Source organism: Lissotriton helveticus, chromosome 1_2, assembly GCF_964261635.1.
Source record: "Lissotriton helveticus chromosome 1_2, aLisHel1.1, whole genome shotgun sequence".
In the NCBI taxonomy this organism is placed as follows: domain Eukaryota; kingdom Metazoa; phylum Chordata; class Amphibia; order Caudata; family Salamandridae; genus Lissotriton; species Lissotriton helveticus.
This window is the reverse complement of record NC_136058.1, coordinates 391,583,871-391,655,959: the sequence shown is the minus strand read 5'-3', so window position 1 is coordinate 391,655,959 and position 72,089 is coordinate 391,583,871. Positions and strand designations below refer to the sequence as shown.

Sequence of the window (72,089 nt, the reverse complement as noted above, 5' to 3'; positions counted from 1 at the left end):
GCCCTGCCACGCTTCCAGGGGAGAAGTGTGGCTGACCAAGGTACGAGGGCGTCTACAGGGGTTGTTCACTGCACGGGGTGGGACAGGATAGGACGAGGGTAGCCACGGAGCCCTGCACGCACTGCTCGTAGCGACGCTGTACACACGGTGGTGGAACCCGGTGATCCCTCACTTCCCCCTTCCCCTCTTTCATACTTGTCCCCTGGCCACGCCACTAACGAGGCTCTCCTGTGTCTCTTTTCTCCCTGTCTATATCCGGAGCCGTGGAGCCTCAGGAAAAGAGACAAAGGGACCCTGCTGTGCATCTTACCTGGAGAAGACGTCTCAAAGGATAGGAGGAACCTTGAGTGGATAGAGACATTTCCCCGGGCAAGCCCCATCTGTTATCAATAAAGAGCTTGTGGACTGCACATTTTGGGTTGAGTCCTTCCTTCCCCGGCCCCTCCGTCACACCAACCTATTCTGAACTCTCTCCAGCAGGACCTGCAGATGGCTGGCGAGTGAACACTAAGCACTCTCTCAGAAACCCAACCTATTCCAGAATCTCTCCAGCAGGACCTGCAGACGGCTGGCGAGTTAACACTGAGCCCTCTCTCACAAACCCAATCTACTCTAAACTCTCTCCAGCAGGACCTGCAGACGGCTGGCGAGTGAACACTAAGCACTCTCTCGCAAATCCAACGTATTCTAAACTCTCTCCATCAGGACCTGCACACGGGTAGCGAGTGAACACTAAGCACTCTTTCACAAACCCAACCTATTCTAGACTCTATAGCAGGACCTTCAGACGGCTGGCGAGTGAACACTAAGCACTCTTTCACAAACCCAACCTATTCTAGACTCTCCAGCAAGACCTGCAGATGACTGGCGAGTAAACACTAAGCACTCTCTCACAAACACAACCTATTCTTAATTCTCTCCAGCAGGACCTGCAGATGGCTGTTGAGTGAACACTAAGCACTCTCTCACAAACCCAACCTATTCTAAACTCTCTCCAGCAGGACCTGCAGACGGCTGGTGAGTGAACACTAAGCACTCTCTCACAAACCCAACCTATTCTTAACTCTCTCCAGCGGAACCTGCAGATGGCTGGTGAGTGAACACTAAGCTCTCTCTCACAAACCCAACCTATTCTAGACTTTCTCCAGCAGGACCTGCAGACGGCTGGCGAGTGAACACTATGCACTCTCTCACAAACTCAACCTATTCTAGACTCTCTCCAGCAGGACCTGCAGTCGGCTGGCGAGTCAACACTGAGCACTCTCTCACAAACCCAATCTACTCTAAACTCTCTCCAGCAGGACCTGCAGACGGCTGACAAGTGAACACTGAGCAATCTCTCACAAACCCAATCTACTCTAAACTCTCTCCAGCAGGACCTGCAGACGGCTGGCGAGTGAACACTAAGCATTCTCTCACAAACCCAACCTATTCTTAACTCTCTCCAGCAAGACCTGCAGACGGCTGGCGAGTGAACTCAGAGCACTCTCTCACAAACCCAATCTACTCTAAACTCTCTCCAGCATGACCTGCAGACGGTTGGCGTGTGAACACTAAGCACTCTCTCACAAACCCAATCTACTCTAAACTCTCTCCAGCAGGACTTGCATACAGCTGGCGAGGGAACACTAAGCACTCTCTCACAAACCCAACCTATTCTAGACTCCCTCCAGCATGACCTGCAGACGGTTGGCGTGTGAACACTAAGCACTCTCTCACAAACCCAATCTACTCTAAACTCTCTCCAGCATGACCTGCAGACGGTTGGCGTGTGAACACTAAGCACTCTCTCACAAACCCAATCTACTCTAAACTCTCTCCAGCAGGACCTGCAGATGGCTGGCAAGTGAACACTGAGCACTCTCTCACCAACCCAACCTATTCTAGACCCTCTCCAGCAGGACCTGCAGACGGCTGGCGAGTGAACTCTGAGCACTCTCTCACAAACCCAATCTACTCTAAACTCTCTCCAGCAGGACCTGCAGACGGTTGGCGTGTGAACACTAAGCACTCTCTCACAAACCCAATCTACTCTAAACTCTCTCCAGCAGGACTTGCATACAGCTGGCGAGTGAACACTAAGCACTCTCTCACAAACCCAACCTATTCTTAACTCTCTCTAGCAGGACCTGCAGACGGCTGGCGAGTGAACTCTGAGCACTCTCTCACAAACCCAATCTACTCTAAACTCTCTCCAGCATGACCTGCAGACGGTTGGCGTGTGAACACTAAGCACTCTCTCACAAACCCAATCTACTCTAAACTCTCTCCAGCATGACCTCCAGACGGTTGGCGTGTGAACACTAAGCACTCTCTCACAAACCCAATCTACTCTAAACTCTCTGCAGCAGGACCTGCAGACGGCTGGCAAGTGAACACTGAGCACTCTCTCACAAACCCAACCTATTCCTAACTCTCTCCAGCAGCACCTGCAGACGGCTGGCGAGGGAACACTAAGCACTCTCTCACAAACCCAACCTATTCTAGACCCTCTCCAGCAGGACCTGCAGACGGCTGGCGAGTGAATACTAAGCACTCTCTCACAAACCCAACCTATTCTAGACTCTACAGCAGGACCTGTAGAAGACTTGTAAGCGGACAACCGACACTCCCTCTGTCAACTCCACCTTATTCCAACCCTTTTCATCCACACCTGGAGAAGACGGGTGGGTGAACACTTGAGGCATATGCAACAAAACTAGGGCTACTGATTGACCCGATCGCAGGCCCAGAGTGGCTGATCCACAAAGGCTAGTTCGATCCCATGTGTGGGCAGAAACTTCACCAGTTTTTGTCCAGAAATGCTTAGTGGTCATAGGAGACAGGCAGCCCTTGTTCTGGAAGAGCATGTGTGTTGAGTGCTTATGACCCTTGGCCCTCTTACAGTAATTTATTGACAGTACACGTATCACTAGTACAGCGGCTGGTGTCAAACTCTTGAAGGGGGAAGAGTCAAGTTCCCTAAACCACTGCAGTTAGAGCTGATGCTACGAAACCAACCAACCTTCAAGTAACTTGGGGCCAGATGTAGGTAAATCTCATTTACAGACTCTTAAATACAGAATTTTACCGATTCGGTATTTAAGAGTCTGTAAATGGGAAGGGGGCAGATGTAGGTAATTCCGAATTCAGGAATACCGAATCTGTAAGATTCGGTATTTACCGATTCGGTAAATATCGAATCGGTATTGCCCATTGATTCCTATGGGCCTTGAAGCCCATAGGAATCAATGGGCAATACCGATTCGATATTTACCGAATCGGTAAATACCGAATCCTCCAAGGGGGCAGGGGGTGTCACTTTGACACCCTCTAGCACCCCAAGTACAGGCTTGTGTGACATGTGGCACACATACATGCCCTAAGGGCATGTCTGTGTGTCACATTGCACAGGTGTGCATGCACAGATGTGCATGCACACCTGAATTCGGTATTTTACTACACAATACGGTTGTGTGGTAAAATACCGACTCTTAAGGGGCTGTGGCACTCTTAGGAGTGTCAGCTACATGTGGATTTACCGATTCGGTAAATATACCGATTCGGTATTTTACTGAATCGGTATATTTACCGAATCTGTAAAATTGCTGATTCTTAAAAAAACACGCCCCTACATCTGAAAACCCTAATACCGATCGGAAACGTCCTAAATCGGCCGTTTCCGACCGGTATTAGGGCTCCTACATCTGGCCCTTGGTTTCCGCTGGTTCATTTGGTATGGCACCGCCATATTTAGTACATTGTGGTTTTATTTAAATATTTTATCAATTAAAAAAAAAATTATAAAATATTTTATACAATTTACATCAAAATATTAGCACCCAAAAATAAACCTTCAAAAGTTTAAAACATGTTAGAATTCAAATTTTATTTTTGAAAAAAATCTTTTTTTATCATTGTTTTATTAAAATATATTTTTAACCAACATTCTTAAATTACTACCCACTCTTACCCCCTATAAACCCAACATCCTGCTCCTAACTTTTTACATAAAATGAAAAAAATATTTTAAAAAGTTTAATAAACATTTTTAAATTACTCCCCACCCTTATCCCCATTAACCAAACATCCTGCTCCTCAGATTTTACATACATTTGGAACTGGCAATGTTATACGGCCATGAGTTAACCATTCTGTGGACGGTGACTCTGCCACAGTGAAAGGTAATTGGTGTAATTTCTCAATGTGCAGTATTGTATTTTTTGCATCTCTTTGTGCCATTCTCATTTGTCTCTCTGATAGATTATATGCGGAGAATAGAGGGGTACTGTTAATATATTGCCAGGGCACATTACCAGAGCGCAAAGATTGTAGCGCCCAGCTTAATAATAGAATGGATCGTAACTGTCCGTGTTGTAAGATGCACAGATCCTGTTCCATTATATCTATAGCAGAAGATACAATGCTGCCCAGTGAATAAATCCTGGATGTCGGTGTGGTCATACCATTGTCAACCACAGCCTAAGTCTTTCCTAAGTTAACTGTCAATTTCACGCAATCTCTCTGCAGCTTCTTGTTGAGAGATTTTCCAAATTTCATTATAGATAGCGTATATATAATAAGCGTTTCTGACATGGCCTTCGGGGACGTGGATGTATTGCTGGACCCGTTAAAGTCCTACGTAGTGCATTGTCCTCAGCATATTCCCATGTTGCTGTCAGCATTCTTAGATCCACCACGGGATGCTTCAGCTCCAGTCGGATTTGATGCCAGCTCTACTACAGGCACACAGGCTTTGGATGTTTCGAATACTCCCCAAGCATTGGTTGTCGGAACTGAAGAAAATCATCTTTGCTGAATCAACCTGATCTGTCAGATGTTACGGCGACCACCGTCTGCGAACGCAAGCATCAGTGATATTAGTTAAACAGTTGGTGGTCAGCAATAGGCAAAGATGGTGCTTTAATGTCTATCACAAGTACAAATCAGTTAAAGCAGGTAATCTGGCACGGTGCATAAGGTAGGGAAAAAACCACCGGATCCCCAAGTCTGTGGCCAGCAGACCACTAATGATATATATACAAATCCTCTGCACATGTTCAAAAGTAAGTCCATAAAGTTACATTAAATATCACAATGATGCTTGTCTTTATGTTTTTATGTTATGTTAAATTATTTATTTAGCGCAACGTACACCGGATAGGTTTCTTGGTGCTTCGGAAACAACGCTCTATGTAGCTTGGAAGGGATCAAATGGAAAAGGCCTGTCAGAACAGCCATGTTTTCAGCTCTTTTCTAAACTGGAGATGAGAGTGAGTGGAACGTATTGAGAGAGGGAGGGCCCGATTCACAGAACTAACTTAAGACAAAATCCTAAACTTACTACCATTTTCGTATTCACAGAAGGCACTTACTCATTTTGGTATTCACAGTAGACACTTACTCATTTTGGTATTCACAGAAGTTAGGACTCCTAACTTTAGGACTCCTAAATGCATTCTGTGAATACCGTAAGGCTTAAAATTAGGATATTTCTCAATTTAATAGTAGTAAAGTTAGGACTCCTAACTTTAGGACTCCTAAACTGAGAAAAATCCTAATTTTAAGACTTTCGGTATTCACAGAAGGCATTCAGGAGTCCTAAAGTTAGGAGTCCTAACTTTACTACTACTAAATTGAGGAAAATCCTAATTTTAAGACTTTCGGTATTCACAGAAGGCATTTAGGAGTCCTAAAGTAAGGAGTCCTAACTTTACTACTACTAAATTGAGAAAAATCCTAATTTTAAGACTTACGGTATTCACAGAATGCATTTAGGAGTCCTAAAGTTAGGAGTCCTAACTTCTGTGAATACCGAAATGAGTAAGTGTCTTCTGTGAATACCAAAATGAGTAAGTGCCTTCTGTGAATACGAAAATGGTAGTAAGTTTAGGATTTTGTCTTAAGTTAGTTCTGTGAATCGGGCCCGGAGGGAATTCCATGTTTGGGGGGCCAATGTGGAAAACCGGGTTCCGCCATATTTGAGGCGCTTGTATCTCGGGGCGATCAGAAGATGTTGGCAAGATGAATGGAGAGTACGGGAGGGGGTATATTTCCTTATCTTTTTAGAAATGAACTTAGGGCCTTCACCTAGTAGTGCCTTGTGCACAATGCAGCCTAGCTTAAAAACGCTGAGTCCGTACCAGGAAAACGGCGACCGGGAAATACAGGAGGAGGGATACGGCGCTTACGAAGTCCTGGAAACAGGTGCACCCACCAGAACCGGAACCTGACTTAATATCCCCTCCCGGTTTTCAGCTTGATGCATACGGATATCAAGCGGCTCTGACTACACAGAGTCTTAACCACAGTGTGCGGGACTACAGATCCGATGTGATACCCACCTTTCCGAGACAATCAACAGCGTACTTTGTTTTACTACTCCTAGCTACGGAAGGAACCGAAACACATCTGGAACCTTCCTACAATACGGAAGCATTTCTTCCTTGGACGTCTGCAATACCCGTACCCTTGAGAACTAAACTCTACACTTGTACTTGTACGACGAGAGTAATCAGACCATTAAGACACATTGATCGTGACCTTTTAGAACTTTTTGGTCGTGTCTTAAGCCCTGAGGAGTCGCAGTGATTTGTTCCCACGCGACGAAACACGTGTTGGCTGGTTGTGGAACCAATAAAATCTACATCTATTCCCCAAGGATACTGTACTGTATTGTAATTGTCTGATTTTGGCTCTGTACATAGAATGTTTCTGTAACCTTGCCTACTGTATGGTTATACTGTGTTTTGTGTGTGCGAGGGCACTGTTGCTTTTTACGGGAGGGGGTATATTTCCTTATCTTTTTGGAAATTAACTTAGGGCCTTCACCTAGTAGTGCCTTGTGTACAATGCAGCCTAGCTTAAAAACGCTGCGTTGTTCTACAGGGAGCCAATGCAGTTGTTTAAGTAGTGGCTTTACGTGCTGACGGGCAGGGAGTTGGAAAATGATTCTGTATTAGTTGCAGGCGTTGTGATTGGTATGCCGGGATTCCTACATAGAGTGAATTGGCATAGTCGAGTCGCGAGATGATGAGTGCGAGGACGACCAGAGTTAGTGCCTCTGTTGAGAGGAATCGTTTTATTTTCTTTATTTTCCGTAGCATGAGAAAACAGACCGAGACCACTGAGCTAATCTGGGATTTCATCGTGAGGTCCTTGCTAATCTTGATCCCTAGGCTTTTTGCCGAGGATGCTGGATCAGGCGAAGGGCCCAAGGATGATGGCCAGAAATTGGTGTTCCTGGGGTTCATCGTTCCGCCTATCAGAATTAGCTCTGTTTTTTCTGGGTTCAATTTTAGTTGATTGATGTTCATCTACTTGCTGATGTAGGTCATTATGGGCTGCAGATTAAGTTCAGAATGACGTGTGGGTTGGATATTAAAAATTAATTGCAGATCGTCTGCATAGTTGAACACCAAGACATCCATATCCTTCAATGCAGTGATCAAAGGCTGCATGTACAGGTTGAACAGGAGGGGGGATAGGGAGGAGCCTTGTGGGACTCCACAAGTAAGGCGGCCTTTTTTAGAGCAAAAGTTACCCAGACGGACGGATTGATATCTGTCCGTCAGGAAAGAATGTAACCAGCTTAGGGCCTGACCCCCAATGCCCGCGCTGTGGACACCGTCGATCAGAATGTTATGATCGACCGTGTCGAATGCAGCGGACAGATCGAGGAGGATCAGGGCCTGGGGGGAGTCAAGGTCAGCTCCAGTGCGTAGCTCGTCCATGACGGTCAAGATGACAGTTTCGGTAGAGTGGGCCGGCCTGAAACCATTCTGATGGGAGTCCAGATAGCAAGACTCCTCGACAAAAGAGCTCAGACATCCTGCCACGTGCGCCTCCAGGATCTTTCTAAGATAGGGCAGAAGGGATATGGGCGATAGTTGCTCAACTCTAAAGGATTGGCGCCAGGTTTCTTTAGAATGGCAAAGATCTTGGCATTTTTGAAAGAGTCTGGGACTGTGCCGCTACAAAGTGAGGTGTTCAAGAGAGATAAAGGGGGATCAGGGCAAGCACTGAAGGCTTCTCGTAGTATGTGGGGTGGGCCACTGTGGAGAGGAGAGCCAGATTTAACTTTGAGCAGCAGATTAGAAAAGGATTCAGGGGTGATAGGAGGGAAGCAATTGAAAAAGGATGGATGGTGGCAGGGAGAAGCGGGAGAGGTAGGCAAATTAGAAGCTGGGATGCTGGCTTTTATCGTGACAATTCTTTCAAAGAAGTGGTGGTTTAATGAGTCGCAAAGTTCCTGAGAGTGCACGGGTTGCGCCGAGACCCTCTCGAGGCCTGTCAATTCATCTACGAGTGAGAAGATCTCCCTAGTTTTATTGGCAGAATTTAGAATTTTCTGCGTTATAAACTCAGTTTTACAAGAGGTGATAGTGGTTTTATATTCCTTAAAGAGAGACAGATAGATTAATTTTAGCTCCGGTTCGTAGTGCCTTCTCCATTTACGCTCAGCTTGTCGGAGACTTAATTTGAGGTTTTTTAAGGTAGGGGAAAACCATTGTTGCGCGTTATGTGGTCTACGGGGTTTTTTTGTAAGTTTTTTTTTATTTTTACTATTGCACAGTTAGCACATTGCAGCGCACTTTATCGAATAAAATAATTTTATTAAATCAATACAGTACATTTCCTTTTAAATCATATCAAATCATATAGATAATTCATCAGAGAATACATCATCCTATTAATTTCATTAAACCAATACAGTACATATCTTTTCAAATCATATAAAAAGTTCATCAAAGAATACATCATCCTATTCATGGCAATCCCAGACCCTCTCTCCAGCTTCTAACAGGGTCCCATATCCTTAGTCCTAGACTCCTCCCTTTCCTGCCTTTTCGAGCACAAATGTTCTTTTCCAAATTATATGTCGCCAAAACATTCGCCAGCCATACTTGCATTACCGGAGGGTTCTTGTCCAACCAGGCCCTAGCTATGCAGAGCCTATAAACTGCCATGGCAACAAAAATAAATTCTCTCTGGATAGTATTACTATCTGTGACTGTCCCTAACAGTATTTGAGCAGGACTTAAAGTGATTTGAATATCTCAGGAGGCATCCAAAAAATTCTCTATCTCTTTTATCAATGTGTGTAACTGCGGGCATGCAGCAAATATATGTATCAAATCTGCCTCGGAGGAACTACACCTTGGACATGTAATACCTGTACTACCTCCCACTTTGCTATCCTTGCTGGTGTAAAATCCAGCGAGTACAGAGTTTTATACTGTTGCGACTGCAACGGCGCTGAGCATAGCAGTGTGCGACCCAAATCCAATGACTCTTGGAACCAGCCAACCTCGCCTTCCAATTTCTCTGCCCAATTAGTACTATGCTTGTCCATATCATCCGGTGTCGCTGCTGTAAGGCTTGCGTAGAAACTCAGAATAGAGCAATCTCCACCTAATCTTATTTTCTCCAGAATTTCTACCTTACTAAAACCCACCAGTCCCACCTGCTTACCCCCAAGAAAACTTCTTAACTGCAGGAATTTGAAAAAATCCCTCCTATCTAAACCATATCTGCTCATTAAGTCTGAAAATTGTAACACTCCCTCAGTATTCCTCACGTCCCCAATCTGAACTATCCCCTTTTCAACCCAGCCCCCATTATCGTATCCCCAAAGATCTGTGGCGGAAAGGAGACATTTTTGTACATCCTAGTATACCAATTATATCGGCCCATGCCAACTTTCTTCATGACAGCATTCCAAATCTTAAAGCGGCTTGAACTGTCTTGAATCTCGTTCTTTTATAGTACCCAAAATCAGTACAGTTGAGAAAGCAATTCTCCACCTCTGGCCCCAAAACCACAGACTATATCCTAGACGAATCATTGGTGATTTTTGATCCAAACCGCCCCCCCCCCCCATCAATCCCCGCATGTATTGCAGTGCAGCTGCCCAATAATATAGCCTAAAATCAGGCGCCCCCCCACGCTCCTCTTTCTCTCGGCAATGACATAAATCTGTAAGCCCTGCGTGTCTTGCCATGAGTCCAGATGAATCTATTCAGTATGTTCTCCAACTCTTTAAACCACTTTGCCTCAAAAAATAAAGGTATTGCCCTAAAGAAATACAAGAATTTGGGCAATACCAACATCTTTATAACATTGGTGCATCCCACTAGCGATAGATGCAAATTGTTCATCCGTTCCAAGTCTGTCTTTACCTTAGTCATCAAGGGCGCAAGGTTATTCTGCACCACTGAGTCTAGATCAGCTGTAATTGCCACCCCCAAGTATACAGCTGAATCCACCACCCTTTGGTCATTACAATCAACGTACTGGTTACACACCATCTGGGTCTTAGAGCTATTTAGGCTGTACCCCGCAACCTGGCCAAATCTTTGTGCCTCAGTCTCAAGTTCTCTTATAGCCACGGTAGGATTAGATGTCAAAATGGCCACGTCATCTGCGTAGGCCAGGTCGTTACCTCACAGCCATTCAGCCTTATTGATGGTATCTTTTGATTGCCCTCCAACTTACGTATCAGTGGATCTAAATAGAGTGCAAAGAGAAGTGGGGATGACGGACAGCCTTTTCTAGTCCCTCTCCCAATACTAACTGCTGTCGAGTACCCCCTATTGACTCTAATCCTTCCTGACGGATTTTTATAAAGAGTCTGCATCGCTGTTATAAAACCATTTCCTATTCCACTCCACTTTAACGTATGCCACAGATATTCCCAGGAGACCCTATCGAACGCCTTCTCAGCATCCAAAAAAAGTGCCGCCATAGGGTCCCTCAGGATACCCGCCGCATCAAACATTGTAACCACCTGCCTCATATGTTGTGTGGTGCTTTTGCCTGGAATAAACCCATGCTGAGTATGACTTACTAAACCTTCTATCACCTCCGCTAATCTTCTCGCCAGTATCTTGGAGTACACTTTGGTATCTGCGTTCATCAATGTGATGGGTCTATACGAACCTGGCAGTGTTGGTATTTTACCTTTTTTTTTAAATAACAATAATGTCCGCTTCCCCCCAAGATTCAGGTATAACCTCTCCCTTCTGCGCCTTCAGCATGACGTTAAACATATCAGCGCCAATCACTTGGTGAAACACTTTGTAAAACTCAACTGGCAGCTGATCTGGACCAGCTGTTTTGCCTGATGGTAACATCTTTAGCGCCATGAGGAATTCCTCCAAGTTAAAGGGTGAATCCAACATCTCCTTTTCCTCCGTAGTTATAGCCGAAGGGGTAATATCTCTAAGATAACTTTCTACCTCTCCTAGGATTCCTGCCCTACCCCCAGCATATAACTCTGCATAAAACTGTCTAAAAACCTCTCTTACTTTAACTGTTTCAGAAACCAAGGCCCCGTTCCCATCCCTAATCTCCAAAACGTCTGAAGCTGCTAGCCTCTGTCTAGTACGGACAGCTAATAAATGGCCCACCTTCTCTCTTAACTCGTACGCAGCTTCCCTCTTAGTTAGGTAATTCTCTGCTGCCTTTTTAGAAATATTTTCCGCAGCTTCTGCTCTAAGAGCAATAATTTTGAGAAGGTGCTCTTCTATTGGTGCATTCTTCCGTAAATCCGTCGCCAATTCATCCTCTACCTTCATCAAACTTTGATATACTTCATTAATGTTAGCTCTTATCTTTTTCTTGGCTGAGAATACATAACTCATTGTCTCCCCCCTAACCCCGGCATTAAAAGCATCCCATACAACTCCCGGGGGGGCTGTTCCTCTATTGATATCCCAATAGATCTTGATCCAACCTGTCATATAATCCCTATATGCCTTATCCTTCAAAAGGGCTCCATCAAATGCCCATTGTGTATCCTTCCGTTGTACCTGGCCTATTCTGATGGTTAAAATGAATGGGCTATGGTCCGACACAATTCGAGGCTGTTTTTCGATTTGTACCGCTGCCAACAAGGGAGTGGAGATCAAAAAATAATCCAGCCTAACCAATACCTTATGGGGGCTGAGTAAAATGTACTACCGTCCATGCCTGGGTTCATCTTAGCCCACGGATCCACTAGGGAATTATGTAGCACCATATCCGTCAATGCCCTATGAGTTCTCTTCTTCCTCCCTACATACTGTCCTCCTAACTGTAGAAACGAACTACTAGGGTCATGAATATTAAAAGCCCCACAACATATAATTGGCTCGGGCCACAGCGCCAATTCTGTATCTAGATATTGAAATATCTCAGGGTCATCCTCTGTGGAGCCATACACGGAGACTATAGTACATTTTCCCCTTTTAAGTCTCATTTCCAGTATTACCCACCTGCCCCATTGATCCTCCTTCTTTTTTATCACCTCTACATCACTAGATCTCCCTAATACTGCCACCCCCTATGCTTAAAGCCTTGTTTGGAATTTGCCAAAACGGCAAACCCTAGATGTTCCAGGAGATACCCCTTGGAGGCTTCTACATGTGTTTCCTGGAGGCAGACCAAATCCAAACGTAACGTTCTAAGTAATGCCGCAACCCTTAGCCTTTAACCAGCATCATTAAGGCCACAGACGTTCATAGTAGCGATTCTACAACTCATTAAAATACATCAAAGGTTTTGTCCAACCCTGCATACCTTACCCAGCCCATCACCTTACGCTGGTTATGAATCTGAGGTTGATCAAATGTCCACCAACATATCTCTGCTACGTACTGTGTGAATTGAGCTCCTTGTGCGCTGCTCTGTGCTACCCTGTGCTGCCTCTTATACCCTGTGTCATTACTTTTTTTTAGCCTTTTCGCCCCCCTTTTACCCCCTAAGCCCACCCTTCCCACCCACAGTCTCCCCCCCTCCCCTCCCCCCCAGTACTGGCAAATAGGTCAATGAGACCTATGTGTAGTCGCTCCAGATTGTGGTAGTCGCTCCTCTCTCCCCCTCCACCCAATGTTTACCTATACCTATACCTCCTGTACCCCCCTACCCCCCTCCGTGCCCCCAGCCGCCTAATCCTTGTCTCCCTCATCATGTTTTATCTGTGCTTATTGGCCCCTGGATTTTTGCCAAAAATACCAGCGGCCTATTTACATAGGTTACATATCTTACATATCTTACAAGACTTACAGCTCTCAAACAATTATATATCCTGCTCCTATCAGTAAAGACCCCACATCTTCACATCTTCACAGAATATGAGTAGTTCTAAATATCTCAACCACCTTTCTGTGTCTTGATCTCCACCAAAAACTGTTGGGCCTTAATCTCGGACAAGAAAATGCTTGTTCTCCCCCTTGTGACTACCTTTAACCTTGCGGGGAATAGGAGAAATGCCTCAGAGCCTAATGTCTGAAATGGCTTAATGAGCTGCCTGAGCCGCCACCTTCTCTCCACAGTTACATGGCAGAAGTCGGGCCTGGCAAAGAAGGTGGTCCCCTCAAATGATCTTTTACTGTCAGGTCTAGCCTTGTCCATTATTTCCTCTCTGAGTAGGTAGTTTCCAACATATATCAAAATAGCCCTGGGCAGCGCAGGTTGACCTGTCTGACCCCCGCTGCCCCGGCCTTTCCTGATAGTAAAAGGGAATCTGTGGGCCCGTTGAACCTCCCTTTCCCACTCCCACTCAGACTCCGGGAAGGCTCCTCTTAACAGCTTAACCACAAATTGCATAATGTCCTGCCCCTCTGTCCCTTCTGCCACAACCAAAATGCAAATGTTATTACGCCTCTGGCGATTTTCAAAGTCTTCCATCTTCCACTGTAGGTCATTCGCCAACTTTTCCTGCTCCAGTTTAAACTCCTGCCATGCTCCAACGTCATCCTCTAGCTTCCCAGTTCTCTCCTCCACCTCCGTCACCCTCTCAGCGATGATTTCATAGAGTTTATTAACTTTCCTGAGGGTATTATGGATTTTTTTGTTGCTTGCCTTGCCCTGCGGCTTTCCGATCTTGCTTCCCCTTGCATTTGCTTGAGTGTACTAAAGATCATATCGAGAGGGGCCTAGTACTGCGCAGGGATAGGGGTATTGACTGCAGCCGGGGGGGTTGATCTCCTCCAAGTAGGCCTGCGAGGTGGCTGAATAATCCCATACTAATTCCCCCCCCCCCCCCGCTGAGGGCGATCCTGTATCTACGGAGACAACAAGGAGGTGACTGGGCTGTTCCTAGAAGACGTGAGGGAGGGAGAGAACCGGTGATGTAGATGGAGGGGGAGGGGGAGAGAAGGGAAGTGCCGGTCACGAGGGAGGGGTCTGTGCTCAAGTGGACAAACACCCCTGGGTATCCAATGTGTTGAATTTAGTTGCCTCACACACCCTTGCGAGTGTCATGCTTCATCATCGGCGTTGCTCCTCGTCGGGCAGGCGGTGCAATGCCCAACGGGCTCACCTCAAGGAGGGGCTCTTTGTTGGAGATCTTCTATCCAACTGCCTTATGGTGAAGTGCGGGTGAGGGGCCAGTAATAAGTAGAAGGTGCGGGTGAGAGTAAAAAGTAGCTCAGGGTACCGGAGACAATTTTATTCTGGTGGTCCCCTGCCACTAGTAAAATCAGGGATAGCCAGTATTCATGGGAACAAAAGTTTCCCAGTGTGATTCAAGGCTAAAGGTGCAAAAATTGTGGTCAACATGTTTCTCGCATCTAGTTTATCAACTGCGATTCTCCAGGACCTATATATAAAGAAACCTACAATCTACTAAAACATGATCTAATCAAAAGTATCAGTTTAAACAAGACACATCTGTTGTACTACCTGTCTGACACTGTTCCTACCTAGGGGTTAGGATTGCGGGGTGTCAACAGTACCCGGCGGATCTGGCATCGGGCCTGAAGCCAATATATTTGGGTTCTAGAAGCCTGTGCCGTAGCCTTCTGCGCCTACCCTTCACGCCGGGTCCGGACACCCCGCAATCCTAACCCCTAGGTAGGAACAGTGTCAGACAGGTAGTACAACAGATGTGTCTTGTTTAAACTGATACTTTTGATTAGATCATGTTTTAGTAGATTGTAGGTTTCTTTATATATAGGTCCTGAAGAATCGCAGTTGATAAACTAGATGCGAGAAACATGTTGACCACAATTTTTGCACCTTTAGCCTTGATTCACACTGGGAAACTTTTGTTCCCATGAATACTGGCTATCCCTGATTTTACTAGTTTCAGGGGACCACCAGAATAAAATTGTCTCCGGTACCCTGAGCTACTTTTTACTCTCACCCGCACCTTCTACTTATTACTGGCCCCTCACCCGCACTTCACCATAAGGCAGTTGGATAGAAGATCTCCGACAAAGAGCCCCTCCTTGAGGTGAGCCCGTTGGGCATTGCACCGCCTGCCCGACGAGGAGCAACGCCGATGATGAAGCATGACACTCGCAAGGGTGTGTGAGGCAACTAAATCCAACACATTGGATACCCAGGGGTGTTTGTCCACTTGAGCACAGACCCCTCCCTCGTGACCGGCACTTCCCTTCTCTCCCCCTCCCCCTCCATCTACATCACCGGTTCTCTCCCTCCCTCACGTCTTCTAGGAACAGCCCAGTCACCTCCTTGTTGTCTCCACATTTGGGGCTGAGACTGTGGCGGGACCTTCCATTCCTTCCCTTGTGAATGGTAATTTCAGCCCGACTGGATCGCATTTGGTCCCATCCTTTCCCCTACTTGTTGCTACACGATCCTGTATCTACGCCATGCTTCCTCCCCTTAGCCCGTCTCTTTTTCTGCGTGCTCTCTTTTCTTGATGTACTTGATCCAGAGCTTGACTCTTCATCCTCCTCACCCCCCCTCTGAACCGCCCTCACTTGTCTGGGTAGTGTCAGTATCCTCATTGACCGAGTAAAAACAGTCTCCTTCCATTGAACCACCCTCTCCTTTCTCAGGCACCACGATCTCCTTGCCAACAGCTAGGTGTGCACTTTTTGCTACTAGGCTAACATTACTGCCCCAACTGTTCCCAGCTTTTTGCTTCTTACCCATTTCAGCCTCTACCTGCATTAGTGCCTCCAGCATATCCACACTCCCTGCTGTACCATTTCTTAAGGGCACGCAGGTCTCGTCTATCCCCGGGCCTTTTTCGGGCCCCACGCGTCCCTTTACCACGCCACTGTTGGAGTCTGGCACCAAAGTTACTCTGGGTGCATCGCTCTCTCCATTATCGCCGCTGCTAGCTGCTGCCGCGGCCAAATCCCGGCATTGCCTAGCAACCGCTAACTCCGCGTCGGGAGCGTCTACCGCTGCGTCCTCGAGGACGTTTCCGTGTACGGCCTGTCCCCCGTCTGGCTGGAGGTTCGACCTGGGGCTGAAAGCTTCCATCAAGGTAGGCTGTCTCAGGACTGATTCTTTCCCCTTACTCAGTCCATGCCTCTGCCTCTCCGTATCCAATAAGTCCTCCACGATGAGCTGATCAGGGTCCTGTTCGGCCCGATCTATCCTTACCGCTGTTGGTGCCTTTAAGCGAATCTCTGCTTTCTTCCCCTTCTGAGCCGGGGTTACAATTTTACAGATAGCGTCGTGAGGTCCTTGCTAATCTTGATCGCTAGGCTTTTTGCCGAGGATGCTGGATCAGGCGAAGGGCCCAAGGATGATGGCCAGAAATTGGTGTTCCAGGGGTTCATCGTTCCGCCTGTCAGAATTAGCTCTGTTTTGTCTGGGTTCAATTTTAGTTGATTAATGTTCATCCACTTGCTGATGTAGGTCATTATGGCCTGCAGATTAAGTTCAGAATGACTTGTGGGTTGGATATTAAAAATTAATTGCAGATCGTCTGCATAGTTGAACACCAAGACATCCATGTCCTTCAATGCAGTGATCAAAGGCTGCATGTACAGGTTGAACAGGAGGGGGGATAGGGAGGAACCTTGTGGGACTCCACAAGTAAGGCAGCCTTTTTTTGAGCAAAAGTTACCCAGACGGACGGATTGATATCTGTCCGTCAGGAAAGAATGTAACCAGCTTAGGGCCTGACCCTCAATGCCCGCGCTGTGGACACGGTCGATCAGAATGTTATGATCGACCGTGTTGAATGCAGCAGACAGATCGAGGAGGATCAGGGCCTGGGGGGAGTCAAGGTCAGCTCCAGTGCATAGCTCGTCCATGACGGTCAAGATGACAGTTTCGGTCGAGTGGGCCGGCCTGAAACCATTCTGATGGGAGTCCAGATAGCAAGACTCCACGACAAAAGAGCTCAGACATCCTGCCACGTGTGCCTCCAGGATCTTGCTAAGATAGGGCAGAAGGGATATGGGGCGATAGTTGCTCAACACTAAAGGATTGGCGCCAGGTTTCTTTAGAATGGCAAGGATCTTGGCATTTTTGAAAGAGTCTGGGACTGTGCCGCTACAAAGTGAGGTGTTCAAGAGAGATAAGGGGGGATCAGGGCAAGCACTGAAGGCTTCTCGTAGTATGCGGGGTGGGCCACTGTAGAGAGGAGAGCCAGATTTAACTTTGAGCAGCAGATTAGAAAAGGATTCAGGGGTGATAGGAGGGAAGCAATTGAAAAAGGATGGATGGTTGCAGGGAGAAGCCGGAGAGGTAGGCAAATTAGAAGCTGGGATGCTGGCTTTTATCGTGACAATTTTTTCAAAGAAGTAGTGGTTTAATGAGTCGCAAAGTTCCTGAGAGTGCACGGGTTGCGCCGAGACGCTCTTGAGGCCTGTCAATTCATCTACGATTGAGAAGATCTCTCTAGTTTTATTGGCAAAATTTAGAATTTTCTGCGTTATAAACTCAGTTTTACAAGAGGTGATAGTGGTTTTATATTCCTTAAAGAGAGACAGATAGATTAATTTTAGCTCCGGTTCGTAGTGCCTTCTCCATTTACGCTCAGCTTGTCGGAGACTTAATTTGAGTTTTTTTAAGGTAGGGGAAAACCATTGTTGCGCGTTATGTGGTCTACGGGTTTTGATGTTTTTAAAAGGGGTGACTTTGTCACTGGCCGATTCCAGACAGGTGGTGAGATTTTTAGACTGAGTGCTGAGAGGGGAGGCAGATGTCGAAGGGACTGTGTTAATTAATATTGTTTTAAACGACTCGAGACAGGCATGGCCCCAGTTCCTGGCTAGCATGCTGCTGGATTTGGCAGTTGGGGCCACAGTTGGGGCCACCACAGTGTTCGAGATCGAACAGGTTATTAGACTGTGATCTGACCTAGTACAAGGCCAAATTAGAGGTTTTGTGATATCTAGATTTAATGTCCATACTTGGTCTAAGATGTGGCCTTTATTGTGCGTCGCTGCACGTACGTGCTGAATGCAATTCAGGCACGTCAGAATTTCTGTGAATTCTTGGGAGGATAAACTCTCTTTTATATCACCCAGCCAGTAATTGAAGTCACCGACGATCCGTACTCTTGAGTGATTAATCACCATTTGGGCAATTAGGTCGCCAAAGTCCCGCGGAAAAGAAGGCATGTATAGAGGTGGTCGATAGACGACAACACAGGCAAGGGAAGAGAGTTGGGCTTCTAATTTAATTGTAAGGATTTCTGTGTGCGCTATTTGTGTAATTGTCAACATGGAGAATTGAAGCTTTTTGTGAACTATGGCAGCTACTCCACCGCCCATTTGGCCTGCGTCCCTATCAACGTGGAGCAAGTAATAAGGTTCGGGGATAGCAGCCAAAATGTCCGGGGAGGAATCAGGGGAGAGCCATCTTTCGGTTAGAAACAAAATATCCGGCTTGTGTCCATCGATCAGGGAAAATAGCTCTATCTGGTGTTTACCCAGCGATCGAATATTAAGGTAATAAATAAATAGGTCATGTTCCCTGTTCATGTGAGGCGTGGACTCCATTGCAGCTTTAATGAGTGGAATAGTGGCAGTGGGTATTACGGTGTTAGGCTGTAAGGGATTTGATGTGGATGAACTGGAGACAAGAGATAGAAGTCCCGGCTGCTCTAGGGAGTAGAGTAAAGCAGGGTCTATCCCGAGGTTGGCCTGCAGAGATTTCAGCCTAGCAGCTGAATATGTTAAGGGTCGAGCATGATGACTGGCCCCTGGCCCCGGTCTGTCGCGGACGGGCGCAGACGGGCTTGCCTTAGGCGCGACGGCCAACACATCCGGTTTTATGGGGAGAGAAGCGGCTTGCCACTAGACCGCGTTATCGCGCCCCAGCCAGAAGTGTCAGAGAGTTAGGGATAGGTGAAGAACTCCCTCCACAGCAATCGAGCGAGGCTCGCGGTGGACCGGGGAGGTTAGGAGGAATCCCAAGAGTGAGGTGAGTCACCAAATGAATGCGCAGCTAGCGCTGCAGTCAGGATGCCGTGATACAAATTAAAAATGCAGATTGCACAGTGCTTTAAAACAACAAAGATGTCTTCTTAAAACCTTCTTAGCCAACACGTGTTTTGCCGCTTGTACATGTGATTACCATGCGACTTCTTCAGGGTTGAGGTTAGTTTCAAGAAGTCTCTTAGTTCTGGTGATAATTCCAACCCGGAAGAGGATCCTATACATACTGCTCCTGGAGAGGTAGACAAATTAGGGCCATATGTATCAAGCACAAATGCGTTCAAAAACGCTGAAAATTCTGCGAATTTCGGCCTTTGCGAACTCAAGTTTGCTAAATGGTTTGTATGAAGCAAATCTGTGTGCAAAATAAGGAATCGCAAAATTTGCGATTCCTTATTTTGCAATTGCATTTAAGGAATCACAAATTTTGCGATTCCTTAAATGCAATGTAAGAAGCACCAAAAAAGTGCAATTTCTCCTTAAGCAATCGCAAATTACCACCAACTTGAAGTTGGTGGTAATTTGACATTTCTTTAAAAAATTCACTTTTTTGCATTTTTCAAAGTGCTATGTGAAGCAGATACATGCCCTTAGGGCATGTATGTGCGCCACATGTGCACCCATGCTTATTTCAGGAGTGCAACAGGGTGTCCTTTGGACAGCCCTGCACCCTTGAAATTGCATTCTCAATTTGCGATTCGCTAATAGCTAATCGCAAATTGAGAATGTCTTCCCATTCTTCCTATGGGCCACTAGGCCCATAGGAATGAATGGGGAGGTATTCCTTAATTGCGAATCGCAATTTGAGAATCGCAATTAAGGAATATGTAGGATTCGCAAAATTGATTGCAAATACTACATACAAAGCATTTTGCCAGGAGAGCTAAATATGCTTCCAAATATAAGGGAGTTTCTTTTAGAAGAGTTGCCCCATCACCAATATTTAGGTGGAACCCTTCAGATCTCCAGGCCGTGGCGTGATCGCCGTGCAAATCAGCAGTCTGAACACATGTTCGCTAAGAAGGATTACAGATCTTGAATTAAAGACATCTGAAAATATAAAGACAAGCAACATCATTTTGATATTTAATGTAACTTTATGGATTTACTTTTGAACGTGTGCAGAGGATTAGTACATATAGCAAGCAGCAGTGATGGTTCATCTCCCACATAAGACACATAAACATTTGGCTCTCAGTGTGGTGGGAAGACTTCAGCTTTGTTCCAAAACAACCAAAATTGGAATTTTAAACACAATCTTGTTTTATCTTTCCTTCGATACTATTACTGAGCACCATGGCCTTTAGACTCACTCAGTTGGTTAAGCTTTATATGTGAACATATTTTAAAGGACTTATAAAGATTTTTAAAGGACTTATAGAGCTTTTTACACATTTTTATTTTTATAAACTTTAGAAATGTTTAATCTGAACATTTTAACAATGTTTTTATGATTGATTAGAAGGACATTCCCTAGTTTTTAGTATATCGTCCGGTTGGACGAGGAGTGTTTGTTATGATTTGTAATGTACCCCAATATAGGCCTAGGTAGTCACCTAACCTTTCACCTACATTTTCCCTGCCATCGTACCACATAACAGGTTTTGGTATTGAACTTTTACCTAGTTAGGTGCTGCATAAATGTTGTGTCATTTTCCTTGAAATCTAGCCTCATTTATTATGAATGATGATTCTCATAATCACAGCAGGATTACCAACTTTTGCATGTATATGTATAAGGGTCATCGCTTTCGTCATCCTTGGCCGACATGACGCAGCAAGGTAGAACCCCTGAGGGTATCTTTTGGGTATATGAATAGCATATCTGTACTGGAGCGGGCAGAGGAGAAAGACTTCCATGCTGATACCATGACACTGAGACACTGAGGTACCTGCACGCAGACACTCCAGCATGCAGTGGTCTGGCATCCCTCATGCAGTGTCCATCTCAAGACCAAGACGAGATCCTTCATTCTCTCACAACAGGTAATAGGGTTGGTTTTATCTTAGGGGGATTCTTGGCTATACACATACATACATGCTAAGTTCATTCAGGTACATCTAGTTAGTGTCTGCATCGTAGAGTGCGCATTGTTACTATTATGTTTTTATAAGCTTGCATATATTCATTGTTTTAATACTATGGTAGGAATCTACCATCCATGTACTCTGTTGGTGCTTATAATCGTTTATATCTGTTTCTGTCCTATGGTTGTTTCAGCACACATATTGTACACTGGAATGATGCTTGTTCAATAAATGCTTATTGAAAGCATTCACACTGTTTATTCTGTGTATCTCTCTGAGTCAAAGTGAGCACGAGTGACTGAGCGAAAAGTACTGTACTGTTTTCATGATACCTGATGGGACAGAGTTGTCATATTTGATAGTTGCCAGAAACTATTCTGTCATTTGTAAGAGGAGTTCATAGTGGCACTGTGAGCTAGCTGGTATACAGGCGAACATACCCCGCGGGGTGTTTGAAATCAGCCTGGACACTAATCCCACAGTTTATGTTGTCTAAACGTTCAGATCCTATATAGATTTAAAGGAACTACACAACAGCGTACGTGAGTCAGAGATATCAACCTGGACCAAGGTGGGCTGCAGACAAAACATGGGGACTGTATCAACCTAGAAAAACAATTATATCAGTAATGACGTCCAGTACCAGCTCTTTGATGCAGTCATCTTTAGTAACACATCTGTAGTGAACAGAAAATATGCGGTCCTGACCATGCATGGGGGCCTGGTGGAGGGACCCTTCTCAGTCGGTATTTCTTAAGAAGCGTTAGAATAGAAAAGAGTAAGCTGCCCCGCCCACTGCTAAACATTGGAGTAGGGAAGTGAAGGCTTCACAGTGGAGTTTCACCACTGCCATTTAGGTGCAAGGAAATGTGATTCAAGCAGATTCAAATTCAAGCAAATCCAAATCGTATTCAAGCAAATTCGAATTGTATACCCCCAGGTTTTTTTTGTGTTTTTTTTTTTAACTTTCCTTGTTCAGCTTTAATCTCCAGAGCACATTCCGGTTGTGAAACTGATAAGTTCAATTACAATTATTCAAAACAAAACTTCAGTGTCACACAAAACATTAAAGAATCTATACCACACAGAATTTTCAAATCTATACATATGTACGATGTGCAGAAAATTGACTTTCCCGTAAAGGTTTTAGGACTTACTTGAAAAAAAAACCATAAAAAATGTCCACATGGTCGCATTTGCACATTTACAATCTTACAGAGTATGAAACGGAGGGTTACACATGGTGTTGCAAGGAGGATTGTAAAAGAAAAAAAAGTTGCAGTAACAAGCATATTTGCAAATACATTTCTAATAGTATCATGATGTTACAACATTATCTTAAGTTCTGAAAAATAGAATCTGTGGCGATAACTGCCAAATACAGATTGGTGGAGTGTCAAAACAGAAGTGTACAACAGCAACTACAACAGTGCAAGAGGGCCATAACAATACCAAGCATAGTTTAAACACCCAACAACAGTGTACAACTTAGAGGCATTCAAGTAGTCTTATTTCCAAGTTCACATTGGAGAGAAAACCTGACACCCCAGTAATTTTCAATAAATACAAGGATATTTTAAACTATAAACATATGCACTAAGACACAAAGCACTGGTTAGACTGTACAAACTACGCCAGATTTATGTTACAACATAATTCCAAGCTGTTGTCCTACACTTAAATAGAAAAAATAAAAAGCACTTGCTCAGCTTCACTAAGAAGCAGCATTGCAAGCTGCAAGTCGTTATGGAACATGTGGGCACCATTGTTGTAAGACCCGCAACAGAAGTAATGACTTCATGTCACACTGATTGTCCCTGCCAGCACTCCACTACATTTGAGTCCAAACTACAAGCAAGAGCTGCCAAGTTCTGCTCTGAAAAATGCAGGCAGGCTCTTTCTGCCTGCCACCCCCTCAGACCCAAGCAGGCCACCTATCACAACACAGCAAGTCTAACCCTCATAGCAGGGCTTGCCCTCCTTACAACGAGGCAGGGTTTCCCCTTGACCCCAGGCTGGACAAGTCCACCTCTAACAGCTGGACAGGGTTCCAGTCACATTAGCAATAGTTATTATAACATTTTTCCAGAGAAGAATACATCAATTATTGTTACTTCTAACACAGCCAAGTGGTCTTTTCTAAAATACAAAACAGATTCAAAAAGAGTGCAGCGTGCCACTGACAGTCAATTCTTATATTTATAAAACAGGTTTTAGAAAAGGCATATGTTTATTAATATTAGAAAACAAGTCGGCACCAACATGGGATACTCCTACTTGTGCACAAAGTGATTAACTGGACTATATAAAAGCTGAAACTCACACCTACATGCTGCATCATTTGGCCATGAAGCAGACGCTGGCACATAAGTGGCGCAGAACATTGATCAGTGCTTTAACTGGGAACAAAACACCCCTCCTCAAACTTCTCCAGACCAAAAAGCCTGAACAACACAAACACTTCCTCTAACTGCTTACACACGCCTCGGCCGAGGGTCATCGGAAAATGGAATGAATACAAAACACGAGCAACATGTCCCAGGTCTCAGTGCTGAAACACAATGAAAAAATACAATCTGCAGGTCTCAAATGCACATTTAAACACCTACAGCTAACATTTAAAATCTACACCAATCTTGGAACTTAAAAATCACATACATAATCTAACCAACCTAAAAACATTTTAAAAACAAATTGACCCATCTGCCCTGAGGTTACCTCCTACTCAGTGCATTGTACAATTTCTAGGAATTAAGCAGTGGCAAAGTCATTAAAATTACAAAACTTGAGGAGGAGCTACGCGCGCATCCGAGATGGCCGCGTGAGCACAGGGCACCCGAGTCCCTCGCTGCCCTCCGCATATATCCTGAAAGATATCCTGACTTTGACCACGGGTTCTTGAAGATGAACCTCAGCTGACACCTTAGCTGTTTTCAAACTTTCATTTGGACTTCAGGAACCGAAGATACGCCGATCGGAGTTTTGGAGGCCCGCTCCACGGCAACACCGGGAGCTGGCACACCTAGACGCCGGGGAGTAGTTGAACAACAACGGCCTGAGGGGCTACCCCTGTTACCCTGAGTTGTCCTTCGGTTTCGTTTCTGGGCCTCTGCCTCCTCTGATTGCGTAATTGCCTCAAGCCCCCATCGGGGCCCAGCCTAACTCTGCTTCCTGATTATATGCTAACTGTCGTGAGGGTTTGGGTGTTGGGCTGAGCTGTTGCTTTTGCCCTTTCTGCCCACTTTCGTGATTTTCAGTGGTCTGGTGGTGAGCGGCCATTTTCACCAGGTCTCGCGGGCCCCTTCGGGGCTCACCACTCAAAATGGCTACCAGGCCTGACAACGAGAAGCGGAAGACTAAAACGCCTCTACGTGGGGGACCGATTCAAACCAACGTCATGGATCGCAATACCCAACCCAAGGGGTCACCCGGTGGCGCCAGTCGAGCTTTGGAGGGCCCCACTGACGAGCCGACTGCGTTGACCGAATTGACTTTGCAGGATGTCATGGGTGCCATTGCCAACATGAAGGCTTCCATTGGTCAGCAATATGAGGCTCTCGACACTGTAGCAGTTGATGTTACTTTGATCAGAGCTAATTTGTCAAAGACCAATGAAAGGGTCAAGTCTCTAGATCTGAAGACTTCTAGCCTCACGACCGATGTATCTGATCTGCAGACAGAAGTCGGTCGCTTGCGCTCCTCCAACGATCTCATGGCCCATCAACTGGAGGATTTTGAAAACAGGGCCCGGCGCAACAACATACGCCTTATTGGGGTCCCTGAGACTTCTGGTTCTTTGGCAACTGATCTCCTTGTGGAAGACATCGTCTTGAATCACCTGGCCCCTACAGGCCTGAGTAAATTCTTTGCCGTGGAGCGTGCTCATCGAGTGCCGGGCGGAAAACCGAAGTTGGGCGCCTCACCGAGACCCAGAGACACTATCCTACAGGCCTCGAGAGTAAGTGGCCCCGTAAAATTCGAGAACACGACGGTGAGTTTCTACCCGGACTTCACGCAGCTTGTTCAGAGACAAAGGATGGGGTTTCAGGGAGTGAAGCGAAGGCTGAGAGACTTGGGCCTGAAATATGCAATGCTGTTTCCAACCAGGCTGCGTGTCGAATACGAAGACCGGACTTTCTTCTTTGAGCGTCCAGACGGAGTTAGTGACAGGCTGGATACCCTTCCCAAACAAACTGACTCAACCGGGCATCCGGGTGGAGCCGAGGGCGGCGTATCGGAACAAGAGTGACATTATGATTCCTGATTTCTGAACACTCACGTGTTATTCAGCTGGGTTCGATACTTCTTCTATTAATGTGTTCTATTGCTATATACCCGAGGGTGGCGGGGGCAGTGGGACTCTTTCCTCCTCAGGGGTTTCTTTTTGTAGACTAGTTTAATGATAGGGCGACAGGCACACTGCAAGTTGGGGTGGCTTTTGAGTCTAACGCAGGGGTGCAGGGTGGGGGGTGTTGTAACGGGTTCTAGTTGGGGTGGTGGGGGGTTCTTGGGTGTTTGTGGGTTTCGTTCAAAGCAACGTATCGTATTTCTTCTTGATCAGGTCATTGTGTTCGTTATGGGGTGGATTCTGCTCTTCTTTCTGGGATGGGGGTTAGTGGATTGAAACTAATGTGTTGGAATGTCAATGGGTTGGGGGATAGGATAAAACGGGGTGTGGTGTTACAGGTATTACAGCGCCTCTCCCCCGATATTGTGTTGTTGCAGGAAACGCATCTGGTTGGAAACACGTGCCATGCCATGAATCGACGAGGGTATCGTCTTGTGGCACACTCTGCTTCACCTCTGGTTCTAGGGGTGTGGGTATCCTAGTCAGGTCCTCCCTCCCTTTGGCAATCGATGATGTGATTCTAGATGACAGGGGGCGCTATGCTGCTCTTACTGGTAGATGGGAGGAGAGGACGGTCTCATTTGTTACTGTCTATATCCCGCCAGGTCTACAGACCTCGACGTTTGCGGATCTTGGGCGTGTAGTACTGGGGCTCCCTGAGGGCATCTTAGTGATGGGAGAAGACTTCAATTCGGTTGTCTCCGGTAACATAGATCGCTATCCCCCCAGGGATCTTCCCAAGTCGCAATCCTGGTTGAGTGAGTTCTTGGAGACACTGGTTCTGGTGGACTGTTGGAGGTTGCTGCACCCGGATCAGGTGCAATACACCTTTCACTCTGGAGCCCATGGCAGTCTGTCCAGACTCGACTATATTCTGATGCCGGCGGCGCTGTCCTCCTCCATTGGGGAGGTGAGGCACCTCGCCCGGGGCATATCCGACCACTCCCCAGTCTGGCTTAGCATGGATATTACTATGAGTAATGAGGGAAGGGTCGCCCCCATAAACCCCTGGTTTCTTGCGAATCCCAAGACCCGTACCGAGTTGATGAAATCCCTTGATCATTATTTTGTAGAGAATGTGGGGTCGGTGTCATCTGCTGTATCGTTGTGGGAAGCGTTTAAGACTGTGATACGTGGGCAGGCTTTATCTCTGATTGCTAACGCCAAGAAAAGTAAGCACGAAGAGGTAGTCCGCCCGGAGGCGGAGATTGCCGCTCTGGAGAGTGACTTGGAGCGCGGAGTGTCCCGTGCCAAACTTCATTCCCTCAGCCTCAAACAATTAGATTATAGGACCCTGGTTACTGATTGTTAGACCTGTCTGGATTTTTTTGCGCAGTCCCTCCTCATTATTCTTTATTTTGTCCCCTTTTTGCTCCTCATTCCCTTAAGTATTTTTGTGTCTGCTACTTTTTATAGGTGTTGGCCATGGGGATAGGTGTTCTTTTTCCCCTCATGGTTTTTTTCCTCTCAGGCCTAGAGGCCTGTTCTGTCAGGTTATGGCAGTAATTCACAAAATGGAGGGCTCTAACTGTTTTCAACTGCCACATTCTAGACTGCCCCATAGGATAACAATAGGCTTTCCAGAACGTTCTGGACCCTACTAGACCCTGGGTGGATTGTCTATAAAAGGGCAGGGGTCAGGAGGCCATTTGGTGTTGACCAGAGAGTGGAGGAGTGAGGCAGTGGTGAGAGGAGGAGGACGCACTGGGAGCAGTTAGTTTGTCCTTGTGGCAGACAGCCACTACAGGGAGACGTTCCCCCTTCAACCCCAGACCAATCCCTCCCAACCACCTTCTTCTACTACAAAGTTCGTTCTACCTGTGGTGGAAGCCCCCCCCCCTCCTATAATTCCTGGCCCCCAGTGACCACTGTGGGACGTTCCTGCTGAGACTTCATCCTATTCCCCCATTAGCGGAGCTCTGCCTACCAGCGTTGTGGAGGGAGTGAATCCAAGCCGGGTACTGTACTTCCCTGCAGCTGTGAGGGGGAGGAGAGCGTCTGCCGTGCCTTCGTGGCCTGGGGGAGTGAGCGTTCCGTGCTGACCGCGCCTACTGTGGAGCCAGGTGAGCTGAGAGACTGCGGGCATAAGAGCGGTAACAGGCGGCGCCAGGCGGGAACACTAGTCCCTCGCGCCCGCGCTGCTTCACTCCGTGTCTGTGTAGGAAGAGCCGGGGACGCGAGGCCTGCAGGAGGCGGGGCCGGGAGAGTAAGCGTCTCAGAGGCGAGTCGCCTCAGTGTGCCGGCAGCGGGAAAACGTGTGTGAGAAGCGTCACTGGGACGCGCAGGCTCCTCTGAAGTGTCACTGAGACGCGCAGGCTCCTCTGAAGCGTCGCAGTAGGACGCGGAGAACTGCTCTTCTGCCCTCGTTCTGCCGTCGTTCCTTGCCGCCAAGGGAGCCCTGTGTCAAGGTGGCGTGGCTGCATAAAAGGGGACCGGCAGGGAAAACAATCCGACCTCGAGGAGCTCCTCATTCAGGCCTTTGTTCCTCTCCACCCCCCAGCAGTACTGTGCAGTGTGGAGAGGGGATCATCAATGAAGTAAGGAGAGTGGGGGTGTGAGAAAGTCGATGAGCAGGGAACTTCTTCTTCCAGCCAAGAGTCCATGAATCTGTAGGGGGTTTCTGAAACCTTAGTCATTGTCCTCAGGGAATACAGGCAGACAGGAACCTAAAGAGTCTGCCCTAGATTAACTGTGATTATTGATATTCCCCACTTCAGCCAATGGATTTATGACTATACTCTAAAGGGTGTGAGACAGGGGGTTAAATGTGAAGAGGGTTACAGTTGATGTCTTCAGTGATCAATTGACCTGCGTTCCCCCTTTATTTGAATTGTGATGTTATGAGATTGTAGCACATGGAAAGTTTATTGTGATTCCTATTGAAACTGATATGTAATGAACTGTGATTCCATCTGAAGCTGAATTATTGCACTTAATTAATTGTATAACAAGAGAAAAGAAAAGAGTTACTTGCTGAAGGTGATTGAATAATAATAAGATTAAGAGTACTGTAGAAGTTAAATTAGTAAATTCATTTAACAGTCTTGGAAATGTGATTGCTGATTCTAAAATATCCTGAGATGTCCTAGATTGTGTATTCTGAAACCAAAGAGTAAATTATTTTTATAAAACAGTACTTATTTTTCCACATTTTTTGGTGTAGCGTTTTCTTTTGTGTGCTATTGCGTGGTTTTATTCTTGGGTGGTCTGCAACCTTAACACTGTGCCTCTGAAATGCATGTCTTGCCCTAGGCCAGGCTACCCCAGTTCCAACATTTGGTGCCTAGCGGTGGGATCACTGACTTGGTTGCAGCTACTCACTAGTAATTCAACGCAATACACTAAACCTACACCAGGAGTTTTCTCCTTGCGGCCCTCCTAATTTACATTTTTGTTTTTTCTAAATGTATTTCTGGTGGTGGGTGGAGGTTGACCCTAGGACACTTTCGGTTTCCTCCTGTGTGAAAAGTTTATACTCTAGCAAAAATGGAGATAAATGTGGAAGAGCTGGATAACTATACTGTGACCCAACTTAAGGACTGGTGTCAGCAGCAAGGTGTGTTTTTCAACAAGGGTGCCAAGAAAGGTGAGCTGCAGACCAGCATACGGGCATGGGTGGAGGCTCATTCCGGGGAGGTACCAGTGTCAGAAGGGAGTGACAGGGACACTGTCGTTGAGACTGCAATGCTGTACCACGCGGAGGGGGGAAATCTACTGACAGGTTCCAAGACACCTCCCAGGGCGGGCAGCAGCGTCTCGGAGAAGGGTTTAACTGAAGCCGAGCTAGAAGATAGGAGGGAGGAGAGGAGAATGAGGCTGGAGTTAGCCAGGATGGATATGCAAAGGGAGGAAAGGAGGTTAGCTCATGAGCGAACCCTCAAGGAGATGGACCTACAGGTCCTAATACGAAGGCCTCCCACTCCAGACAATGGTGGCAGCGAAAAGAAAGTAGACACCAGGGAATCCAGACCCTATTTACCAAAAGATGTCATCGCTAGTTACACCTCCGGTGATGACATTGCCAAATGGTTAGCCGCCTACGAAGTTTCTTTAAGGGCTCACGGGATCCTAGAAACTCACTGGGGAGGTGGGCTGTACAAATACATGCCACCTGCTGGCAGAGACACTTTGTTGGCTCTGGAGCAGAATGAGCAAACCCACTACCCTGTCATGAAGGTGGCACTGGTGAAAAAGTTTGGACTTACCCCTGAAAGATACAGACAAAAATTCAGGGGAAGTCACAAAATGAGTAACCAGAATTGGGTAGACTTTCTAGACTACGCCAAGAAAGCTTTAGAGGGTTGGGTCAAGGGCAGCGAGGTAAAAGATTATGAGGGGCTGTACAATCTATTTTTGAAAGAACACCTCCTCGAGAAATGTTTTCCCGAGTTGCGCCAACACCTGGTGGACAGCAAGCTGACCGATCCCCGGAAGCTTGCAGAGGAGGCGGACACTTGGGCAAGTACCCGGGTGTCCTCCAAGGGGACTGGAGGGGATTCTCAAAAAGCCGGACAGGGCGCCCCCCAGAAGAAAGAGGGAGGAGATAAAAAGAAGGTGTTCTCCAAAGGAACCCAAAATAATTTCCAAGGTAAGGGAGCAGGTTTCACCCCTAGGGCAAACCCGCCCAGAAACCCTAATCCTGGCCAAAGCCAGCAGCCAAGGGTTCTCCACTGTTTTGAATGCGGTGGTGTTGGACATTATAAGGGAGATGTCAAATGCCCAAAGAGACCACCCCTTCCCACCGGAGGAAAGTCACCGGGAGTAGCTAGTGTAGCGCTCGGGGAGGAGTTGCCCTTAGATAAGGGGGGTGAGTGGGCGGGTGTCACCTTAGTGTCCCTGGGAGAGCGGGAGATGGTGCCAAAGATCCAGGTGCCCCCAAATACTATCAAGTATGGGCAATGGGTTACCATCAATGGCCAAAGAGGGGAGGCTCTGAGAGATACAGGAGCCAGTATGACTATGGTGAGAAGTCAACTGGTGTCTCCAGAGCAGGTTGTTCCTAATGTACTCCACCCCGCCGCGATGGCTGACGGAAGAATGGGCCACTATCCAGTGGCTGAGGTTCCCTTTGAGTGGGAAGGGGTTGCAGGTTCACTTCGAGTTGCCGTAAGCCCTGCCGTGCCAGTTGATTGTCTGTTGGGGAATGACATGGAGCACAACACTTGGAGAGAGGTGGAATACCGGACGCATTCTGCGATGCTGGGTACACCTGACTGGGCCTGTGTAAGCACACGGTCTGCGACTGCCCGGAGAGGGAGTTCGCCTGGGTTGGAGCCTGGAACAATGGCCCAACCCGCTGCCAAAAAGGGTCAGAAACGGAGAAAGGGACAGCCTGCTCCGGCTTCCACGCCCCATGTGACAGATCGGCCACCTGCGGTGGTAGGCCAGGAGTCCATGGAGGGGGGAGTAGACTCTCTGGAGGATTTACCCATTCCTGCTGAATGGCATGTGGAGGGAGGTCCTACCAGAGAGGAATTCTGTAGGGGGCAGAGGGAGTGCCCTACCCTTGAGGGACTGAGGCGTCAGGCTGAAGCCCAGGCAGCAGGTGATGTTACGGGACACTACCATCTTTACTGGGAGGATGGACTCTTCTTCAGTGAACCCAAGGTACCTCTACCTGGCTCATCAAGGGCCTTGGTGGTCCCACAGCAATACCGAGCCTTTCTGCTGGAATTGGCTCATGCGATACCACTGGCAGGACACTTAGGCCAGGACAAGACCTTTGCACGGCTTGTCCTCCACTTTTACTGGCCTCAGATGAAAGTGGCGTCCAACACATACTGTAGGACATGTGTATCCTGCCAGGCCAGTGGGAAGACAGGGGTGAAGCTAAAGGCTCCCCTGGAACCACTTCCTGTCGTTAGCACCCCCTTTGAAAGGGTGGGCATCGACATTGTAGGGCCATTGGATCCACCAACAACAGCTGGTCACAGGTTCTTCCTGGTTCTGGTGGATCATGCCACACGGTACCCAGCGGCCATCCCTCTGAGGACTGTTACTGCACCTGTGGTAGCTAGGGCCCTGATGGGAATCTTTACTAGGGTAGGATTCCCGAAGGAGGTTGTGTCTGACAGGGGGACTAACTTCCTGTCCGCTTACATGCGGACCATGTGGAAGGAGTGTGGGTTGACCTACCGGTTCACCACTCCTTATCACCCCCAGTCCAATGGACTGGTTGAGAGATTTAATAAGACCCTGAAGGGCATGATAAGAAGTCTGCCAGAGAGCTTACGGGGGAAGTGGGACGTCCTCCTACCTTGCTTGCTGTTCTCCTACAGAGAGGTGCCGCAGAAAGGAGTGGGCTTCAGCCCATTCGAATTGTTGTATGGGCACCCGGTGCGTGGGCCTCTCAGCCTGGTGAAGGAAGGATGGGAGAAGTCTCCCAGAAAACCTCCCCAGGATGTAGTGAGCTACATGTTGGCCTTCAGAAGCCAGATGGCCAAGTTGTGGAAGCAGGCTGCTGACAACTTAGAGGCCAGTCAGGCAGTCATGAAGGAATGGTATGATCAGAATGCTCACCCGGTGGAGTTGGAGCCTGGCCAGAAAGTCTGGGTGATGGAGCCTGGAGAGCTAAGTGCCCTTCAGGATCGTTGGACAGGCCCCTTTGAGGTGTTGGAGAAAAAGGGTAAGGCCACTTACTTGGTGGATCTTAAGACCCCGAGGCAGCCCCTCCGGGTGCTGCATGCCAATCGCCTCAAACCCCACCATGAGAGGCCAGAGGTCATCCTGATGTTGGTGACTGATGGTGCTGAGGAAGCAGAAAGCGAGCCTCTCCCAGACCTCTTTTCATGTCAAGAGAAGGATGGGTCGGTGGAGGGAGTGATTCTCTCCCCATCTCTCACTCCTGAGCAACGAGAGGATTGCCGACAGGTATTGGGGCAGTACTCTTCACTGTTTTCCCTTGTCCCGGGAAGAACCCACCTGTGTACCCATGATGTGGACACAGGAGACAGCCCCCCAGTGAAATCTAAGACCTATAGGCTGTCGGACAAGGTGAAGGCTAGCATCCATGGCGAAGTTGCCAAGATGTTGGAGCTAGGAGTGATAGAACCGTCCAGCAGCCCTTGGTCCAGTCCGGTGGTGCTAGTCCCAAAAGCCGCCCCACCGGGCACCAGACCAGAACTGAGGTTCTGTGTGGATTACCGAGGACTGAACTCAGTTACCAAAACTGATGCTCATCCAATCCCCAGGGCGGATGAGTTAATTGACCGGCTAGGAGCTGCCCAATACCTAAGTACCTTTGACCTTACTTCAGGGTACTGGCAGATCTCCTTGACAGATGGAGGAAAGGAAAGGTCAGCCTTCTCCACACCTGAGGGACACTTCCAGTTCTGTGTGATGCCCTTTGGGCTCAAGAACGCCCCTGCCACATTTCAGCGACTGGTGAACCAGGTCCTCTCTGGAATGGAGGGTTTCTCGGCTGCTTACCTGGATGACATTGCTGTCTTCAGTAGCAGTTGGGAGGACCACTTGCAACATTTGCAAGCCGTTCTCCAGGCGCTGAAACAAGCTGGATTGACCATCAAAGCCAGCAAATGCCAGATTGGTCAGGGGTCGGTTGTGTACCTTGGACACTTGGTGGGTAGGGGGTCAGTGCAGCCCCTACAGGTGAAGATTGAGGCAATCATGGCCTGGGAACCCCCCAAGACACAGACTGAGGTCCGAGCTTTCCTGGGCCTCACAGGTTACTACCGTCGCTTTGTGAAGGGGTATGGCACTATTGTAGCGCCCCTCACAGAGCTCACCTCTAGGAAACAACCTCGACGGGTAGTTTGGACAAAGGCTTGTCAGCAAGCCTTTGAAAAGTTGAAGCAGGCAATGTGTGAAGCACCGGTCCTGAAGGCTCCCGATTTCTCCAAGGAGTTCATTGTTCAAACAGATGCATCCGAACATGGCATTGGGGCAGTGTTATCGCAACTAAATGAAGAGGGCCTGGATCAGCCTGTGGTCTTCTTATCCAGGAGACTGCTTCCCCGGGAACAGAAGTGGAGTGCAATTGAGAGGGAAGCTTTTGCGGTGGTGTGGGCTCTGAAGAAGCTGCGGCCATACCTCTTTGGCTCGCACTTCCTGGTTCAGACTGACCACCGCCCCCTTCGTTGGCTGATGCAAATGAAGGGGGAAAATCCCAAGCTGTTGAGGTGGTCCATCTCCCTACAGGGAATGGACTTCCGGGTGGAACATCGGCCTGGAGTGGACCACGCCAATGCAGACGGTCTCTCCAGGTATTTCCGCCTTAGTGAAGAGGACTCCCAAGGGGTTGGGTAGTTCTCCCCACTTTCAGCTGGGGGGGACGCGTGTTAGACCTGTCTGGATTTTTTTGCGCAGTCCCTCCTCATTATTATTTATTTTGTCCCCTTTTTGCTCCTCATTCCCTTAGTATTTTTGTGTCTGCTACTTTTTATAGGTGTTGGCCATGGGGATAGGTGTTCTTTTTCCCCTCATGGTTTTTTTCCTCTCAGGCCTAGAGGCCTGTTCTGTCAGGTTATGGCAGTAATTCACAAAATGGAGGGCTCTAACTGTTTTCAACTGCCACATTCTAGACTGCCCCATAGGATAACAATAGGCTTTCCAGAACGTTCTGGACCCTACTAGACCCTGGGTGGATTGTCTATAAAAGGGCAGGGGTCAGGAGGCCATTTGGTGTTGACCAGAGAGTGGAGGAGTGAGGCAGTGGTGAGAGGAGGAGGACGCACTGGGAGCAGTTAGTTTGTCCTTGTGGCAGACAGCCACTACAGGGAGACGTTCCCCCTTCAACCCCTGACCAATCCCTCCCAACCACCTTCTTCTACTACAAAGTTCGTTCTACCTGTGGTGGAAGCCCCCCCCCCTCCTATAATTCCTGGCCCCCAGTGACCACTGTGGGACGTTCCTGCTGAGACTTCATCCTATTCCCCCATTAGCGGAGCTCTGCCTACCAGCGTTGTGGAGGGAGTGAATCCAAGCCGGGTACTGTACTTCCCTGCAGCTGTGAGGGGGAGGAGAGCGTCTGCCGTGCCTTCGTGGCCTGGGGGAGTGAGCGTTCCGCGCTGACCGCGCCTGCTGTGGAGCCAGGTGAGCTGAGAGACTACGGGCATAAGAGCGGTAACAGGCGGCGCCAGGCGGGAACACTAGTCCCTCGCGCCCGCGCTGCTTCACTCCGTGTCTGTGTAGGAAGAGCCGGGGACGCGAGGCCTGCAGGAGGCGGGGCCGGGAGAGTAAGCGTCTCAGAGGCGAGTCGCCTCAGTGTGCCGGCAGCGGGAAAACGTGTGTGAGAAGCGTCACTGGGACGCGCAGGCTCCTCTGAAGTGTCACTGAGACGCGCAGGCTCCTCTGAAGCGTCGCAGTAGGACGCGGAGAACTGCTCTTCTGCCCTCGTTCTGCCGTCGTTCCTTGCCGCCAAGGGAGCCCTGTGTCAAGGTGGCGTGGCTGCATAAAAGGGGACCGGCAGGGAAAACAATCCGACCTCGAGGAGCTCCTCATTCAGGCCTTTGTTCCTCTCCACCCCCAGCAGTACTGTGCAGTGTGGAGAGGGGATCATCAATGAAGTAAGGAGAGTGGGGGTGTGAGAAAGTCGATGAGCAGGGAACTTCTTCTTCCAGCCAAGAGTCCATGAATCTGTAGGGGGTTTCTGAAACCTTAGTCATTGTCCTCAGGGAATACAGGCAGACAGGAACCTAAAGAGTCTGCCCTAGATTAACTGTGATTATTGATATTCCCCACTTCAGCCAATGGATTTATGACTATACTCTAAAGGGTGTGAGACAGGGGGTTAAATGTGAAGAGGGTTACAGTTGATGTCTTCAGTGATCAATTGACCTGCGTTCCCCCTTTATTTGAATTGTGATGTTATGAGATTGTAGCACATGGAAAGTTTATTGTGATTCCTATTGAAACTGATATGTAATGAACTGTGATTCCATCTGAAGCTGAATTATTGCACTTAATTAATTGTATAACAAGAGAAAAGAAAAGAGTTACTTGCTGAAGGTGATTGAATAATAATAAGATTAAGAGTACTGTAGAAGTTAAATTAGTAAATTCATTTAACAGTCTTGGAAATGTGATTGCTGATTCTAAAATATCCTGAGATGTCCTAGATTGTGTATTCTGAAACCAAAGAGTAAATTATTTTTATAAAACAGTACTTATTTTTCCACATTTTTGGTGTAGCGTTTTCTTTTGTGTGCTATTGCGTGGTTTTATTCTTGGGTGGTCTGCAACCTTAACACTGTGCCTCTGAAATGCATGTCTTGCCCTAGGCCAGGCTACCCCAGTTCCAACACTGATGCTGCGAAGGTCATGAGCAGGGAACAGCAGGGCAGACTGTATGATGTTGGGGATAAGGCGGGTAAATTGATTGAGTGGCTGGACAAGAATGAAAGGGCGAGTCGTGTAGTTCCTGTGATTGAGAACCTTGACGGAGTGTGCGTGACTGACCCGGCTGCAATTGTTGAATGCTTTGCAGAGCACTTCCGAATTGTGTATGCTCCAGTCTCTGACAGGCCGGAGGCCGACTCTCATTTGTTGCTCCGCGATATTACTTTGCCCTGCCTGTCTGCGGCTGACAGAGACCTGATGGACGCGGTTCTTTCGGCTGATGAGGTGGCTACCGCCATCCGTTCACTGCGCTCTGGCAAGGCCATGGGTCCTAATGGTCTGCCCATTGAACTGTATAAATTGGGTCCAGACAAACTGGCTCCATATCTTCGTGATATGTTTCTGGAGTCCCGCGACTCTGGCTCCCTTCCACGTGACCAGCGTCTTGCTAATATCGTAGTGATTCACAAGGAGGGGAAGCCACGAGTTTGCTGTTCATCTTATAGACCAATCTCGCTTCTAAACGCTGAACCGAAAATTCTGGCTAAGTTATTAGCTAACCGCCTGACGAACGTTATCAGCGACCTGGTCCATCCGGATCAGTCCGGCTTTATCCCACACCGTAACACGGCGCTCAACCTGCGGCGCTTGCACGGTGTTCTCGCGAGGGCGGCGTCTTTTCGTGAGCCGGCCATCTTGGCTTCCTTGGATGCTACGATGGCCATCGATACTCTTGAGTGGCCTTATCTCTGGGCCACTCTTGTGAAATTCGGATTCGGCCCCGGGTTCATCGGCTGGGTGAAACTTTTGTATGCGGAGCCTCTGGCGCAGGTGGTTGTGAATGGTCGAGTCTCTGCGTCTTTCGTCCTCGGGAGGGGCACGCGACAGGGCTGCCCGTTGTCACCATTGCTTTTCGCGCTTGCCCTTGAGCCGCTGGCTGCCTGGTTGTGCTGGGAGCCCTCGTTTAAGGGGATCCAGTTGTCCCCGGACTTTGAGGATCGCGTCTCGCTCTATGCGGATGATATCCTATTATACCTTACGTCCCCTCGAAAATCTCTGAATATGTTGTTCGATGTGCTTACTTCATTTGGGAAGAATTTGGGCCTTGTGATCAACTGGGCTAAATCCTGTGTATACGTGCTCTCAGGCGGTCCCCCCCTTGCCTCACAGATGCCCCATTCGGGTCTCTCCGACGGGCTTTAAGTATTTGGGGATTTTTATATCTTTGAACCCTGTGGCTCGCTACGAACGTAATCTGCTCCCTCCCCTTCGAAGATTGAGACTTGATGTTTTGCGCTGGCGCGGGTTGCCTCTATCCCCGCTCGGGCGCGCAGCCCTTTTTAAAATGATGGCCCTGCCGTGGTTTTTGTACGCGCTTCAGAATACGTTCGATATTATTCCAGTGAGCTACTTTCGAGAGATTGAGAGCCTGCAGAGGCGGTTAATCTGGGATGGACGTTCGCGTATTGCCCTCGCTAAACTCACTCTTCCCTGGTATGACGGGGGTATAGCGCTGCCGGATATTAGGCGTTACTATTGGGCCTCGCAGCTGAGTGCGATCAATCATGCGACATACGCTCCTGCTCCTAACCCGGCGTTCGAGATGGATAAATATTTGCTACCGGGCGGGGACTACAGAAGGGCGCTCTACTCCAAGGCAGCGGGCAAGGATTTATCTGGACCTACTAAAATTGCTGTACGCGTGTGGCATGCTGCGAATGCGTCTGTGGGATGGAGAGATCGATTGACTCGTGCAACCCCGTTGTATGCTTCTGAAAGGTTGGGATGTCTCTGGAAAACGAAAGGGTTTGAAAAATGGGATATGATTGGTATTAGCTGCATGGGCGACCTTTGGGTCAAGGGCAAAATCAAGACATTTGCAGCACTAAAGACAGAATATGACTTGAGTGACAGGGAATTCTTCCGATATGCACAGATTCACTATGCCTTAAGTTCGGTTCTCCCTGCGGGTACTGTCATCCCCGAGTCCTCCCCTCTTGAAGATTGGGTCCTTGACGGCCTCGTCCCTGACAGTACCATTTCCCTGATATATAAGAAGTTGATCAACGCCCGGGTGGATCTGCTGGTGCGTCTTAGGGAGGTTTGGACCGGTGATGGTTTGGAACTGGACGATGAGGATTGGCAAGCTGCATTATCCTCGCCTACAGAAGTTGCTATTCCTGCCCGTCTCCGACTCGTTCAGCTCAAAATCTTACATCGTGTATATGTCACTGGTCCGCACTTGGTTCGTATGGGTTATTCCTCAGACGGGTTATGTAAGCGTGGTTGTGGGATGCTTGGAACCTTCCTCCATATAATTTGGGAGTGTCCGGAGGTGGTGACGTTCTGGAATAATGTGCATGCCGTGATGGGTAGGGTCACAGGAGTGGTGTTGCTGCCCGAGGCCAGACGATGCCTGTTGAATGTGTGGGAGCCGAATGACTATAGTGTGGCCCAGACGCAGTGGACTACCCTTGGGAACATGATCACCAAAAGGGATGTTGCGCAGTTGTGGGGTTCCCAGCGGCCGCCCACGGTATCAGTATGGAAGGAAAATATGGATTGGTGCATGTTCAGAGAGAAGACTGTGTATGTGGCACGGGGCAAACCTAGGAAATGGAACAGCATCTGGAGCCAATGGAACACATACTGTGGAAATATATGTACGCCTCCATTTGTGGAAAACCCCGAAGTCCCCCTGTCCCCCTGATCCGACATTCCATATATGGTGTGCTTTATGTTATTCTTACTTTGTTTCCCCGCTGGCCCCCTCCCCACAACATATGCCATTGATCTACTGTATAACATCGTGCCTAGGTGTCCTCCTCTGTGAACACATGTCCATGTACACTGTTTCCTTTTTTGCCTTGTATGTTGTTGTTTCATCTTTTAATTAAAAAAAAAAAAAAAAACGTACAAAACTACAAAATAAAAAGTTGTAGAGGTCTGCCCCACACGTAACATAGTCACTTTGAACGTAAACACTTGTCCAGTTAAACAAAGTATTCAATGCAACATGGTGGCACCAATGCCTTGCTTATTAAAAGAGGATTCTCGTTTTGTGCCCTCCACAAAAATTGGATAAATCAAATCTATGTGCACAATCTGGAAAATAAAGAAGAGTAGACTATTGCTGCTTACGGCTGGTCCCGCTACAGAGTAAAGTGGCAAGAAGCAGTGAAAGACCAGAATGTGGACACCCTGACAAACCTTTCCAAAGTGTAGTTTACTTCAGGCTATAAAATGCACAACTACGGTGGCAATATATTAACACCAGAATACTGTTTACTAGCTAAGGCTTTCACAAATATGCATATATATGCATTTCTAGCACTAATCGATTTCTTCTCAGCATAGTGGGACACATGGTCCTCGATACTAACAAATCACCACAAGAGTTTTTAATAAGGGCTGTGTGCAAATGTGTTTGGGAAACATGCAGAAAAACATAAGTGAGCTGTGGGCGCCAACACAGTGGAACATAAGGTTATCTGAACATGTATACACCTCCTGTTTAACACTTTTGGCTCTGCCTCACTGACAAATAAAGTAAAGATTATATTGCTCATTATTGAAAAAATGTGGTCTTTAAAACAATTGAAGAGGTAACTACATGTCATAAGTGACCAGTGTCTGAAGGGATGAATGTCACACTGGACTGCATGTGATCATGGGTCTGAGTATGTATAGGCATAATACTTCAGTACTGGATAACGAGTTGACAATGTTCATGGTTGTTGTTTTGTAAATATTATATAGATATATATTTAGTTATGGTGCTTTGTAATATTCTTCTGTGAGCTGGTGAGGTGTGGACTTCAGTCTCCTTTCACTGGTCACTGGTTCTGTCCAGACTTTCTATCACCCTGATGAGACGGGCATTCAAGACCCGAATCTGACTCTCCAGGCGGTTGATCTTTTCCTCCAGGCCGCTGCTGCTCCTCCTCCAGGAAAAGCCAACGGGGCCAGTCATGAAACAGACGGCCACTACAAAGCAGAGTGGAAGGACTGCATGCTCCGGCTCGCCCTCGTACTTCTGCAGAATGTACACACAGGACAGTGCGAAGAGGACGACTCGTACTATCCAGAAGAAACGACCAAATAGTACATGAAGGAGGTAGAAGAAGAAACCCAAGAAAAGAGACACAAATCAATAGGCAATGAGGACCGAGCTGACAAGCAGTAGATCGCGCAAGAAAACATTGTCCACACCTTCTTTTAGGAGCAAGAAAGGCCACTTTTATTTTAGGACAGGTGCATCATAAATATCATAAACACATTCATTATTTATTTATTATTTACATAATTCAACTCTACAGTGAGCCTACGAAACCAAAATCCCAAAACCCCGAACAAACTCCTGCCTACTACCCCTAGCCTACCCAATGCTACCCTTCAGGATGGCCAACCCGCTCCAGGCTGCCCACCCCCACTAACAAAAACCCGCCTACAACAGACAAAGGCACCCATCCTAACAGTGGCAAACCTACCTAAACTAAACAGTGCCTAGAGCACAGCAAGATAAAAAACCCAGAAATAAATAAAGAAAAAGAGAGGGAGGGTGGGTGGGGCAAAACAACCTCCCTTCACTTCTCCCGCCCACGCAGTTCCTAACCGCCCGCCTGACTTCCCCTTTTAATCCCTCTGCTAATCATCCCCCACCTGTGATGTTCCTCGCGCGAACCTGCCCAGGGAGAGACCGGCTCGCGCCTGGCTCTCCCTGGGTCCCCCCTCGCGCAAGAAAACATTGTCCACACCTTCTTTTAGGAGCAAGAAAGGCCACTTTTATTTTAGGACAGGTGCATCATAAATATCATAAACACATTCATTATTTATTTATTATTTACATAATTCAACTCTACAGTGAGCCTACGAAACCAAAATCCCAAAACCCCGAACAAACTCCTGCCTACTACCCCTAGCCTACCCAATGCTACCCTTCAGGATGGCCAACCCGCTCCAGGCTGCCCACCCCCACTAACAAAAACCCGCCACCCAGGAAAACCTTTAGCGTTTTCCTGCCCCACCTAAAGGAAAGGAAGGAGCACACCACAACTGTACCTGAAGAACCTTGCTAATCAAGTCCCTGAGTTCAAGGAGGTAAAAAGAGAGGCCCAAAGCTGAGAGATGCACACCGTCCTCACAAAATAAATGATGTTCAGATACTTTTAAATGATAATGGTCCAAACTGTAGATACCCCAATGTTGACAAAAGGGGCGCATTGTCCTGTTCACTTTCCGTCTAGCCTTTTCCAGGGCAGAGTGGTTCCTTGCCCCACGCCATTGCACACGAGGCACAAACTCAGTCCATATAAGCATGGTGCTCACCCATGTGGTTCTGATGATTTCCAGGTCCTGCTTCATTAATTTTAACAAGGTCAACCCAGATAGAGAAACCAAGTCATTCTCTCCCAAGTGTAGCACCAGGAGATCCGGAGGGCCCCCCAAACACTGCGAAACCAGAGCAGCCAAGGCGGGAAAAAGCCCACCCCAGCGCATTCCCCCTGTTCCATGCCAGGATACTTCGTGTGTCATACTGTTCAGACCAAGTGATCTCCCACAGAGCTGACTGGCAGCGGCTAAAGCTGCCCTTTTAACAAAAGAGTGCCCCAGTATCCACACCCTTCGTTTGCGTCCGGCGACTGATGGCCATGGACCTAGGAGAGAAAGAAATGTTAGACAAGCCAAAATGCCTTATTTCCTCACATACTTTTCACAGCACTTAGAACGCCAACGACCAATTCGTCGGATCTGGGACCAGTCCCACCCCAACCGAGCGGCCTCCGTCGCCGCACCAATTCGGAAAGAATGAGTACCAAATTGAACAGGATCCTTCCCCAAGCGCAACAAAACCTTGCGTAAAACAGCCAACAATTGAGATGCAACTATGGGACTACCATCCGCATGACAAAATATGGACCCCTGGAGAAAATGCGGAGAGGACACAAACACTTCCCATTCCCCAACCGGGCAACATGCAGAGACACCACTCCTACCAAGGAACACCCACTTACCCCTCCCCATCTGGTCGGTTTTGGATGCCCGCAGCCAAAGTCGCACTCTGTCACTTTCCAACACCACCTCACAGCTGGTCATACCTACCCTGCCCCACAACCCCAGCAACTCAGATGCCCGAAATGCCCCAAAAAACAACCACACAAAACACAAACGAAATTTGGCACACTCAAAAGCATCATGACAACACACCTCCAGTTCAGGCAACATCAACTGGAGCAATTCAAACGTCACAGGCTGCCGGAGCTGCTGACCCCCAGCCCGGAGCCTGGCCAAACCTTTCAACAATTTACGAACCAACACCCCCCCAACCGGATCCCTCCCCCACCAAAGCTGTCCATAAAAAGAAACCCCAGCCAATTTGCCCGAAATGGTAGTGGGCGACAGGCCTTTGTCCGCCAAATGTAAAACAAACTGCAAGATGCATTGTTCATCAGACCAACCAGCCCTGAACGGCCCCATCGAAACCTTACCAAACTGCAGAAACTCAGACCAGGCTTTCACATAACCCCGCCTGGTGGATTCAGCCACAGAATTTTCCACCAAGTGGTGAACCCTCAATCCCCCAGGTCCCATACGTACTGTGGGATCGCTGTTGGTGCCAGGTCCGCCCCAGGAGCTAACTTGCGGAACTCGGACCACTGAAAGCGAGACAAAGAGTCAGCGATGCAATTAGAAGTACCAGGAACATGCCGCGCTTTAAAGACAATATTCAGTTGCAGACACCGCAGCATGAATGCGCGCAGGAGCCGCAAAACCCGCAAATCGCGAGCCTTTTGGTGATTGACAAGATGTACTACAGCCAAATTGTCCACGTGAAACAAGACGGAACGATTCTGAAACTCATCCCCCCACAGGTGCAAAGCAACCAGCAGCGGGAAGAGCTCCAGAAACGCAATGCTGCGACCCTGATCCTTCCAGTGCGCCGGCCAGCCGGCCGCGCACCATCGACCTTCCCAAAATATTCCGAATCCGTGAGCCCCTGACGCATCAGTGAACAACTGTACTTGCCACACCATGTCCTCATCCGCAAAAAACAAGGACACGCCATTAAACTCTTGCAGAAAACGAAGCCAGACAGTCAAATCAGCACGCACAGCGGTGGTAATGCGCACCCTATGATGGGGAAGGCTTGCTCCGGACATGGACAGACCTAGACGCCTGCAGAACGTCCTGCCCGCCCGAACAACCCGGCAAGCAAAATTGAGATAACCCAACAACTTCTGAACAGTTTTCAAAACCACTTTCCGCTCCCCCAAAACCAGATGTATGAAAGCAGACATTTCCTTCACTTTAGCCACAGGCAGTCTCGCCACCATAGACAGAGTATCAATTTCGATCCCCAAAAAAGTCAAGGACGTACAGGGACCCTCTGTCTTGTCCGGCGCCAAGGGGACACCCAATTCCTCCGCTAGAGCCTGGAAGATGTTCAAAGCCGACTGACACTGCCCAGAGCAACCCTCCCCAATGAAAAGAAAATCATCGAGGTAATGACAGACCAACGCGTGGCCACTGACAAAAGTGAATCGCCACTGTAGGAAGGTACTGAAGGTTTCAAACAGGGAGCATGACACTGAACAGCCCATGGGCAACACCCGATCCACGTAGAAACTACCATCAAAATGCATGCCTAACAGACCGAAATCCCAAGGATGAATGGGCAATAGCCGGAAAGCCGACTGAATGTCGCTCTTCGCCAGCAAAGCCCCAACACCAGCCGTGCGCACGAGCCGTAAGGCATCGTCCACCGAAGCATAAGTGACAGTTGAGTCAGCTGGATCAATAAAGTCATTGATTGAGGAACCCTCGGGCCAGGACAGGTGATGGATAAGACGAAACTCCCCTTCCGCCTTCTTGGGCACCACACCCAGGGGTGATACAATCAAGTCAGGCAGGGGACAATGCACAAAAGGACCAGCAATCCTACCAGCCGCAAGCTCTGCATCCAGTTTCTTCCGCACCACATGTGGACTCTCCTTCGCAGACTTCAAATTATCCGACCACCTGCCCACCCTGGGTCCCTGATACCCAATCCGAAACCCAATTTTGAAACCCCAAGACAAAATCTTAGCGGCCTCAAAATCCGGATAATCCACCAGCCAGAGATCGAGAACCTCCTGCCTAATAGGAGTAGGGGCCCTTGTAAACAGACTGATGGTGCTGCCCCCTGCCCCCAGAACCCCGTCCCTGATCACCCCATCTCTGGCCGGGAAAACACTGGGTGAGGGCATGCTTCCCTCCACACTGTGAACACTCATGTTTATACCTGCAAGCGGGTCTGTTACAGGAACCTCTGTTAAAATGCCAGCAAGTGCCAGAAGCGGCGGATTGACCTCTGCCCCAAACCCCCGCCCCAGACTGAGCGGGGCGAGCTGAAAAGGGCCGATAAAACACAGGTTGCCCGCTAGCTGTGTGGGTCGTAGCAGGAGGGTTCGCCGATGCCATCCATTGCAACCATAACTCAGAGTCAACCGTACCCCACGAACGCTCAGGAAAAGCGGCCATGCGCGCCCTAAATTCGTCATCGTAGGACAACCAAGCAAAGCCTCCAAAATAACTGTGAGCCTTGCGGATGACATCTGCATATTTAAACATGTCTATCGCTTTCTCAGGATGACGTTGACAATAAACGCTGGCATAAATGAGAAAGGCCGAAGTCCAATTCTCTATGGATTTCGGAACACGAGGCCTCCGAGCCAATTCTAATTCCTCCTCTTTCGACCCTTCTTTTGCCTGAACATCCCTATGGAGAAGCCGAAAAACATCCACAAATGCCCCAGACCATATCAAATTCTTCGTTTTTTCAGATAAATGAGACCCCAAAGGCATTCCCACCCCAGAATAAGGCAACTTTTTCGGTAGGATACTATCCTCCGTGACACTTGTGGCATCCACCCCGCCCACCCCCGCTGTAGAAACTGCATTTGCAACTTGCACATTAGAAACATTCGAAAGTACAGGCCGCTCAAGCCTCGGTGCCAGAGCGACTCGCTCAATCACAACCCCATCCCCCGTACCAATAGATCTCGTACTCTTAACAGGGAGACTCTCCCTAGGTTGCCACACGGACCACCACCCATCCTTACCTCTCGGTAACTGCTCCGGCTGCTGTGCGACAGCCCCACGATCCCTCTGAGAAGGTCCAGACCACACTGCCCCTCGTACACCTGCATGGTCCGCTCGAGACTCCTGCAAAACACGAGAAACAGTGGGTTGCCCCAACCCACCCCCCTGGGCCCGTGCTGCCAAAAGCCCAACATCTTTGTCTCTCAATTCCCCCTCTTCCAACTCATCATCATGAAAACTCCCACCGAAAGCTTCATCAGAAAATTCAACTTGATTACTTCCACTGGGCATAGCCCCATCACCAATACCCCCATCATAAAACTGCCAATCAATGTTCTGAAAGCTTTGTGGACAGAAAACTGTAGAAGAGTTATCCGCTCCAGATAACCCCCCTGAAAGCCCACCACTGGAAACAGCCGTGGGGACAGTTCCCGGGCCCGTAGAAACTGCCAACAGCCGCCCAGCCGAAGGCGCAGATTGAAAACTGCGGCCGCTCAAGCCAGACGATGAAGGGTGCGCGACAACATGGTCCCTGAAAGCTGAACCGCAATTTCCCCCCAAGGGACGGCCCACCGACGCCAGACCATGGACACCTCCCAACCCAGTCGAATGACCCCCCATGTGGCCACCTGGCCGCCCCCTGGGGACCGGGAACAAGGCTTGCCCCGGGTACGGGGGCGCCCCCTTGTTGAACAAACCCTTCTCACCAGGAGCCGGGGGCGTGGGGATGGCAGCCCGAGGGCCAGGCACACCGGCTGCCACAGCCTCAGTGGCCGGGGGGGGCAGCAATCTAGGGACAGTGCCCATTGGAACCACAGCAGGGGCAGGAGTGGGGACCACAGGAGGGGTTTGAGCCGGCAACGCAGCAGTGAGTGGCCCAGCACCGGCGTCACCCGTGTGCGGGGGGCCAACATCGCGGGGGGGGGGCAGGGCCAGGCCCCAGCATGGCAGGAGAGAGCATGAAGCACTGGCCATTAAGCCACAGGAGTGGGGAAACCCCCCCCGGTGAATGGGGCACCGTAATGGCAGGGTCTACAGGCATACCGGCAGGGGGAGGGGTCGGCGTGTGCCCAAGGAAGTCCAGGCTCCGCCCCCGCTTCGGTTTAGGGCCCGCCTGCAGCCTCCCCGTCTTCCCCGAGGCCAAGCCGCCTGAACGCGGAGCTTGACGGCCCGCAGAACGCCCCCGCCTCCCCCCGGGCGCCCCGCGGGAACCAGCACTAAGTAACTGGAATTCACATACCTGCTGGGGGGCGCCCGGGTCACCCGGCGGGGGCTCCACTGCAGCGACCGGCAAAACGAGCATGTGCCCGTCCGCAGGCATGGCCGCCTCGCCGTCTGCCTCCTCCTCCGGGCCCGGGTATAAACAAGCCTCCACGGCCCTGGAAACGCCCTCTGAAGCCTTGCGAGGTGGGCGGGCCAGTCCGACCCACGCCTCCGCTGGGACACCCGGCCGCAGCAGGTCCTCGCGCCCGGCATCGCAGATTAACCGCACGGCCCTCCTGACCTCCTCCACGTCCTCCATGTGGCCAGAGAAAAACCAAGGTACGACAAATACACGCCGCAAAACAACCTCCCTTCACTTCTCCCGCCCACGCAGTTCCTAACCGCCCGCCTGACTTCCCCTTTTAATCCCTCTGCTAATCATCCCCCACCTGTGATGTTCCTCGCGCGAACCTGCCCAGGGAGAGACCGGCTCGCGCCTGGCTCTCCCTGGGTCCCCCCGTGCGGGTTGGATTATTAGCAACTGCTGCTGGACTGAAGTAGTGAGTCAAGTTGGAGGCATCAATCCCAAGAAAAACGTCAAGCAGATCAGTCCATATTCTCCAGAGCGTGTCCACCAAAATGTTAACAACGTACACGAACCGTTCTGTGATCCTGGAGAAAAACGTGTGCGCCGCCCGCACGTTCTCCTCTCCACAGACCGAGCTCAGCCCCTGGTAGGCCGCGCTCGCCGCTGGTAGGCCGCGCTCGCCGCCTGGCGGAAGGCGCTCTGCGTCTTGGGGCTCCGGCTGCGCGCGGCCTCGCACCCAACGGAGCCGATGACCAGGACGAGCAGCAGCAGCGCCTGCGACCGGGGAACACGCGCCATCTCCGGGGAGGCAGGGCTGGTGCCGTGGCGGGAACGGAAGGTCGCGGCGGGAGCTGCTCCATGAGCGCAAAACAGACGAAGGACAAGGGGACCCCCCAGTACATTTTAAAACAAAAAGCTACCCAAAACTTTTAGGAAAACATTGCCCGTGGCATCAAAGTACAAATAAGCAATGTACAAATGAGTAAGGTATTTTTAAAATGAGAAAGGTAAAATGAAAAGCGTTTGAAAGAGCCAAAAAACACTCCGTGGAAGGCAAGCGGTGTCTCTTACTTGCGCTTTATCTTGGGAATTCATTGTTTCAACAATACCTTTTTGTTTTGCAAGTGAATCTTTCTTGAGAGATGGAGGTATTTTTTTGGGTCGACTATTATTGGTGTTGATGAGTGTCCAGTGATAGATGAAGTGGTTATGGCGGCAATTTAGGATTATTGACCATCTGGAGAGAAACACAATAGATTAATCAGCTTACTTATGACATATTGCCTTTTATTAATTTTTTTAAGTCAATTTGTTGTGGGATAACTGATCTAAAACAAGCTTGGCAGTGTTGTAAGATATTTTTATCCCTGTACTGGCACTATTTCAAATGTAATGTCTTTTTATTAAATTATTGGAAATGTTTTATGTGCTTTTATGCACTATTATGCAAAATAAAGTACTGAATTGATTGAGAGAGGGAGGTGTTCAACAAAACAACAAACAAAGAGACGGTCCCAAGTATCAATGCCTGACAGAGGCCACAAACGTAATATTTTACGAGGCCTTTGTGCCCTTAAACCAGAAACTCTAAAGATAATTTGGGCCACAATTTCAATCTTGTTCGAAGATGTAAAACCATATTAAATATAAGAAATTTCCCACAGACATAGGAAAACTAGAAAGCTTTCCTTAAAATGTTTGCTTTGACACATGAACTCTGCCACACACTTTATTTGATATAGTGCATAAAACTGTGTGGTATTTTTCTCTGTTTGTTTTGCTATGAACCGCGATGTGCATTTGAAAAACCCAATAAAGTTCTTAAAAATTGCACCACTGACCAATATTCTCTTTTATTCCATGAAATACAATCTGTCACTTCCAGTTGTCATCTTTCTGTAAATACTTGTAGTCCTCGATATCAGGTTTTGGAAGATGCTCACGTGAAGTGAAGCTATAATTACTTTTCTACAGCAGCAACCAAGTGTGAGGCCTGCACTTGAATACGCGTATCTTGAAAACATCCAAAGAGCTGCCAAGGTTTCAGATTGCTATGTGCGACATTTTCATGATTTCAGTGTAATTATGAGTGACATTTCGATGACTATGAGTGACACTTTTTTTGCAAGGAAAATCAAGCAATGAAACATATAGGGATCATAAATATCAGAAATTACAGCCATTTAAGCAACGAGAAACTCTAAGAAGTCACTGAAGACACAAAATTCATCTCATATTTTTTCATGCATGTTTCATTCACTCTTTGTGGATGGAACAAGTTAACGTAAGTCAAGTCAAGTCAAGTCAGAGAATTTATATAGCGCACTACATACCCAGAGGGTTTCAAGGCGCTTAGAAAGGGGGGAGGATTACTTGTCAAATATCCACGTTTTAAGTTGTTTTCTGAATGCTAGGTGGTTCTGGGTAAGGCGAAGGTGAGCGGGGAGTGAGTTCCATGTCTTAGCAGCCAGGTATGAGAAGGATCTGCCTCCCATGGTGGTCTTGTTGATGCGAGGTACAGTGGCGAGGGCTTGGTTGGAAGAACATAGTTGGCGGGAGGGGGTGTAGAAGGACAGTCGTGAGTTGAGGCATTCTGGTCCGATGTCGTAGAGTGATTTGTGTGCGTGGGTTAGCAGTCGGAAAGTGATCCTCTTATTGACGGGCAGCCAGTGGAGGTCTTTAAGGTGACCAGAGATGTGTTCATTGCGTGGGATGTCTAATATGATCCTGGCTGAGGCGTTTTGGATTCGTTGGAGTTTTTTCTGGAGTTTAGCGGTAGTGCCTGCGTAGAGGGTGTTTCCGTAGTCCAGTCGGCTAGTGACCAGAGCATGGGTGACTGTTTTCCTAGTTTCGGTGGGGATCCAGCGAAAAGTTTTTCTGAGCATGCGAAGAATGTTGAAGCAGGAAGAGGATACGGCGCTGACTTGTCTGTTCATTGAGAGTGAAGAATCCAGGATGACGCCTAGGTTCCGTGCGTGGTCTGTCGGGATGGGTGCTTTTCCGAGGGCTTCCGGCCACCAGGAGTCGTCCCATGCAGAGGGGGATGTACCTAAGATGAGGACTTCAGTTTTGTCTGAGTTTAGTTTCAGACGGCTTTGTTTCATCCATTCGGCAACTTCTTTCATTCCTTCGTGTAGGTTAGTTTTGGCGGTGCTGGGGTCCTTGGTGAGAGAAAGGATTAGTTGGGTGTCATCAGCGTAAGAGATGATGTTGAGGTTGTGTTGGCGGGCGATGGCCGCGAGGGGGCTCATGTATACGTTGAAGAGGGTGGGGCTGAGTGAGGATCCTTGTGGTACGCCACAGATGACTTCAGTGGCCTCGGACTTGAATGGTGGGAGGCGGACTCTCTGGGTTCTTCCGGTGAGGAACGAGGTGATCCATTCAAGTGCTTTTCCTTGGATTCCGATGTTATTGAGGCGTTGTAAAAGGGTGCTGTGGCAGACTGTGTCGAATGCTGCAGAGAGGTCGAGGAGGATGAGGGCGACTGTGTCTCCATTGTCCAGTAGAGTTCGAATGTCGTCTGTTGCTGTGATGAGGGCGGTCTCAGTGCTGTGTTTTGCTCGGAAGCCGGATTGTGAGGAGTCGAGGGATTTGTTGGCTTCGAGGAAGGCGGCGAGCTGGTTGTTGACAGCTTTCTCGATGACTTTGGCCGGGAATGGAAGGAGCGAGATGGGGCGGTAATTTTTGAGTTCGGTGGGGTCTGCTGTGGGTTTTTTCAGAAGGGCGGTGAGTTCAGCGTGTTTCCAGTCTTCCGGGAAGGTGGCGGAGTTGAAGGAGCGGTTGATGACGTCTCGGAGGTGCGGTGCTATGATGGAGTCTGCTTTGTTGAAGATGTGGTGAGGGCATGGGTCTGTGGGTGATCCAGAGTGGATGGAGTTCATCAGGCGGATTGTGTCCTCAGTGGATATTGGGTTCCAGTCGTTGAGGGTGTTCAAGGGGGGAGAATGTTCAGCAGATGGTAGGGTGGGCTGGTTTCCGGGTTGGTTGTCGAAGCTGTTGTGGATGTCTGCAATCTTGTTGTGGAAGAATGAGGCTAGGGAGTCGCAGAGGGCTTGAGAGGGGGTGATGTCGTTGGAGTTGGCCGAGGGATTGGAAAATTCCTTGACGATGTTGAAAAGTTCCTTGCTGTTGTGGGCGTTGTTGTCAAGACGATCCTTGAATGCTGTTTTCTTGGCCTTTCGGATTAGTTGGTGGTGAGTGCGGTTGGCGTTTTTGAAGGCGTCCCTGGTGCTGGTGTTTGGGTCTTTTTTCCAGGCCTTTTCAAGGGAGCGGCAGAGTTTCTTGGACTTCTTAAGGTCATCGTTGAACCATGAGGCCTTTTTGCTGCTAGGTTTCCTTTGACGTTTTTTCAGTGGTGCTAAGGTGTCGGCGGTGTTGGATAACCATAGGGTGAGGTTGGCGGCGGCTTCGTTTGCGTTAGAAGAGTGGGCTGGGGTGTTTAGAAGGAGCGATGCGGAGATCTGGTCCGTGGTGATTTTGTTCCAGTTTCTTTGCAGAGTTGGTTGGAGGTTGTAGGTGGGTTTTGGTTTGTTGTAGGTGAAGTGAACGCAGCTGTGGTCGGTCCAGAGGAGATCCGTAGTGTGGCTGAAGGAGACATGATTGCTGGAGGTGAAGATGGGGTCGAGTGTGTGACCTGCGATGTGGGTGGGGGAAGTGACTAGTTGTTTAAGTCCGAGGTTGGCGAGGTTGTCTAAGAGGGTGGCGGTGTTGCGGTCGTTGATCTTTTCAAGGTGAAAGTTGAGGTCTCCCAGAAGGATGTAGTCTTTGGAGGGGAGCGCGTGTGGGGTGATGAAGTCCGTGATGTCTTCACTGAATTTTGCGCGGGGTCCTGGTGGTCTGTAGAGGAGGGTGCCTCTGAGTGTGGTCTTAGGGTCGGTGTGGATCTGGAAGTGAAGGTGTTCAGAGTTAGCGAGGTTGGCGTCAGAGCTGGTTGAGATGCGGATTGATTTCTTATGGACGATAGCGATTCCTCCTCCTGTGTGGTCGGTGCGGTCCTTGCGTGTGATCTTATAGTCTTCAGGGATGGCAATGGTAATGTCTGGGGCGGAGGAAGCGTTCATCCAAGTTTCTGTTAGGAAGGCGACGTCAGGAGAGATGGTGTCTAGTAGATTCCATAGGTCTATGACGTGCCTGTGGACCGATCGGGTGTTGAGAAGGATGCACTGTAGGTGGTTGGGGTCGGGAATCTGTGTTGTGGTAGTAGCGGAGATGGTGTCTGTGCCGATGAATTTGCAGGAGTAGCAAGAGAAAGGTCCATGGGTGTGTCCAGGGGCGGCTTGGACGCAGTTGGGGGCGCGACCGGGATTAAGGGCTAGGAGGGTGGCGGCATCGTAGGTAATGCGGGAGGGCTGGGCAGCGCGAGGGGCAGGGGGTCTGGCGCTGGGCGCGGTCCAGGCGCGGACGGGCGTAGACGGGCTTACCTTTGGCGCACCTTCGGCGCGGATTGGGCGCGGTCGCTGCGCGTGAACGCTGCGCGCGGGAACTACTGTCATATCAGGAAGAGAGGGGGGGAGGGGCGAGGGCGTCTCAGCTGGGAGGCGGGGCAGGCACACGAGGACAACAACACACAAAATGGAGGCGGAGGGGACAGCACGGCAAGAGCGCCTGGGGGAAAACGTGAATGCAGCAGTGAATAAACGCTACCAATAATGAAATGCTAATAAGCAGAGCGCTATACACAAGCAGACAGCAGTCAATAAAATGAGGTCAATTTCCGTGAAAAATGCGCTGCAAACGATACCATAGACAGCAATAGAGTAGCGCTGGCAGATTAAAAATGCTAATGAGTGAAAAGACAGATCGGCAAATAAAGCGCACAGCAGTTATCACAGGCAGTTTTCAAAGCGCTGCACAAACGATACCAGGGCCAGAGGGGAGCGACCACTCAGCACAGAAGCGGAGAGCGAGTCACAGCGCTACCAGGTATGGGAGCGCTGTTTGTAGTTTGTGGGAGGGCGTCTCAGCTGGGAGGCGGGGCGGGCACACGAGGACAACAACACACAAAATGGAGGCGGAGGGGTCAGCACGGCAAGAGCGCCTGGGGGAAAACGTGAATGCAGCAGTGAATAAACGCTACCAATAATGAAATGCTAATAAGCAGAGCGCTATACACAAGCAGACAGCAGTCAATAAAATGAGGTCAGTTTCCGTGAAAAATGCGCTGCAAACGATACCATAGACAGCAATAGAGTAGCGCTGGCAGATTAAAAATGCTAATGAGTGAAAAGACAGATCGGCAAATAAAGCGCACAGCAGTTATCACAGGCAGTTTTCAAAGCGCTGCACAAACGATACCAGGGCCAGAGGGGCGCGACCACTCAGCACAGAAGCGGAGAGCGAGTCACAGCGCTACCAGGTATGGGAGCGCTGTTTGTAGTTTGTGGGAGGGCGTCTCAGCTGGGAGGCGGGGCGGGCACACGAGGACAACAACACACAAAATGGAGGCGGAGGGGTCAGCACGGCAAGAGCGCCTGGGGGAAAACGTGAATGCAGCAGTGAATAAACGCTACCAATAATGAAATGCTAATAAGCAGAGCGCTATACACAAGCAGACAGCAGTCAATAAAATGAGGTCAGTTTCCGTGAAAAATGCGCTGCAAACGATACCATAGACAGCAATAGAGTAGCGCTGGCAGATTAAAAATGCTAATGAGTGAAAAGACAGATCGGCAAATAAAGCACACAGCAGTTATCACAGGCAGTTTTCAAAGCGCTGCACAAACGATACCAGGGCCAGAGGGGAGCGACCACTCAGCACAGAAGCGGAGAGCGAGTCACAGCGCTACCAGGTATGGGAGCGCTGTTTGTAGTTTGTGGGAGGGCGTCTCAGCTGGGAGGCGGGGCGGGCACACGAGGACAACAACACACAAAATGGAGGCGGAGGGGTCAGCACGGCAAGAGCGCCTGGGGGAAAACGTGAATGCAGCAGTGAATAAACGCTACCAATAATGAAATGCTAATAAGCAAAGCGCTATACACAAGCAGACAGCAGTCAATAAAATGAGGTCAGTTTCCGTGAAAAATGCGCTGCAAACGATACCATAGACAGCAATAGAGTAGCGCTGGCAGATTAAAAATGCTAATGAGTGAAAAGACAGATCGGCAAATAAAGCGCACAGCAGTTATCACAGGCAGTTTTCAAAGCGCTGCACAAACGATACCAGGGCCAGAGGGGAGCGACCACTCAGCACAGAAGCGGAGAGCGAGTCACAGCGCTACCAGGTATGGGAGCGCTGTTTGTAGTTTGTGGGAGGGCGTCTCAGCTGGGAGGCGGGGCGGGCACACGAGGACAACAACACACAAAATGGAGGCGGAGGGGTCAGCACGGCAAGAGCGCCTGGGGGAAAACGTGAATGCAGCAGTGAATAAACGCTACCAATAATGAAATGCTAATAAGCAGAGCGCTATACACAAGCAGACAGCAGTCAATAAAATGAGGTCAGTTTCCGTGAAAAATGCGCTGCAAACGATACCATAGACAGCAATAGAGTAGCGCTGGCAGATTAAAAATGCTAATGAGTGAAAAGACAGATCGGCAAATAAAGCGCACAGCAGTTATCACAGGCAGTTTTCAAAGCGCTGCACAAACGATACCAGGGCCAGAGGGGAGCGACCACTCAGCACAGAAGCGGAGAGCGAGTCACAGCGCTACCAGGTATGGGAGCGCTGTTTGTAGTTTGTGGGAGGGCGTCTCAGCTGGGAGGCGGGGCGGGCACACGAGGACAACAACACACAAAATGGAGGCGGAGGGGTCAGCACGGCAAGAGCGCCTGGGGGAAAACGTGAATGCAGCAGTGAATAAACGCTACCAATAATGAAATGCTAATAAGCAGAGCGCTATACACAAGCAGACAGCAGTCAATAAAATGAGGTCAGTTTCCGTGAAAAATGCGCTGCAAACGATACCATAGACAGCAATAGAGTAGCGCTGGCAGATTAAAAATGCTAATGAGTGAAAAGACAGATCGGCAAATAAAGCGCACAGCAGTTATCACAGGCAGTTTTCAAAGCGCTGCACAAACGATACCAGGGCCAGAGGGGAGCGACCACTCAGCACAGAAGCGGAGAGCGAGTCACAGCGCTACCAGGTATGGGAGCGCTGTTTGTAGTTTGTGGGAGGGCGTCTCAGCTGGGAGGCGGGGCGGGCACACGAGGACAACAACACACAAAATGGAGGCGGAGGGGTCAGCACGGCAAGAGCGCCTGGGGGAAAACGTGAATGCAGCAGTGAATAAACGCTACCAATAATGAAATGCTAATAAGCAGAGCGCTATACACAAGCAGACAGCAGTCAATAAAATGAGGTCAGTTTCCGTGAAAAATGCGCTGCAAACGATACCATAGACAGCAATAGAGTAGCGCTGGCAGATTAAAAATGCTAATGAGTGAAAAGACAGATCGGCAAATAAAGCGCACAGCAGTTATCACAGGCAGTTTTCAAAGCGCTGCACAAACGATACCAGGGCCAGAGGGGAGCGACCAACGTACATGTATAACATTTTTGTCCGTTTCAAATGAGTGAGATATAAATTAGGAAAACTATGCCTATGACGCATTTTGGTGTAAACTAATTGGAATTACGGCCTACGACTGTTAAAACATCTGCCTGCAGCAGTCAGAGAGAACTTCAGTACAGACTCAGGGCCCGATTCACAAAGGTAAACTGAGACGAAAGTCTAACTTTACGACTTTCGGTATTCACAAAGGGCATTTACGAGTAGTAAAGTTAGACTGTTTCTCAGTTTAACTTAAGTTTACACTCAATTAGACTTAAGACCAAAACAAATAATATTGAGACAAAAGTCTAACTTTACTACACGTAAATGCCCTTTGTGAACACCAAAAGTTGCAAATTTAGACTTTGGTCTCAGTTTACATTTGTGAGTCAGGCCCTAAGTGTGGGCCTCCCCCAGGCTGCCAGTTCACAAGTGTGTGGGGGAGTGTGTCTGCCCATCTGAGCGCTTCACTGGTGACGTGGCAGTGGTGCGTGTGCTGAGGCCCCGGCTCAGGGCTGTTGTAAGTCCACCTGCATGACATGAAGTCATCCGAGTTGTCACTCTGATATCTGGCACTAGGATGCAGCAGACCGAATGCTCTCTTGACTTGACTATGGCAGGCTCAAGCACACCAGGAAAGAGTACATTCACTCCTGCTGCCTGCTGCAAAGCTGGTGGCCCTTTGGGGATGTGCGGGAATGTCTGCCTCGCTGCAATTATGAGTAAGGGTGGCAAGCCTTGTCAGAACATATCAACAGGCAAGGCACAGCCTCATGGATCCACGTGTGCCTGGCGCTGTCTGTAGGTGATGGCAGTTATGTTATCAACATTTGAGGACCAGCTACGCACGCGATAAGACACGGTCTGACTCGTCTTCTAATAATAATTTAGGATTTTGTTGCCTGTGCTAGAACCCAGACCAGAGTAAAATTGACAACATAATGCTAGCACCCCCCTCCCCAGGATTGGGGCTGTAGGACATAAATACCGGTTGTGGCAGGCACTATTGTGACAGAGCCAGCCACGGCCCGCTGGAAACCAAAACCGGCCCTCGCAGACAGCTCGGCATTGGGCAAATCATTGCACTCTCACGTGATGGATTGGAGTGCCATTACTGAATGTAACTGAACCATAACCCCTAAATGTGCGCTGCCAGCTTTGCTCAGTTTTACTTCTAATTATTATAGCATCGCTCCAGCACTTGACAGCTCAGAAAGCCATAAAAATGTGTGACTCTGCATTTCAGTACGGTGATGCGGACCACCACATTGAAATGCGTTAGTCTAACCCCTGATGCGTGGTACTTGGCAGGCCTGTTCCCTTCAACGCAGACACCCTTGCACTATGGTGCAAGGCTGCCTGCATTGGTGTTCAGCAGCTAAATTCAGCACCAGCACAGGGAGAAATGCAGGGCTGCACCGGATTCTTGTAAATACGGTGTAGTCCTGCATTTCAGAAGTGGAGAGGGTGGCGTTAAGCCAAGGAGGCCAACGTCGCGCTCCACCACTTCCTTGTAAATATACCCCTTAATGACAACAGCCTGACCTATTTTATCAAGAGACAGAAAATCCTCTCATTTCAGAAGATGCACCGCCTTGATGTAGCATTGCTCCAGGACACACACCTGTCCACTATTGAACATGATAAACTCAGAAGGGATTGGGTGAGTACGGTACTACATGCCAGCAGGATGCTGACTACCCTCACACACCCATCTACTCCTTTGGAACATAGGGAGAGTGGGTTGGACATCTGTTTTCACAAATCCCTGGGGGTTTGCGCACTGCAGACATGGCAGGACCACCTGGGCAGATATATTTTTGCCCAGGTTCAGATACCTATTGAGTCTTTGTGTGTGGGCTCTATCTATTCCCCGGCGGCTGGCCAAACTCCTGCTCTCCTTTGGGGCAGCCAGGGTATTCATGAGGGGGGGTGCTGGAATATGGCACCTTGACAAGTCCAGAAACCAAACGACCAGGCAGCCCCGAGACCGGTTCATCCTCTCGGACATTATTGATGATCATGCCTTGATGGATCCATGGTGATTGACGCACCTGATGGACGTGGACTATACTTTCACCTCCTGCGTCCATTGTAAACGTTTACGCCTTGATCCTCCCAAACAGTACCTCTGATCATGATCTTCTGCTACTCGACCATAAACTTTGATTGTTGAAAACCCCTCAGGCCCGTTGGCGTATGTATACAGCATGGTATAAAGCCCCTGAAAACAAACACAGACTGTTCCAATATCTGAGCCAGTACTTGGAGGACAACGCTGGGACCATCTCCTCTGCACAGGTGCTGTGAGAGGGCAGGAAGGCCGATGAACAATTTGGCTACCTATAAGTGCCACTGTGAGGCATAACAGTGTTGGTTGACTGACCTTGAGTTTCACCTGGCTCAGAAGTATAACGCATTGCTGATCCCTGCTCTTCTCAAGGAGCTGCTTGGGGCCAAGTATTATCTGAACTCCCATTACACAGTGGAGGGCCAGAGGGATACGATCTGTTGACGATATAGTAGGGGACGTTGAGTTGGCCCCCTTTGCTACTCTCATGCGTGATTATGGGCTGCCACAATCCCATCACTTACAGTATCGACAGCCTATGCAAAGCCTGCCACACATGCTGGGTGCTCCCCCTTATGATCTTAAGACTGTCCCAATGTTGAGTTATACTCTGATGTGGAAAGGATTCAAGGACACTATGGGCCCGATGCTGATGCGGTGTGGAAAGCTTCCCGACCAAATGGGTTTGTGAATGATTTCCAACCAAATCGGATCGGGAAAGTCCAACCAACTGAGTATGATGCATCGGGATGCTTCCAGATATGATTTGGTTGGACTCCCATTGACGTCAATGGGAGCCTATGTTCCTAACCTCTTCTTAATCGGGCCCGAGGTGGGAATGCTTTCCTAATCGCATCATAATAGGGCCCTCAATTGGTAAGACATCTTCCTGATCCGATTTGGACATAGCAAATGCCGTTAGGAGGCCTTCCTTACCACATCAGAATCAGGCCCTAAGGTGGGATTGTATGTTTCAGCTGTGGACAGCCTTTTTTTAAAGCACTGCTTCCTACAATCTATGCTGTTTGCTGGAGCAGAGGTTGGGCCTCTCACTCTCTGAACAGGACTCCCATGACCTTTGGAAAGATCATGGCAGTGTACCTCAGGAGGTCAGGTTGAAATCAGTTAATTCAAGTTCCTACACCACTGGCACTGGACGCCGGAGTGGATGTATAAAGCACATATGGCAGTCGATTCCAAGTGGTGGAGGTGCTGATGGTGCAGCGCACTCGCCTGTGACATTTTGCATTTCCTGTGGACTGTATAGTACTTTGTGCTACTGGGCTCCGTTTGGGATAATTTGATGACCAACGATGGAGTGGCACCGCAATTCATGGCCCCTCAGACCTTGCTTCACAAAATGTCAATATTCCATGATTTAACTCCCCATGGTAAGAGTAAGCTGGCTATGGCCTTCGTAGTGGGAGTTGGTTTTTTGGGAGGCGACCATGGGGCCTGGCACCCTGATTTTACTCTCCTGTTTCCATGTCCCTTCCCCTCCTGTTCCCCCTCGTGCTCCTTCCCTGATCTTCTGTGGGATCTCTAGTGCACATCACCTCTATCTGGAGATGTTATTTTATTTATCGTTTTTCCTGTTATCAATGTCGACTCACCAGTTCTAGTTTACACAGTATCTTGGACTCTGGTGAATTGATAAACTTCAATCCCTGTTATATGCTCGTTGTGTATGAAAAGTCAATAAAAAATTAGATATTTAAAAAAGACACAGGGAGTGGTGTTACTTAACATTTGACTTTGACAATTCCAAAGGAAGAGACATTACTGAATTTATAGACATGATCAGAACAAATGTAAAGTGATAAAATTAACAACCAAGTCTCACTAAAATTGACATTCAATTTAACATTCCACTGAACTGTGTGCAACAATCATGGTGAAATATACGTTTTGCCACTAAAATGTGGGACGGAGGGTCTGCTCTGTGCCGAATAGTCACGTGTGAAGTTCTAGTTAATCCCCATATTTTGGAAGAATGAGCCAGGTTTGAGTGACACTTCAGAGCGACCTTCAAATGTGTGAGTGTCACTCGTGATGAGTGAGGTTTGAGGGCTCTGATGTATGCACGTCCGAACTAATGTTGCTGTCGAGGCATTCAAGACTGCTTGCATGACAATGCTACAAAGAGTTGACGCACTCACTAATCAGCGGTGTATTGATGACGAGTGTACTGTGATATAGGGGCCTCTGTGAAGGAGAACAATATTTTCGAGTAGTGAAATGCCCCCCCCCCTGTTCCTCAGACAAGTAACACCCACTCATTTTTATGATACAATGCAAACTGTGTGAGAAATTTCTGGTTCATACTTGATATCTCTATCTTAGGAATTAGCTGTTTCAAAGATAAATTGCTTTGTTGTTTTTATCAGTGAATCTTTGTTGAGAGAGGATGGTGGTTACTGTAAACAAAACAACAAAGCCTGGAAGAGACCGGTATCTTAATAATTTAGGAGACAGTTGTGTTCTTAAACCAGAAACTCAAAACCTAATTAGAACCTACAATTCAGTCTTGTTCGAGGATATAAAACCGTATCAAATATAAGGAATAAGAGGGGGCGTGGCCAGCAGCCGATGATGGCGGCAGCTTAGAGGGCAAGCTCCGTAGTTGAAGCGGCCTCTTCGCTAATCCGGCAATTAATCCGTCACATACCTATCACTGACGGGTAGGTTCTGAAGCCCGGGACCGGGCGGCACGTCTGGGGATCGGCGATTTCCTGATCCGTGGCTGAAAAGTGCAGTTGGAGCGACGACCTGGAAGGCCGCTGAGGTGCCCGTGAGCCGGGGTGTGGACTGCGGCAGGGAGCGGACCGGAAGTGCGGTGATCCGGGAGAGGCTGCGCCGGAAGCACCCGCTCGGATCCGTGGGCCCGTAAAACCTTGTAATCCCCGGGCGGAGCCACCACCGGAGACACTGCCGAACGGGAAGAGGACACTTGTGGCAATCGCCTGCACCACCCAGCCGGATTGAGCCTGCGGAGGTGTCCTGGTCGCCGCGAGGATCGCGGGCGCCATCTTGCCGGCGATTGGTAGTGAACCCCGGGTCCCGGAGGGCTTGAGGGCGGCGTGAGCTGCGAAGAGGTCCGGACACTGCTCGGCCCGCGAGGGCTGCACGTCGGAACCAGGAACCACCGGTGAGAGGGGGAGCCGAGGTGAGCCGGCTTGCCAGGTGGGGACGCGAGAGTGAGCGGCCTCGCACAGCCGGCTGGATATTTCTGATCCTTGAGCATAGCACGCAGCCCTTTGGACCCGGACTGGCAGGTTGGGTGCCCCGCATATTATTAACTCCGCGAGACTGCACCTGTGCCCTTGCACTGCCTACTGGGGCGGGCACCACGCTTCGCACTTCGCGGGGTGTGGCGAACTGCCCGGCACCGTTCAAGTGGATTGTGGTGACATAGCGAAGGTCCCAACTGTGGCGCACAAAGGCCTGCGAAGTTTACCCACAACACTGCGGGTTATGAATGCTGAGGGAGAGCTGACCTGAATATCCCGGGGGGTTCACTGATTCTTGACGCCCTGCCTTCGCCGCCTCCATATAGAGGCTTCACATACTGTTGGCTCCTTGGTACTGTAGCTGTGTTAGTGCGCCACACGCAATTCAGGAGTGGTCTACGTGGGGGTGATCTCCCTTTGGCCTGAGTGTCTGCTGTGACATTGTCCACCAAGCTCATCCCCTGAGTGCCGGGACAGAGGTCGCCACCGAGATGGCCGGGAAGGGGTCGAAAGGAGGAGCCGCACAGGCCCGGCTGGAAAAATATGCCTATGATAGAGCCCCCTCCTCTTCGCCTGATGCGAAATCGATACAGGGCAAAACGGTGGAGTCGACGGGGGGCAAGAAGGCGACGATAGATGACGTCATGAAGGCCCTGGCTCAGGTGCAGGTGACGGTTGGAACAATATCGACTGATATCACTCTCCTGCGAGCAGATCTCCATAAAATCTCTGAGAAAGTGCAGTCGATGGAGATAGTAACTAACTCCTTGGTGGAGGATGTCTCGGAGCTGCAGCTCAACATGGAGCGGATCACGAAGGAGAACAAGGACTTACGTGATAAGCTGGACGATCAAGAGGGACGCTCCAGGCGGAATAACATCCGTATTATTGGGATTCCGGAGTCGGAGGGCACGGGAGCCATGGACCTCTACGTCGAGGAGCTGATTAAACAACAATTGCGACCGAAAGGTCTCTCGGACTTTTTCTCTGTGGAAAGGGCACACCGGGTACCAGGAGGCCGCCCGAAACAAGGGGCGAACCCACGGCCAGTCATAGCGCGCCTCTTTAACTTTAGAGACAGAGATGCGATTTTGCAGACAGCGCGGAAATCACCACCAGTTCGCATCCAAAACTCCACACTGGCGTTCTTTCCGGACTATACGGCGGAGGTGGCACGGAGGAGAAGAACCTTCTTTGAGGTGAAAAAAGAACTCAGGGCCAGAGAACTGCCTTACTCAATGCTCTTTCCGGCCAAACTCAGGGTGGTAGCAGATGGTAAGACATGGTTTTTCGAGACCCCGGAATCTGCACAGGATTGGTTGGAGGGGTGGAGAACAGCAGCGCGGCCACGCCGTTCCAATAGACCGACCGGACACCGAAACGGAGAGGCGCACCAAAGCTCCCAAACGTCTGGGGAGGAACTGAGTCAACGCTCGCCTTTGCACGGCATTCAGGAAGGGGAAGAAATGGCAGACCTGTGATCGCTACCGACTGCCATTAGGGAACACTTGTGACGCTGCCCGGGCGTGCCGCCGTGGATACTGGGCGGAGGGCCTCCGTGACTGAGAAGAGGGGCCGCTGACTCCGGAGGGTCCTTCACCCCAGCGCGCAAGTACTATGTTTGGGGATGGGTTCAGGCACTCTGCTGAGTTGGGGGGGCGGGCAGTTTGGAGTCCGTTGAGCAGGGGGGCAGGGTGGGGGGGAGTTGGGAGAGGGGGGGTTTTGATTGTTTTGAGTTACTTTGCAGGTGTAGATTGGAACGATGAGGCACACACATTACCTATGGCGGGCTCATGTCGAGTTTTTAGATCGCAATTTTTATTGTACATAGACTTTCTCAACCACAGATGCCATGACACACACCACACGGAGTGACGTCGGGAGGGGGGTGAGCGGGGTAGGGCACATGACACCTCTGCAACTTATGTCCTGGAACGTGAGAGGTCTGGGGGACAAGGTCAAACGAGGTTTGGTGCTCCACAGTATAAAAAGGTCCAACCCAGCCCTAGTCCTGCTGCAGGAGACACATCTCACAGGTACAGCCACACACGCCTTAGACAGGAAGGGCTACCGTATGATCGCTCATTCGGAATTTACAAGGGGATCCCGTGGGACGGGAATACTGATGCACAGATCCTCCCGTTTTATACTTCAGTCCACAAAGGTAGATACGCAGGGCCGTTTCGCAGCAGCGCTCGGACAATGGGAAGGGAGACAGTTGAATATAGTTTCGGTATACATTCCCCCGGCACTACACACGGTAGTTCTCCCAGAGCTTGGAAAATTTCTGTTGGAACTCCCGGACGGGGACCTCATTGTAGGGGGGGATTTCAATGCAGTGGCACATAACACGCTAGATAGGTTCCCGACACGAAAGCAGGCCCCAGGGCCCTCCCGGCTGCATGACTTCCTAGAGGCACAAGGCCTGATAGATCTTTGGAGGCGCTTACACCCGACTGACCGGCACTACACCTACCACTCAGCGGTCCACGACAGTCTATCACGAATCAACTATTTCCTGGCACCGGGGCATGGGCGGCTCACGGTTGAAGACGTACAAATTAAACCGAGGGGTGTCTCGGACCACTCCCCGTTGACGCTCACCCTTTCCAACCCGGAACGGTCCCAAGAACGCATATACCCGATATACCCGGGATACCTTAGGGTCCCACAGGTGACCAAGGCTCTCAAAGCGGCGACAACATGCTACCTCACGGAGAATACTGGCTCGGTCTCATCCCCATCGGTCCTATGGGAAGCATATAAAACGGTCCTCCGAGGCCAAGCCATCTCCACAATAACGAGTTATAAGCGCTCCCAGAAGAGGGAACTACTAGACCTAGAGGGCAGACTAGCCGAGGCAAATGAAGTTCATATGGCTGACCCGACCGGGGACACGCTCCATGCACTTACGGCTGTGTCAGCAACGTCATACTGATTTTCTACGTGGTAGAGTGCTTGAACACATGACGGCCGTTACCAATAGGATCTACGACGTAGGGGACAAGGCAAGTAAACTCCTAGCCTGGCTAGAGAAAAAGCGGGAGGGACAGAGGACTATCTTGCAACTGAAGGACTCTGTAGGGGTGATGCACACCCGCCCTGCACGGATAGTTGAACTCCTGGCTGATCACTTCCAAGCGGTGTATACCTCTGACATAGAGGTTACCCGGGAAATGGCGGAGACGGCGCTCGTGGGAGTGCCCACCCGCACACTACTGCAGAATAGCGTTGAGGACCTTGAGTCAGATTTGTCGGCCGAGGAGATAGCATCGGCTATTGCGGCATTGCACCCGGGAAAAGCCATGGGCCCCAACGGAATCCCGATTGAATGGTACAAGACCATGTCCGAAACGCTCGCAACGCCGCTACTCAATATGTACGTAGACAGTTTTGACCGAGGACACTTGCCACCTGATCAGTGCATGGCCACCATAGTGGCGATCCCGAAACCTGGCAAGCCCCCAGAGGATTGCGGCTCCTATCGACCGATTTCCCTCCTCAATGCAGAAAGCAAAATCCTGGCGAAGTTATTGGCCAGCAGGCTATTACCTCACCTTAGCCACCTCATCCATCCGGGCCAATCGGGATTCATGCCGCACAGAAATACGGCGCTGAATCTCAGGCGCCTGCATGGTGTTCTGGCGAAAGCCCCGTTACTGACAACAGATGCAGCGATCCTCTCCCTGGACGCCACAATGGCGTTCGACTTGGTTGAGTGGCGGTACCTCTTCGCAGTCCTGCACCATATGGGCTTTGGCCCGAAATTCATAGGGTGGGTCAGGCTACTGTACGAACGACCGGTGGCGCGGGTGACTGCGAACGGGCATGTTTCGAGAGTCATTTCATTAGCAAGGGGCACGAGACAAGGCTGCCCGCTCTCACCACTACTGTTCGCCCTGGTATTAGAACCATTGGCAACTATCATTAGATCCACGCCACTGATGCGGGGTATCGACTGGGGTGATGGTTGGGAGGACAGAGTGTCCTTATATGCTGATGATATGCTAATATACCTGACTAACCCGGCAGAAGGGATTCCAATCTTGCTGGCGTTGTGTGAGCGGCAGGGTGTTGCGTCGGGTTACAAAATTAACTGGAGGAAATCGGTGCTCTACATGCTGCGTGGCACCCCGCCACGTCTGGAGGTGGATTGCCCCTTGGCGGTGGAGGAAGTTTCCTTCAAATATTTAGGAATTCAGATCACCCGTGATCACGTGACCTTTCAGGAACTGAATCTGAAACCACTGCTCGACAGACTGAAAGCGGACGTGCGCCACTGGAAGACACTCCCGCTGACGTTATTGGGCAGAGCGGCGCTTTTCAAAATGATGGCGCTGCCCCGGTTCCTCTATGTTTTGGAGAATACACCGACACTAGTTCCGCCTTCCTTCTTCAAACAGGTATCGGGGCAACTGTCAGGACTGTTGTGGGGAGATAGTCCGGCAAGGATAGCGCAGGTGAAACTGATTAGAGATTGGTACAGTGGAGGGATTGCACTCCCAAACCTGGAATTATACTATTGGGCGGCTCACCTCAAGGTGATTAACCAATGGTTGCACGCACCGCAGGAGGACCCGGCGTACTTAGCGGACAGACGGCAGCTCGGCATTAACACACTTCTGGCCCCGCTCTACAACAAAGGCCTAATGGCAAAACTGGTTGGCCCAACTAAGCACACCGTAACGCTCTGGCATAAGGCTCAATCCCGACTGAAGTGGGGGGGGTGATTACACAACTCACACCCTTGTGGGATTCTAGGGCGCTGGGAAACTTGAGACGTAGTAAAGGATTTGACCGCTGGGACGCTATAGGGATTTCCACGGTAGGAGATCTATGGACAAAGGAGGGGGTGGTTCCATTTGCTACTCTGAGAGAACAGTATGAGCTGCACACCACTGAGACATACCGATACATACAGATTAGACACGCATTACTGGGCGCACTGACACCAGGTACTCAAGTCCCGGAATCGGCCCCTTTAGAGGACCGACTACTCACTGATTTCATGGAAGCTAGCGCTACATCCCTCACGTACCGTAAGTTAGTGAATAATTTGCCTGACCCATTACAGAAATTGAAAGAGAAATGGGAGGAGGATGTAGGTGCACTGGACGAGGGGGAATGGAATGCCGCACTGGCATCGCCTAGGGAGGCGGGAATATCAGCAAGGTTCCGATTAGTGCAGGTCAAGGTATTGCACCGAGTGTACTACACACGCACTACACTACACAAAATTCAGAGGGCAGATCACCCATATTGTCTACGGAACTGTGGGAAGGAGGGGACGCTGTTCCATACCCTTTGGTCATGTCCGACTATATTAGACTACTGGAAGCGTGTGGCACGCACGATCGCCCAGACGCTGCAGCTCCCGTTCACTCCTGACCCTAGAATTTGCTTGTTGAATGTGTGGGGCCCGAACGACCTGACGTCATACGGGCGGAAATGGGTGGTCATAGGGGTGATGTTAGCGAAGCGAGACATTGCGCAAAGATGGGGGGCACCAGAGACACCGACCTTGACACAGTGGTGCAAGAATATGGATATGCTCATGATGGTGGAACGGGCAGTGTATCAGCAGAGGGCTAATCCACGTAAATGGAACAAACTATGGTTGCCGTGGAATGTCTACAGGGGGGAGCCTTGTGCACCTCTACAGGAGGAAGAAGATATAGATAGTTCGGAGGAGGAGGAAGATGTAGCGTAAAATTGGGACTGCGGGTGGGATGGGGTGGCAGGGGCGCGGATTGCCTGGATACTGTCTCGCCCTCCTGGCGTAAGGGATGTTAAGGATACATGTGGGGGTTGAGGACCGGCAGCCGGCCTGGCACAACTAGAAAGCGTACATATACCTACCATGCTTCTGTGAGACCAAGCTATACACCGGAATGTTGTTTGTTGTTTAATGTTAAGGAAAAGAAATGTTGCGATTCAAACTGAATATGGCGGAATGTTGACGCCACGTATCTGAATGCTTGAACCAATACATGTGCTGACATGGTGCAACAATAAAAATTTATTTAAAAAAAAAATATATAAGGAATAAGCCACAGACACAGGAAAATTAAAAATAAGCTGTTCCTTTAATTATCGCTTTGACACATGACCTATGCCTCATTGTCACTAATATGGTGTATAAAACTCCATGGTATTTACCTCTGTTTGCTTTGCTATCTAGCACGTTGTGGATTTGAAAAACTGCAAATAAATTATTTAAAAGAATAAATAAGCTGCCCAGTTTAATTGCAAAACTGACCGAAATACTCATATATTCATTAAAATACCGATATATTCATTGAAATTCCGATATGTTCTTTGAAATACAGACTGCCATTTCCAGTTGGTACCTTTCTGTAAACACTCTCAAGTCCTTTACGTCAGTGTTTTGAAGATGCTCATCTGAAGTGAAGCTATAAATACTTTTTTACAGCAGTAACCAAGTGTGAGGCCCTGTACTTGAACTGAATGACCCTTAAAACCATTCACGTCTGTGACATCTGAAATCCCAGGTCTTTACAGGTATAAATGCTTGTTTGTGTGAAATGTATTCACTGCTGGAACCTGGAGGCGGAGGTTCCATCAGCGGCCACCAGAGGGCGGTCCTTGCCTGCTAATGAAACCCACTGAGCTGCACATTGGATGAAAGGGAGAAGGGTTTCCTCTTCCGGGTCATCGGCGGCAGAGACAGCACCAGCAGCGGTGGCCGACATCACTTCTGGCTTCTCCTGGTGTGTCCAGCCTGCAGCAGAGAAGGAAGGAGCCCTGTCTGGTGGGCAGTTACCTTTTATTTATTTATTTTATTTATGCATTTTTATATAGCGCGGACTTTACCCCAAGGCATCAGAGCGCTTCACATTAGGAACAGAAATGAAACATAATGAGAAACATTACAAAAGGACAGATTGCAAAAACATACGTTACTTACATAAGGTAATAGTGACAATTGTGAGCAAACAAAATACATGAGGTAGTAAAAATTGTGAGCAACCAAAAATACATGAGGTAGTAAAGGTAATAGTGACAATTGTGAGCAAACAAAATACTTGAGGTAGTAAAAATTGTGAGCAACCAAAAATACATGAGGTAGTTAAAAGTGCACAAGAGGAAAAGTGACAAGTGTACAGTTATAAGAGAAAACAGAGTATAATTAGAGGTATAGTACTGCAATAAGTGCTAGACACTCAGGCACAAGAACAAGCGTTACGTAGGCAAGGTGGCACTTGTGCAAGTATCAAAGGTAAAAACATGTGAGAGGTAGCAACCGTGTGTTACAAGGGCAGAGTGGTGTGTGCATGTTACAAAAGGGCACCGAACACCAGTACATGGAAAATACTGCAAAAAGGCAGACACTCCAACCACAGGAATACACTGGGAAGGCACTTCCATGGTCATGGAAAGTAGAAATTATCAGTAGTGGGAAGTCTTCCTCACAAATAGCAAGAGGACGTGAATTACTTTTGGAGGTGTCTCTGGAGGAGGAGAACTTTGAGGTCCCTTTTGAAGGCCTGGGAGGAGGCGGTGGTCCGGAGCTGGGGCGGAAAGGAGTTCCAGATTCTCACTGCGTTGCCTGAAAAGGATTGGGCCATTGTTCTTTCCTTCTTGAAAGTGGGAGGTTCAAGCAGTAGATTCTCCACATTGCGTGAAGGTCTAGAGCCTCCAGAGAGTTTCAGTTTATTCGCCAGGTAGCGGGGAGAGGAGGAGTGCAAGGCTTTATGGGTGATACAGGCAGTCTTGTAGATAGCTCTCGCCTCGAAGGGAAGCCAGCGGAGGGTGGATAACATTGGTGTGATGTGATCACTTCTTATGGCCCCATAAATGAAACGAGCTGCTGAATGGAAGACAGACTTAAGTGGGGACAGGTGAGATTTGGGGAGGCCAGTAAGAAGAGAATTGCAGTAGTCTAGTCTGGAGAGGACCAGCGATTGCACCAGGGTTATAAGGTCCTGCTCCGGGAAGAAGCGACGGATTCCCCAGAGAAGGCGCAGTTGGTAGCGAGCAGATTTTGCAATAGAATTGATGTGGGGAGTTAGATTGAGTTTTTTGTCTAGAATGACACCAAGGGATTTTGCACTGTCGACAATGATGGGTTTATTGTTTAGTAGATTCATCTGATCCATCCATGCTTGCACCGGGGGAGGAGAGAGTGAGGAGGAGAAGAGAAGGAATTCAGTTTTGGAGGGATTCAGAATCAGTTGATGAGTTGACATCCAGTTTTGAATGGAGTCAAGAGTAGATCTTAGGATGGAGAGATCATAAGTGGAGGCAACCTTGAGGTAGAGTTGAGTGTCGTCTGCATAGAGATGATAGTGAATCCCAGATTTGCTTAGGAGGTTTCCCAGTGGTTCTAAGTAGAGATTGAACAATGTGGGTGCAAGTATAGAGCCTTGGGGAACACCTTGGCCCATCGCCACAGGAGAAGAAAGACTGTTCGCTATTTTGATCATTTGAGATCTGTCAGAGAGGAAGGATGCAAACCATTTAAGCACAGTGCCCTCCATGCCCATTCTCTGTTGAAGAATATTGAGGAGGGTGTTGTGATTGACAGTGTCGAAGGCTGCGGAAAGGTCAAGGAGAATTAGCAGACAGGACCCCCCTGAGTCGAGTATCCTCAGCGCATCATCAACCACTTGCAGTAGGGCTGTTTCAGTGCTGCAGTTTTGGATGAAGCCGGACTGACAATTGTCAAGAAGATCATTGTCCTTGATATGACGAGAGAATTGATTTGCTACACATCTTTCTGTGATCTTCGCAAGAAAGGAAAGGTTAGTGATGGGGCGGAAGTTGTTGAGGTCATTCGCATCAGCAGTGGGCTTTTTAAGCAGTGGGGTGACCTGCCCAGTTTTGAAGGAGACAGGAAGGGAGCCTTGCCAGAGGGAGAGGTTGATCAGAGTGGTCCAATAGGAAAGGGAATGGGTATAGAAGTCAAAGGCAATGGCACTGGGGATAGGGTCAAGAGAATGGTTGGAGGGCTTTGTTTCGCGTAAGCACTTGAGAAGGGCATCTTCAGATATGGGGTCAAAGCTCTGCCAAATGGCTAAGGATTTGCACTCCTCTGGAGGTGTAGGATGAGCAACCTGATCCACAAGTGATTTCACTTTTCCATCGAAGAAAATAGCGAAATCCGCTGCTCTCTTTGAAGAATCCTCCACCTTGGAGTTTGGGGGAGAGCAGCTCGGAGTCTTGATGAGATCGAAAAGTTTTTTTGGTCTATTTTTGGCGGAATCAAGGAGGGTTTTGAAGTGCGTCGCTTTCTCAAGGAAGATGTGCTTGTGGTACTTGGATCTTGCTGTGCGAAGCATGGCTAAATTGTCGGTGGAGGGCAATTGCCTCCATTGCTTCTCCAGGAATCTTAGCTGCTTCCTTTCCTCATAAAGGGATTTGTTGAACAAAGGTGCTGAGGGAGTGGGCCTTATCCTTTTGCTTTTAAGTGGAGCGACGTTATTAATTTCAGCTGCAAGAACTGTGAGGCATTGGGAGGTGAGATCGTCAACAGCTATGTTCGGGTCCAGCCTTGGAAGTGATAGCAGAGCTGATTCACAGAGGGAACCGACATCAATGTTTTTGGCATAACGGAACCAGGAGATGGCCCTCTTGGGTTGGCCAAGAGTTATAGAGTGTGAAAGTTGAAGAGAGAATGGGATGAGGTGGTGGTCAGACCAGTCTACATGAATTGGGGTGGTAGTAGTAGAAAGCATGCCTGCTTTAGAAATAACAAGGTCCAGGATTGCGCCTTTGGAGTGGGTTGATTCAGTGCAGTGTTGGATAAGATCATTTGCAGAGAGGAAGGTGGCCAGTGAGTTCACAGAGGAGTCTTGCGGTGCGCCCCAGTGGAGATTGAAGTCACCCACGATGGTCTGATTGTCACTTTGAGAGTATTGGTCGCTGATGAAGTCCTTGAGATCTTCTATAAACGAAGAGCCACTACGAGGTGGGCGGTAAATGATATGGAATCTGAGCGGTGAACGGTGTTGCAATTGAAGTTCAAGAGAGAGGCATTCAAAGGTGTGGGGGGAGCTGATAGGAGATGCCTTAAGTTGGAGGGCGTTTCTGAAGATGACTGCAACACCTCCCCCCGTGTTTTCAGTTCTGTCATTCCTAAATATGGAATAACCTGTGGGTAATAGGAGATCAAAAATAGAGTGAGAGGTATCTTTGAACCAGGTCTCTGTGAGGAAGAGCATGTCAAGATTGTGAAGGGTGATGGTGTCGGAGATTTCAAGTTTGTGTTTTACTGCAGATCTGCAGTTGTGAAGCATACAGCGCAGCTCTGTCAAGACTGTTTTGGTGACGGGGGCACTTGGGCTCTGAAGGGTGATCGGGATATTGTACATTTGCGGGGGTGCTCGGGAGTGTTTAGGTGGATGCTTTGTTCTGACAGAGGTGATGGTCGGAATAGAGTAGACAGTGGGGTTGCTAGGGTATGCCTGTTGAAGAAGGGTGGCGTTCAGGGGCTTGTGTGAGTTAACGACGTTTGCAGATGAAAGGTTGGGCTTGGCTGTGTTGGGGTGAGTGGGCAAGGTGCATCTCCGAGGAAGTTGGGAGGGAGTAGAGGTGCATGGAGGGGTGGAGATCTTAGAGCATAAAAGTGAAATGGCAGCTGTAAGCTGGGAGATGGAGGTGATCAGAGAGCCTAGTGTATTTTCCATTGAGAAAGAGGCAGAGCACGGACCGTTGGGTGGCTCGATTGAAATAAAGGGGGGTGGAATTGGTGGTGGAAGGCAGGGAGAGGTGGGGGGACAGGAGGTGAGTCGGGGGGTGGGGTTCACAGGTGGGGAAAGGTGGAGGTTGGGAGCGGGAGTAAGTGAATTGGGGGTTAAGGGAGAGTTGTCATTGTTGGTGTTGCAAGAGGGAGAGGCATTAAGGACAAATTTAGAGGGAGAAAGGTGCGAAACACGTCGGTAGGGAAGTAGGAAGGGGGACGCCTGTGTGGCGTCATGGGAATGTAGGAGGTTTGGGAGGAAAAGAGGTGCAGTGGTTGCGGAGGTCCTGTCAGTTAGGAGAGGTAGCAGTGAGGAAACGGTCATCTGGCAGAGTGAGGGGGGTTGAGAAAAAGGGAAGTTGAGATGGGGAAGTGGTTCTGCTGGGCCCAAGGGAGGGAGATGGAAGGGGTTACTAGGAGGGGAAAGGGGGTAGTGCGGCAGTGCTGGAGGAGTAGGAGGGAGGAGAGAGATGCAGTGGGGATGTGGCAAAAACGGGGTGAATGACGAGGGGATGAAGGGTTGGAGAGGAGGGATGGAAGGAGGGCTAAGGGGAGCATAGGGAAAGTTAATTGGGGGAGAGTGTTGGAGGAGAGGTGGACTAAAGAGGGGGGTGATGGGAAGAAGTATGGGGGAGGAGAAGAAGGGGGTGATGGGAAGAAGTATGGGGGAGAGGAGATTGGAGTATCGTGATAGTGCAGATGGGACGAGGAGCGTGTTAGCTAGTGGTAAGGCTGAAGTAATGTGGGAGGGTACATACTGTGGGGGGGAGGAATAGGAGATGAGGTAAGTTGGGGGGGGAGGGAAGAGGGCCGACCTGCGCTTCTCGAGAGTGCAGCCAAATGGAGTGAGGTGGGGTCGGCGGAGGAGAAAGGGAATAATGGGTGGAGCTGGAAGGAGAGTCAAGGGGAAACCCGGTTGCAGAGAAGGGGAGTAAGGAGGGGAAGAGGTGGTCAAAGAGGTAGAGGCAGGAGCCTTTGCCTTGGATCATGACAGTACCGTTGTTATAGAGTGAGATAGTGAGGTAGCCATTGAAGCACCCAGAGGGGGAAATTTTTAGTTGTTTCCCATAAGGGATAGAGGAGGAGGAGGTGACGTTAAGGGAATTGTAAAAACTGTTGGACCAAGAGGGGGTGTCGCGAGTGAAGAAGATGAAATCGTTTTTGAGCCTCCCAAGACGACCATTGTAAAATTGATCCACAAAAAGGGAGTCCGGGAAACATTCAATAGTGTTATGCTTCAGTCGTTTTATTGTAGCTTTAGACTGGTCGGGAGGATAAATGATTTTGTAGCAATTGGCTCCAGTCTTAACTCGAGAGGTGGCCATGTTGAGAAGACGAGGCGAAGGAAGGTGGGGAAGAGATGAGAGGGGTGTTACTTCATCTACAGACCCTCACAGACCCCCCTCACGCCCCAGATCTGCCCCCCTCA

General features: G+C 49.1%; 1 protein-coding gene across 1 annotated transcript; it reads right to left on the bottom strand.

The window, feature by feature from the left end:
- Window positions 1–22,087: 22,087 nt before the first annotated feature.
- BRI3BP (BRI3 binding protein) lies at window positions 22,088–46,960 on the bottom strand. The gene is given in 4 exon segments (XM_078673543.1): window positions 22,088–23,930; window positions 38,708–40,002; window positions 46,598–46,820; window positions 46,823–46,960. Coding segments are annotated over 3 exon segments (744 nt in total). The 3' UTR covers window positions 22,088–23,930; window positions 38,708–39,619.
- Window positions 46,961–72,089: the final 25,129 nt, after the last annotated feature.